This window comes from Gossypium arboreum, chromosome 2 (genome assembly GCF_025698485.1).
Source record: "Gossypium arboreum isolate Shixiya-1 chromosome 2, ASM2569848v2, whole genome shotgun sequence".
In the NCBI taxonomy this organism is placed as follows: Eukaryota; Viridiplantae; Streptophyta; class Magnoliopsida; order Malvales; family Malvaceae; genus Gossypium; species Gossypium arboreum.
Genome location: NC_069071.1, coordinates 64,186,312 through 64,258,400, shown reverse-complemented (window position 1 = coordinate 64,258,400; position 72,089 = coordinate 64,186,312). Strand labels below are relative to the sequence as shown.

General features: G+C 36.1%; 1 long non-coding RNA gene and 1 other non-coding gene across 2 annotated transcripts; both read right to left on the bottom strand.

The window, feature by feature from the left end:
- Positions 1–10,288: 10,288 nt before the first annotated feature.
- Positions 10,289–10,394, bottom strand: LOC128289783 (small nucleolar RNA R71). The gene has a single exon (XR_008279427.1). It is a non-coding gene; the product is annotated as a small nucleolar RNA R71 (small nucleolar RNA).
- Positions 10,395–45,941: 35,547 nt separating this feature from the next.
- On the bottom strand, positions 45,942–51,414 carry LOC128285380 (uncharacterized). The gene is made up of 4 exons (XR_008275891.1): positions 51,348–51,414; positions 51,040–51,167; positions 49,988–50,088; positions 45,942–46,198 (listed from the first exon to the last, which is right to left on the bottom strand). It is a non-coding gene; the product is annotated as an uncharacterized LOC128285380 (long non-coding RNA).
- Positions 51,415–72,089: the final 20,675 nt, after the last annotated feature.

Here is a 72,089-nt window from a genome sequence, read left to right as displayed (position 1 = left end):
AATTGAGACCTTTCTCTAATTAACATTCTAGGATTGCATTAACTCGGTCTATGGATCCCCTTATTAGGTTTCACCCTAATCCGGAAAAATCTTGTCATCCTATGTCTAGGACTCCACTTAATTATGACAAATGTACTCTTAGACAGGGTCTATTCCTCCTCTGAACAAGAGCTTATCTTGAATCAGTATCTTGGGACATCAAAACAAGAATTAAGAACACATAATTAAGAACAAGTTAAATATTTATCATACAATTTAGAAAAAATAATAAGAAAACATCTCGGAATAATAAAGAATATAAAACATAAAGAAAACCCAAAACTCCTGAAGGGGAAATTGAGGAGAGATATTCAGTCTTGATGATGAATCTGGCTTCTGAGATGAATCAATCGGCTTCCTTGGAGTTATTCCTTACTCCTTATTCTGTGTGTCCTTTTTCTCCTCTTCTAGGGTGTATTTATAGGCTTTGGAATGCCTATGAGCCCTCAAAAGTGGCCTTTTCTGAATTGTAATAAACTTGGGCTCGGCAGGGACACGCCCGTGTGACACACCCGTGTGCGATAATTTCAGGCCGTGTTCAAGCCTATTAGAATGGCACGGGCGTGTGTTCTACCCGTCTGAGCCATGCTTCGATTCTTCCAAATTGACACGGCCGTGTGGGCTATCTGTGTGAGGAAGTCCAGGCCGTGTTCATTTCATACTTTGGCCTATTTTCTCCGTTTTTGGCCCGTTTCTCATTCCTTTCGCTCTCCTACGCTCTCTTAAGTATAAAACATGAAATTAAAGCATTAGGAGCATCGAATTCACCAATTCTAATGGGAAATCATCCATAAAATGCGTTAAACATGGGGTAAAAATATGTAAAAATTACAGTTTATCATATACAAATTGCTTCTAGAACCCAAGTTTTGCACTTTATTCAATTTGGTCCTTAATTTTCAATTGGACACCTTACTCATAGAATTTCTTCTTGAAACTTTAACATCTGCATATACTCATATTCTAGACCTCATAATAATCGTAAAATAAATATTTCAATGTCAGATTTGTGGTCCCAAAACCACTGTTCCGGCTAGGCCCTATTTTGGGATATTACATAAATTACGTAAATTACTATTCATTAACCGAGATTATTCATATTGTCCCTTAAATGGAACCTTAAGGCCCAATACGAGCATTAGAATCAAGTCGAGACTTAATCAGAATCTCTAAGAATTTTTCGCGACATTTTACAAATTTTCTAAGATGCAGGGCTCACACGCCCATGTGGTCCAAGGGACACGCCAGTGCTACAGGTCATGTTCGACCCCGTGTAACTCTCTGACTTGTGCACACGGCCATGCCACATACCCTTGTTCTAGGCCATGTGGTTAATTAAATTCTTTTGAAATTAGATGAAGGTTCCACACGGCCAAGACACACGCCCCTGTTCTAGCCGTGTAGCACACACGACTGAGACACACGGCCGTGTCTCTGCCCGTGTGCTCAATTTTGAGCATTTTGTTTCTCAAATTTTAATGTGCAGTGGACACACGGCCTAACGACATGCTCATTACCAGGCCGTGTGTCATACACAGTCTAGACCCGTGTGGACAAAATAAAGTCATTTCTAGCTTTATTTCTCACCCAAAATCATACCAATGACCTGCACTTAAACTCACATCCAAATACCAACCAATTCAAGCATTCAAATTTAGTAATTTCTATCACTCAACAATGCATATCATTGTATGAATACATGTTTATGATCTTACCTTTGTATATTCCATATGTTGGGCATAATTTGAACAACCACTAACATGTATAATGCTACCCTAGTATGAAATTACAAGTATATCAAAAACAACCATTTCTAGCCATTCCAATGGCTAGATTACAAACCACATATTTAAGCCATCTATGGCCAAGTTAGCCTATACATGCCATTATACCAAAATGATTTTACCATATATATATATATACCCAAAATAAGTTAGTGGATAGTGTGATGATCCTCCAATGATCTTCAACCTTTGTGAGCTTCCGAGCACTATAAAATAGGGATACAAAAAGTAAGCATTACATGCTTAGTAAGTTCGTATAATGGAAACTAAACTTACCAATCCCGTTTATTAAACCTAAGCATACAATATCATGGTTCCATCCATTTGGCATAATTGTCTAAACACATACATACAATCAAACATGTTAGTCACAAAGTCTTCATATAAATCAAGTAGATGAGCACATCATGAAATATTCTTTCAAGACATTTCAATTTCATCTCATAATTCCCTCATCATGCCAAGAGTTTTGTCCGTTGAATCATTGAAATTTCGATGGATGCTCAAGCAATACACTCAAGGTGTACGATTCAATAACCCTTCAATTCTTATTCAAGAGTACCCCTTTAGGGCATCTAATCAAAGAACACACTCTCTATCCACATATCGTATTATAGGATTACCAGTCTAAGCTAAATCCTTTATGTAATGTACGCTCAGAAGAGCTCAATTAGGATTACCAATCTAGGCTAAATCCTAATTGTAACATATGATCAAGAGAGATTTATCAGGATTACCCGTCTAAGCTAAATCCTTTCTATAACAAGGTCAATAGGATTACTCATCCGAGCTAAATCCCGTCAGCAACAAATGCAGGACCTCATTCATTTCAGGAAAGCACATATATTCATCGGAATTCAATATTCAAATGAGACTTTACCCTTTTTCCAACATTTTCGAACATGTAATCATTTCACACATTTATAACATTCACATAAATATAATTCATATTGCATACAATCATAACATTCAAGTTAACATATTCACATGCTCGATTAATTTACACGAACTTACCTCGACACTTGTTCGCATAAATAATCTACTAATTCGAAACCTTTTCTTTTCCTCGATCTAACCTTGAATTTGTGTTTTCTGGATCTATATAAATAACTTTAACCATCAATTTCACACATTTCATATTCATTTGGACTCAATTTATGTCCTAGAAAAAATTACCATTTTGTCCTTAACTTTTCCATAAATTCCAATTTCGTCCTTAGGCTCGGAAAATGAAATTTATGCAATTTACTCCCTATTCCAAGCCTAAGCAAAATTTCAAAGTTGAATTTATAGCACATATTTTCTATAAATTTTAGAATTTTTCATCAATTTTCACAACTTTACATTTTAGTCCCTAAATCATGTTTTCATCAAAAATCACTTTGTAAAAGTTATTTATCTATCAATAACCTTTCATTTTCAACCATAAATTTCTAATTTTCAACATATACATCCATGAACCAAATTTCATACTTTGATAACTTTTCAAAGTATCCATTATGCTATGCACCCTGGAAGTAATAAATGTATCAAGTATTGAGAGAAATGTATTGATGGCATGGATTGAAAGAGGAAGTAACTAAGTTTGTGGCAAATCATTTGACTTGTCAGTAAGCGAAAGTTGAGTATCAATTCCCTTCGGGATTGTTGTAACTGATTAAGATTCTGCAATGAAAGTGGGAGCATGTTACTGTAGACTTTATTAGTTGGTTATCCTTGACACCCACAAAAAAGGATTTGATTTGGGTTATAGTGGATAAGTTGACTAAGTCGACCCACTTCTTACTTGTTCGGATGGGTTACTCCCTACAAAAATTGGCGAGACTATATATTGTTGAGATTGTGCTATTGCATGGTATATCGTTATCGATAATTTCATATTGGGATCCTCGTTTCACATCTCAATTTTGGAATAAATTTCATGTAGCTATGGGAACTATGTTAGAGTTTAACACAACTTTCCATCCACAAACTAAAGGTTAGTCGGAGTGAGTAATTCAAGCACTTGAGGACAAGTTGAAAAGTTGTATAATTGAGTTTAAAGGTAGTTAGGAGGATAATCTACCATTGGCAGAGTTTGTCTACAATAATAGTTTTCAAACAAGTATTCAAATGGCACTGTATGAGGCATTGATGGACGCAAGTGTCAAACACCATCGTGTTGGACTAAGTTGAACAAAAAATCGATGTTGGGTCCAAAATTTGTCTAAGCTACCGAATATAAGACTAAGTTGATTCGAGAAAGATCGAAAATGTCTTCCGATAGATAGAAGTCATATCCTGACCTAAAAAGGATGGACATCGAGTGTGAAGTAGAAGATAGTGTATTTTTGAAAGCGTCTCCATGGAAAAAGGTGTTGAGATTCGAGAGAAAAGGGAAGTTGAGCACCAGATTTATTGGACCATATAAAATCTTCAAAAAGATTGGTCCGGTGGCATATCAATTGGAATTATTGTCAAAACTGGAGTACATCCATGATGTGTTTCATGTCTCGATGTTAAGGAAATATCGATCTGATCTGTCACACATCATTCCAATAAAGGAGATTGAAATTTAACCAGATTTAAGGTTCAAGGAAGAAATTGTACAACTCCTAGCTTAGGAAAAGAAAGTCTTGAAAAGGAAACGAATTCCATTGGTAAAGGTATTGTGGAGAAACAATAATACCGAATAAGCTACGTGGGAACCGGACAATATGATGAGATTTTAGTATTTGCACTTGTTTGAATCAGGTAAATTTTGAAGGAGAAATTTCTTGTAAGGAGAGGAGAGTTATCACAGCCCAAAGTCAAGACTAGAAGTTAAAAAAAAAAGAGAGAAAATTTACGTGATTAAGTAGAAGAAAAAAATACAAGTTTAGAAAATCCGATTAAGGGAAATTCAAATTAGAGAGAAATAATTAGAATTTTATATTAGCTTATGTGATATTAGAATTGAAATTAGGTATTAAATTGAATCAAATTACAACAATTTTGGCTAATTTTAGCCATAGGGACCTATTTGAAAATGAGTGAAAGTTGCTGTCTTTAAGAAGTAAATACCTCACTTTTTAAAATTGGAGCCAATCTACCATCTCCTTCCCCCCATACCGATGGTTACTAAAACACCATATCTAACTTATTTTTTCTTCATTTTCTCTCAAATTCCTCACTAAAAAAAATCATAGATAAAGAAAAATGCCTATTCTCTTCAAAATAGCCATCAATTTCACCCAAAAAACTCAACGATTTTCATCAATTCGAACTATCTTGATTCATGAAATTTTCAAGATTCTTCCTAAATTTGATCCTCAAACATGCAATTGAGGTAACAAATAGTTTTAAAAGTTTATTTCCATTTGTTTTCAACCTTTGCAATTTGATTATAAGTTCTAAATAAAAAAAAACCCATATATTTTAAAGTTTCTTTAAGTTTGAACTCATCCATGGTGAGATATTCATTTCTTGATAATTCTTTATTTCAAAAGTGTTTTAGCTTTCTTTTATGATGAAAAAGAGTTTAGAAACTTGGTTTTAACTCAAAATGGCCGAATTGATAGCCAATTGAAAAGCCTATTCAAAACTCTTCTTTAAAATTAGGTAGGTAGCATTTTGAGGTCAATTGTGTAATTCTTGACTTCTAATATTTAATTAAGGTTTTAATGAAGCTATTAGATGGTTGAATCGAGGTTTAGAACAAGTGGTTCGAGATTTGCCTAAAATGGACACTTTAAGCTAGTTTAGGGAATTTAGGGAAAATGATGATTTTGATGTAATTTTTATATTCCACTGATGATATTATGATCCTAATAAGTGATAATTGATCTTGCTTTCAAGAAACAAAATCTAAAAGGCCAACAAACGAAATCGACAAAGGAAAAGCTAAAGTGAATTAGATGATCGACAATTGAGGCATGCAGAAATTGATGTGTGTCTCTACCTACTGTTTTGAGTAGGTTATGGTGCTAAAATTAGTGCATTTTTCTATTGAGATTATGTGATTAAGTGTATGCTAATGTTTGAAATGCTAGTTAGTGCAGATGGCTTAAAAAGTGCCTATTATGGTAACTATGGTAAGTTCACCTGAAATGCTCATTTGATGACTGAAAATATATGATTGATGTACATTAAGGTCGTTGCCATTGATATGTGTGAATGCCTAATACTTTGCATTTCTGTGTCATGATGACTAAATGTCAATGATATATTAAGTGCATAATCGTTGATTCTAATTATGTTGAGATAAGTAAGTGAAGCATAATGATGCGAGCAAGTCATTGTGTGTAATATGTGTATGATGATACATATACATGATTGGATTTGAAAATGAACTTAATTAGTGGCTATATGCCTATGTGTCGTTAATGCAAGTATGCTTAAGGGAATGTGTAAATCTGGAAGTGAATGAGTAAATTTGGAAATGATAATATGCATGTGACATTGATTATTATTGTTGTTGAGTAAGAAATTGACTAAATGCCCTTGTATACATATGGAAACCATTTGATACAGTAGGCATGTCATAGGGAAATCAGAAGTATCTTAGAAGTGAAGTTTTGAGCACGATGTGCTAAATTGGTTCACCAATCATTTTACAGTTCATCACTAGAGTCATTAGCTCGCCTTTTTGTGTGGAACTTCGATTCATTATTTGGTACGTTCAAGGTGGAGAGCTACGGCTCAACATTTTTGTGAGTTCAAGTTGGGTCCGATTATTGACTGTATGTCCTATTTTGGGCTTGGAAAAAAATTTAAAAGATCATCTTTTGGTGTGTGCAATGATATAAGAGTAGTGTTGCTTTGTTGTATATTGCAAAACATGTTTTAAAATTGATATCTATGTAACTGAGCATGATGTAATGTTGAATTGAGTATGGTATGATTAATATTGGTTGCACATAAGTAATGAACATGTTTTTGGATAATGTGATTGTGTATACGTTCTGTGCACATTGATGCCACACTAAGCTTAGTAAGTTTATTGCTTGAGTTTATTTGATTTTCAGAAGATAGTTGATATTGGAGAGGGGATAGCGACATTGGAGGATTACCGAAAGTCTTAAAAGTTGAAATTTTAATAAAATTGAATTTTTAGTACTTTCTTTCTTTTATGATGGCATGGGGACATTCATTTGGGTATTATTTTGTTAATGTTTTTGGATATTTTCATATATTTGATTAGTATAATAAACATGTTGAGTTTTATTGTTCATTTGGATTTTGATATGTGGATTGTGCTAATATGATATGTTTGAATATGTGCGTAATTGGCTTCTAATTTTTTTTCATGCCTAATGACACATTTTAGGTCGATGCATGTTTAGGAAGACATTATGAGCATTAGTAAGCATGACTAAATTTAGGTAAATAAAGTACACATAATTGGATAATTTTCACTTGGTTAATTTAAATTACAAATTGAATTGGCTAAGTTGATTATGTAGAGGCATAAAATGTCAAATTCAAGTGTGGTATGATAATATTAATTGAATATGGTTTTCGGTTTTGTGTGATACTAAATTTACTATTTTTCCCTTTTTGACTTGTAATATAAGTTTCGATTAGAAAAAGAATGTTTATAGGTTATGTATGGTTATGTTTGTGTTTGCATGACATATTGTATATAATTGGTTTCTAAAATTGTTATGAACGATACACAATGTGAATTGACTGATTATTCAAGTATAAGTGTACTGTTTCTAGTCTGTGTCACTCCAGTGACTAATATGATCTCCAGAACTTGGCCGAAACTCCTAAGCCAGGTTCGAGGTGTCACATTGAGCTTTAATTAATGATTTTCTCAGTTAAATTACTTAACCGACCTTTAATATACTATCATACTAACTCCAAATCATTTTTTTTATCTTTACGGACTAAGTTTACAAAAATGAGGTTCCAAAATTGCATTTTTTAACACCAGCAAAAGTCGAATCATTACAATTCAAGTCTCTAAGCTTGAAATTGCTAGAGGAGAAATTGGTGGATAATAAGTACCCGCTCTCACAAGCACTATTACTCTTTCCAAAGGGACGAAAGTAAGAACCATTGCAGATCGTCAAGACTTTATCGACTATTATCAAAAACATTATGATGAGATAAGGGCATAGACCAAGGCAGTAAAGAAGATGATAGATAGACAAAACGCTATTCTTGCTGACCTACAAGCTTCTGATAGAACAAAAAAGGGGAGAAGTATTGGAGTAAAGGGAAGAAGAAAAATGTTGGTTTATGTTTTGAACTTCTTTATTTTTTAACAGTTTTTGCATGATTGTATGTTGCTACTTTCTATTGTTTTGATGGTGATGAACTTAAAAGGGTTTTTGCTATGCATTTCATTTCTTTGATGCATTTTTACATTGCTTTCTTAACTTTCTTAGTTATGATTATTTCTGGTTAGTTGTTAATTGATAAACTGTAATTTATACATATTTTTATCCCATGCTTAGCACATTTATGGATTATTTCTCCTTAGATTTGGTGAATTTGATGCTCTTAATTATTTAATTTCATGTTTTATACTTAGGTGAGCATAGAAGAGTAAAAAGAGCGAGAAACGGGTCGAAAACGAAGAAAATGGACCCACGTGGGAAATCAACACAGCTTGGACTTCCTCATACGGGCGTGGCACACGGCCGTGTCCATTTGGCAAGATCAAAGCACGACTTACACAGGTAGACTACACATCTGTGCCTATTCAATAGCCTTGACCATGGGCTGGAGTAATTGTACACGGGCGTGTCCTTGCCGAGCCCAAGTATAGTCCTATTTGGAAAAGGCCACTTTTGAGGGCTCTTAGGCATTCTAAAGCCTATTTAAACACCGGAGGAGGCACTTAGAGGAGACACGCGGAGTAAGAGGCAAGGAATTGTTCAAGGGAAGCCGATTGATCCATCTCAGAAGCCGGACTCATCATCAAGACTGAATATCTCCCTTCAATTTCCATTCAAGGGTTTTGGGTTTTCTTTATGTTTTGTTATCTTTATTCTTTTGAGATGTTTTCTTTCTTAGTTATGAACTAAACCCCCTAAATACCTAAGGGGAATGAAACCTAAGATAGTTCTTGTTATTATTATCTGAATTGTATGATAAATATTTGACTTGTTCTTAGTTATGTGTTCATAATTCTTGTTTTAATATTCCAGGATATTGATTCAAGTTAATGCTCTTATTCAGAGGAGGAATAGACCCTATCTAAGAATAAATTTGTCATAATTAAGCGAAGTTGATTGTACGCCTAGAGATAGGGTGATAAGATTTTGCCGGATTAGGGTGAAACCTAATAAGGGGATCCATAGATCGAGTTAATGTAACACTAGGGCATTAATTAGAAAGAGATTTCAATTAATCAACCTAGGGTTAGACGTTATTAGTCTCGAGAGAGATAATAATATCGCTTAGGGATTTCTACAGATCAAGTCAAATGAATAAATTGTCTGATTCAGAGTCAAATAACAAGTGAAGTCTAGGTGGATTTTTCCTTGGGTATTGTCTTAACCAATCGAGTTCTCCCAAAAGCTTTTCCCCATTTTCTCTCTGTGCACCATTAGTTTAGTTAATTAGTTTAGATAAACAAATCCCTTACTTTTTAGGCTAGATAATAAAAAGAAAGTAATTACTAGTACTCTTGGTTCCTTTGGGTTCGATAAATCGGTCTTGTTAAAGCTATACTACTGTTTGATAGGTACACTTGCCTTCATCTTGATAATAATTAGTTTCAAGAACAATTAATTATAAATTTTTAAAACCTATCGCGAATGTCACGTACCAAGTTTTTGGCACCATTGCTGCAGAATTAGGATATTAGGACCACTCGTTTTTAATTACTTTAGCCATTCTACTTTATTTGCAATTTAAATTTTTATTTTCTCTTCTAATTTTCCTTTTATTCGTTCCTGGCAGGTTTTTATAGTGTATAACTAGAAGAAACCTGTCGGGACCATTACTATTTGATAGTGAGATTGATCGCATAGTTCATAGAGACCAAAGAGAAATAAGGCGAAGTTTACGATATACAGAGGAAGAGCAAGAGGACGATACTTCAACCACAACTGAGGAGATGGCTAAAACCCAAGAAAATCTGCTACCTCCTGCAATTGCTGCTAATCAGAATCCTGCTCCAGGTACTATGTATTATTATGCTAAACCTTCTTTAACAGGAACCGAATCGAGCATAGTTAGGCCTCCTATTGCTGCAAATAATTTTGAACTGAAACCTAACACCATTCAAATGATCCAACAATTTGTTCAGTTTGATGGTTTGCAGGACTAGGATCCCAACACTCACTTGGAAAATTTCTTAAAGTTTTACGACACTTTTAAAATCAATGGCATTTCTAATGATGCCATTCGCCTTCGGTTGTTTCCCTTTTCGTTGAGGAATAAGGCTAAACAATGGTTGAACTCGTTACCACGACAGTCAATCACTACTTGGAAAAAAATGAACAAAAAGTTTTTATTAAAATATTTTTCGCCGGCCAAAACAGCCAAGTTACATAATGATATCTCCTCTTTTGTGCAGATGGATTTAAAAACACTCTACGATGCATGGGAGAGATACAAGGATTTGTTGAAAAGGTGCCCTCACCATGGGTTACCACTCTGGCTACGGGTTCAAACATTTCAAAATGGCTGAATCCTTCAACTCGACAGATGATCGACGCAGCCGCTGGTGGAACTATCAATAATAAGACACCAGAGGATACTTATGAATTTATAGAAGAGATGTCACTGAATAATTATCAGTGGCAAGTCATGAGGACAAAGCCAATGAAAATAGCCGGCAATTTTAACGTCGATTCGGTCACCATGCTCTCTAATCAGGTAGAACTTTTGAATAGAAAAATTGACAATTTTCTTAGTTCTTCACAGGTTCACCCAGTAATGCAGTGCGAAGCAAGTGGAGGTGGATCAAGTAATTCAGAATACCCACCCTATGGCCACAACAGAAAGAATGAGCAGTTAATTACATGGGTAATAATCCTTGATCTCAAAATAATTCTTATAGTAACACTTACAATGCAGGTTGGAGGAACCACCCAAATTTTTCATGGGGAGGCCAAGGAAATTAGAGAACACCACCACCTCCAGGCTTCCAAAAACCACCCTACCAACAAGAGAAAAAGCTGAACCTCGTGGAGATGATATCAAAATTCATCTCAGTGTCAGAAACTCATTTTCAGAATACCGAGACAGCACTTAAGAATCAACAAGCATCGATCCAAAGGCTCAAAACTCAGATAGGTCAGCTCGCTAAATTGATATCTAAACGACCAAAGGTAGCCTGCTGAGTAACACTGAATCTAACCCAAGGGAGCAACTCAATGCAATTACCATTCAAGATGAGGAAAGGTTAGTTGCACCTGAACCAGAACCGAGGCAAGAAACTATGGTAAGTAAAGGTAAAGGTGAAGTGGACCACAATGACCAGAAACCGGTAAGTAAAGAGTACAAACCTCGTGTGCCATACCCTAACGCGATAAGGAAAGACCGCACAGACAAACAATTCAGTAAATTCCTTAAATTATTAAAGAAGTTACATATTAACTTACCGTTTATTGAAGCTCTTTCGTAGATGCCAAACGCAGTCCAATTCTTAAAGGAGCTTTTAACAAATAAGCGGAAGTTGGATGAGGCGTCACATGTGGAGTTAAATGCAGTTTGCTCAGCCATACTACAGAATAAGCTAACCAACAAATTAAAAAATCCAGGGAGTTTTACGATTCCCTGTTTAATTGGATCCTGGATGTTAATAATGCTTTGGCTGATTTAGGGGCTAGTATCAATGTTATGCCTTACAAAATGTTTAAGCAACTAGGTCTTGGGAAACCCAAACAAACTAGGATGAGTATTCAATTAGCCGATAAAACAATCAGATTTCCTAGGGGGATTATTGAAGATGTACTCGCTAAAATTGACAAATTTATATTCCTAGTTGATTTCGTTGTTCTAGACATAAAGGAGGATAGTAATGTTCCTTTAATTTTAGGGAGGCCCATTTTAGCAACCGCTAAAACAATAATTGATGTTGGCACAGGTGAACTCACACTTCGTGTGGGAGATGAAACAATCACCCTTCAAGCTCGTAATACGAGTAACACATCAAAACCTAATGGTGGTTGTGTAGATCATTCTACTAAAACTGACCATGTGGTGAAACCTACTTTGCAGGAAATAAGTTCAAAGAACCTACATGAGCCATGTTCAAGCAACAACAAAGGACCTCTCTATGAAGAATGAAGGCTACAAATCGAGGAACTAGATGAATGGCGGGCATATAAACCGAGGACACACGATAAACCAAAACCACACCATGACGATCTCAATGTCGCACCAAATCAACTTAAGGTTGGAGACAAAGAACTACCAGATGCAACAGACCCTCGCATTGCCACTTCTGAACCTAATAGAGCAATCCCTCTTATGGTACTCAGTATTTTCCCATATGGTACAATCGAGGTAATTCATCCCAAGTTTGGCACTTTTAAGGTAAACAGTACTAGCCTTAAACCTTATGTTGATAAAATTGATAGTAGGGATGAGGAGTGTAAACTCCTCGCACCACCATGACCATGCACCAGAAAGGTAAGTCGAGCTTAGACTATAAATAAGCGTTTCTCGGGAGGCAACCCGAGCACTAACGATGATAACTTCTTTAAAAATTTTAGTTTTAACATCTAATCACTAATTGAGTCATTGAAACATAGGTTTTCTAATACCCGAGGCAAGGCACACAGGCATGCCTTAAGCCGTGCCCACACCACGAGAGGAGACACGGTCGTGCGTTATGGCTGTGTGAAAATAGGGCAAAATTTTACCTTAGCACGGGATGCAATAAGTGGCCAAGGCCGTGCGACATGTGTGACACCCCGAATGTGACCCTAGTCGGAGAGTGGTTTCGGGACCACGAAACCGAGTCACAAGAATAATTAAGTGTTATATTCCGTACTTATTGTATGTGGAATTGGTATGCGTAAATATTTCGTGTCTCGATTTTTATTAATTAGGTGCTAAATTATAAGAAAGGACTTAGTAGTGAACTTTGAAAGTACGATAGGAAATAGGTGATGACTAATTAAAGCATGCATGCAAAATAATGGACTTGCATGTCAAATTCCCCTTTCTACAAGTAATGGCCGCCATGACAAAGAATATGGGTCAAACATGTCATGAAACATGTTTTGTTGGGCATTAGGGAGAAATAGTAAACAAATAAGCATGGGTAAGAAAAGAATGAAAAAAAAAATGTGTGTGAGAGAGTGGCATACCCCATTGCCGTGAGTTGTAGAGAAGGAAAGAAAAAATTTTGTTCATCCTTTCTTTGAGCCAAAACTAAGGAAGAAGGAGGATTTTTGCTTCATGCTTGGTTTGGAAGAGATCTAGAAGGAGATTTGGCTAAGTTTGCATCAAGATTAAGGTATGTATGAGGTTGTGTTGGGAGTTTCATGCATGTTTTGGTTGCTAACTTGATGTGCATGTTAGCCATGGCTCAAATCTTTGGTATGCCATGGAAATGGTATTTGGCCAAAGTTGTTGTAGTGATAAAGCCATTGCATGCTAAGTGTGAAGCTTGATGATGATGCATGCAATGATGGATTTTCTACTCATGAGTAAGATTTTGAGTTTTCTCTTTGTTTTATCATGATTAAAGTTGAAAAGGAGCATGATTGTCATACTTGGCCATGATGCATTCTTGAGCATGATTCATGCTTCTTGCATGTTAGTTAAAAGTTTGTGTTTTGGATGGCTATGGACACCTTGAAAATTCGCCATGCTCATATATGCATATATATGATTGCACATTATGTTTGGTTATGAACTAAGTGATGAATATATTGATTTAAAGAAGAAAATGTGGAAGAATGCTTGTGAAATTGCAAGCACAATTCGCCTAGCACACATATAAGTGCTTGATGCTATATTATAAGTTTTGGGCCACAATGTGCAAAGCATAAATTAGTAGATTGCATGCTGTTTTGTGAGGTATTAAGTGCAAAATTGACCTCAACATGTACATGAATATTCGCCTTGGGTAGCCTATTGAAGGCCTTAGCATTTCCTTGATGCTCAAATAAATTGTATTGAATTGCTTGATGTAGTATAAAATGTGCATGACCATTGTGTATTCAAGCTAAAGAGTGGCCATATGACCATTTAAAATCCTTGTCATATTCGCCATAAGCAAGCACAATGAGGTTTTAATAAATTGAATTTGTTTGAATTAGCTCAAGAGCTAAGAGGGCCACAATTGGACAAGGGAAGGAAAAGGTGATCGAATAGCCGAAAAAGCCGTTCGACAACATCCGAGGTAAGTCCTCAAGAAGTGACCTTACTTGAATTATGTGAGATGAAATATGGATGTGTATGATTATTGATTATGTGTGTATGAGTATTTGAATTCCACCCGGCTAAGTCCCAAGGCGAATATGCTAATGATATTAATTGTGTTTGAGCCTTAGTAACTGAAAATGAAATATGTATGTCCAATGATTATTGATGTATGTGTGCATGAGAAATTGAATGATATCGGGCTAAGCCCAAGACAATTATGCTGGAAATTATATCCGGGTTAAGACCAAGGCAATTGTGCTAGTGGTTATATCCGGGCTAAGGCCCAAGGCATTCGTGCGAGTTATTCTATCCGGCTAAGGCCCAAGGCATTCGTCTGAGTTATTCTATCCGGGCTAAGACCAAGGCATTTGTGCACGTGATTATATCCGGTTATATTCGAAGAATCTTGGGCTGGAGGTGAGTGTTGGTTGCTGAAATGAATTTAATTAGTACACTCGGACAGCCCAAAGGATAAGGTACGTTATATGTGCATTGGAAAGTCGACGTGTTTGAGCAACATTCGCTCAATCGACTAATGAATTTCAGTTATTGAATTGATTGATGCTTTGCGAACTTATACAATGATGAAGTATGAAGTAAGAATGTGTATTAATGAAATGATGCATTTGGCTATGTGAATGTATTGCTGTAAATTATAGTTCATTATATTCCTTGAGACTTACTAAGCATAAAAATGCTTACCCGTTGCTTTGGCTCTTAGTTTTCTAGATTTCGCCGAGGCAATCGGATTTGGGATCGTTGAAGTCAAGTCATCCACACTATCAAGCCTCCATTTTGGTATAAATTTTGGTTGAACTTGAGATGGCATGTATAGGACTACCTCTTGTTTGTTAAATACGTTGTAATGTAAGTTTGTATGGCCATGCGAAAATGGCTCGAAAAGGGAGCATGAACTTAGACTTATTGTGGGTTGTATGTATATATATTTGGGGTCATGATGTGGCTATGGTTTGGAAATGGGAATGTTGGTCATATGATCAGCCATTGGCATGGTTAAAATGATCATATATGAACCTATGTATGGCAAGATTAGTTGAATCATGGAGACTACCAAATAGGTAAGTCCTACCTTAAAACAGATGCTGCCAGCTGCAGTGGCGTGAATGTGAAAAATCACCATAATTCATAGGAATGGAATCAAATAGTGAATAAGCTATGTAAATGAACCTTGATGAGTCTATTTTCATATGGAAGAAACGAAACGGTCATAGGAGTTACAGGTTAAGAGATATTAAAGCTATTGTGAGACAGGGCCAGAATGGTTACTGGGTTCCCTGTCGCAACTTTAAAAATTCACTATAAATTATCCAAAAAGAATTAGGAGATATACCTTATATGTACAGATTCCATTTTGAGTCTAGTTTTATTAGAAACAAACTACACCAGCATTAAAGCCCTGTGCAGAGAGATATTCAAGTTATACCGCGCGAAGGTCAGAGCAGTCGATCCCTGTAACTTGGGTAACTTTAACTAATAAACTGTACCAATTGGCCCGACCAAAATCCTAGAAATAAATCCATGGATGTATATATGAGTCTAAATTCAGGAAAATTTACGAAACCAGTTTCCGAGTTTTGAAACTCGAGATATGATTTTAAGGCGACAGTGACGCAGTTTTCCAGCCTGACTGGAAATGTCAAATTGGTGGGCAAAAACATGTGAACTTGGTTTGTTAACCCTCGGGTCCGACACGGCGATGGTCTCGGGTTTGGGGTGTTACAATTTTATTGGTATCGAGCCACGGTTTAGTCGATTCTAGGACTACCGTGATGTGTTTGGGGTCTAGCTATACATGCCATTAAATGATGAATCGATAGTGTGATGAATTCGACAATTTGACTTCATGTTTGTTTATAGCAATGGATCCCGATCCCAACCGAAAGCGATAGCTGATGATGTGGAGAGTGTGGCGCTGCTCCCGCAAGGGGACAGCGCCATGGACTCTCAACCTATGGCCAGCAATCCTAATGACGAGGCTAAGCAAGCCTTTTATAGTGTGATGAGCGAATGGTTTAATCAATACATTCGAACCAACACGGCTTGTTCCACCACCTCCATTCCCGATTTAATGCAACCCGCACCTACAATACCTCCGTTGGATCGACCCAATAAGGTCGTAAGCCCCAATCGATAGGATTCAAAACATGGGGCCACTGAATTTAAGGCTACGGATGATGATGATGCCGAAGCGAGCTGAATTATGGTTAGATAACACTATCCGGTGCTTGATGAGCTATCCTGTACACCCGATGAGTGCTTAAAGTGTACCATCTCCTTGCTACGCGAGTCCGCCTACTATTGGTGGAGTACTCGACTTACGTGGTGCCTAGAGAGCAAGTGACTTGGGAATTCTTTCTAACCGAGTTCAAAAAAGTATATCACCGAGATTCATCGACCAAAAGCGAGGGAGTTCCTTGATCTTAAGCAAGGTTCTATGTCCGCTTACCGACTACGAACGAAAGTTTGTGAGGCTTAGCCAGACGCTGCGAGAATGCATTTCGTCCGGCTATTATGTGCAAACGCTTCGAGGATGGGCTGAATGATGATATAAGGATGTTTGTTGGCATTCTCGAGATACGAGAGTTCGTAGTACTTGTTGAGCGAGCTTGTAAAGTCGAAGAGCTTAGAAAGGAGAAACAAAAAGTGATGTGGGGATTGGAGAATTCGAAGAGGTCCTCGGAAAGTCTCTTCAACAAGCATCGAAGAGATTTCGAGATGATGCGAGCCGGTCTAGAGGCGTTTGGGATTTTCTAGACGAGGACGCGATCGACCCTGTGACCACACGAGTCACCTCGATTGCAGTGGCGGAAATGATCGCCGAGAGAGGACGGAGTGTCCACATTGTGGCAAATGGCATTCGGGAGCTGTTGGTTTCGTGATCGCTCTCGCTATAAGTGTGGATCGGCCGACCATTTTATGAAGGATTGCCCGAGGATGCATGAGCAGAATGCAAGTCGAGTGCAAACCCGGTGCTACCATCGCCGAGGTAGGCCACCTAGAAATATGGGCAATGTCGATGGCGGTCGAGAGGATCTAGAGATGCTACCATCGATCGAGGCTCGTGCTCTGCTAGGACTTATGCCATACGCGCACGCCGAGGATGCCGCCTCTCGGATGTTATTACCGGTACTTTCACTCTTTTCAATACAAATGTAATTGCTTTGATTGACCCCGGTTCTACTCATTCTTATATATGTGAAACCTTAGCATCCAAAGAAGACTTTGCCCATTGAGTCTCGAGTTTGTAATTCGGTGTCAAACCCTTGGCTCATTACGTGCTTGTTAACAAAGTGTGCAAGAAAAGTCCCTAGTGTTCCGAGGTTCTTGTTTTCCGCGGACTTAATGCTTTTGCCATTCGATGAGTTCGATGTTATTCTTGGTTTGGATTGGTTGACCATGCACGATGCGGTTGTAAATTGCAAGAGCAAGACTATCGATTTGAGGTGCGCGAATAATGAAATAATTCGGGTTGAGTCCACGGACTTAAAGGGTTGCCACCGTAATATCGCCGATGTTGGCCCGTAAATATGTAAGAAAAGGGTGCGAAGCGTACCTTGCGTCGTATCGATGACAAGGAATCGAGAAGAAACCCGAATCTGCGCGTGGTTTGTGAATACCGGATGTTTTCCCCAAGAATTGCCGGTTTACCACTTGCTCGAGAAATAGAATTTGGCATCGAATTGGTACCGGTACCACCCCAATTTCGATAGCTCCGTGATCGTATGGCACCAACGGAATTGAAGGAGTTGAAAACTCGGTTGCAAGAATTGGTGGATAGAGGTTTTGCTCGCCGAGTTTTTCGCCTTGGGGTGCGCCTTGTTGTTCGTGAAGAAGAAGGATGGAACCATGCGACTATGCATCGACTATCGTCGACTTAACAAAGCGACGATAAGGAACAAATATCCGCTGCCACGTATTGATGACTTGTTCGATCAATCAAGGGAGCCTCGGTGTTCTCGAAAATAGATTTGAGATCGGGCTACTATCAATTGCGAATCCGAGATTGACGTGCCCAAGACGCCTTGAATCGAGATATGGTCACTATGAGTTCTGGTGATGCCGTTTGGGCTCACTAATGCCCTCGCGGTATTTATGGATTTAATGAATCGAATCTTTAGACCATATTTGGATCGATTCGTAGTCGTGTTCATTGATGACATCTTGGTCTATTCAAGAAATGAGACCGAACATCTGAACACCTGCGGTTAGTGCTGCAAATTTTACGGACAAGCAATTATATGCTAAGTTCAGCAAGTGTGAGTTACGGTTAAGAGAGGTAAGCTTCTTGGGTCATGTGGTATCTCAGATCGGTATTCGAGTCGACCGAATAAAATTTCAGCCATACTAAATTGGAAGCCTCAGAAATATTACTTGAGGTTCAAGCTTTTTGGGGCTTGCTTACATTACCGACGATTTGTAAAGGCTTCTCAACGATAGCCACGCCGATGACGGTTACTCCAAAAGGATGTTAAGTTCGAATGGACGGAGAAATGCCAAAAAGCTTCGATCAATCTGAAAACTTATTTGACCGAAGCCCCAATTCTAGTGCAACCCGAGTCCGCAAGGAGTTTGTCATCTATAGCGACGCCTCTCTACTTGGGTTAGGTTGCGTATTAATGAAAGAAGGTCGAGTTGTGGCCTGTCGTCGAGGCAATTAAAGCCATATGAGAAAAATTATCCGACTCATGATCTCGAATTGGCCGCCATCGTATTCGCTTTAAAGATTTGGCGACATTACTTATTTGGTGAAAGGTGCCATGTATACTCGGATCACAAAAGTCTCAGTATTTGATGACCCAACGAGACTTAAATCTGCGACAAAGACGTTGGCTCGAGCCGTTAAAGGATTATGAGCTGATCATTGACTATCACCCGGGAAAGGCGAATGTAGTTGCGGATGCCTTGAGTCGTAAATCGTTATTCACTTTACGAGCGATGAATGTGCACTTGTCTATCCGATCCGACAAAGTGTTAGTGGCTGAAATGAAAGCCAAACCATTATTGACACACCAAATTCGAGAAGCTCGAAAAGTCGATGACGAGTTGGTTGCAAAACGGGCTGCGTGTGTTCGAACAAGGACTCGGAGTTTCAAATCGACGATGACGATTGTTTGAGGTTCAAAAGTCGTCAGTGTGTCCCAAAGAATTGAAACTCATTTCGATAATTCGAATGAAGCCCATTGTAGCCGAATGGCAATCCACCCGGGAGTACGAAGATGTACAATGATTTGAAACGTCGATTTTGGTGTCATGGTATGAAGCGAGACATCTCCGACTTTGTTTCAAGATGTTTAATATGTCAACAAGTGAAAGCGGAACATCGTGCCTTCAGATTACTTCACCAATCACGATACCCGAGTGGAAATGGGATCGAGTCACAATGGACTTTGTATCCGGACCGCCATTGTCGCAAGTAAGAAGGATGCGGTTTGGGTCGTGGTAGATCGATTGACTAAGTCGGCCCACTTTGTCCCCGTCGTCTGGATTTTCAATGGACAAATTAGCGGAATTGTACGTTTCTCGACAGTGAAATTACACGGGTGCCTATTTCTATCGTGGTCGGATAGAGATCCGAGATTTACCTCGCGGTTTTGGAAAAAGTTGCAAGAAGCTTTGGGTACCAAGTTGCATTTCAAGACCGCCTTCCACCCCAAACCGATGGTCAATCCGGCGGGTAATTCGAGATACTTGAGGATATGTTAAGATGTTGCGTCCTCGAGTTTAGTGGTTCATGGGAACGGTATTTGCCGTTGATTGAATTCGCTTACAACAACGACTTTCAATCGAGTATTAAGATGGCACCTACGAGGCTTTGTACGGCGTAAATGCCGTACACCATTGTTTTGGACCGAGCTTGGTGAAAGCAAGATTTTCGGTGGATTTGATTAGGGATGCCGAACGAAAGTGAAAGTAATCCGTGAAAGTTTGAAGATAGCCTTCGATCGTCGAGTCGTGCGCGGATATGAAGCGTAAGGATATCGAGTATCGTGGGTGATAAAGTGTTCCTCAAGGTATCGCCTTGGAAAAAATACTCGTGTTCTACCGTAAGGGCAAGTTGAGCCCGAGGTTCATTGGGCCATATGAGATATCGAGCGAGTCGGTCCGGTGGCATATCGTTTGATTTTGCCCCCGAACTCAAAAGGTTCACGATGTCTTCCACGCTTCGATGCTTCGACGTTATAGATCCGATCCATCGCACGTGATTAGTCCATCGAAATTGAAATTCAAGCTAATATGAGTTATGAGGAAGAACCAATTCGTATCCTATCACGAGAAGTGAAAGAGTTGCGAAACAAGCGGGTTCCGCTAGTGAAAGTGTTATGGCTCAAGCACGGATAGAAGAAGCTACTTGGGAGACCGAGAACTCAATGAGAGAGCGATATCCGAACCTATTTACGGTAAGCTTTTCGGGACGAAAATCTCTTGAGTGAGGGAGAGTTGTGACACCCGAATGTGACCCTAGTCGGAGAGTGGTTTCGGGACCACGAAACCGAGTCACAAGAATAATTAAGTGTTATATTCCGTACTTATTGTATGTGGAATTGGTATGCGTCAATATTTCGTGTCTCGATTTTTATTAATTAGGTGCTAAATTATAAGAAAGGACTTAGTAGTGAACTTTGAAAGTACGATAGGGAAATAGGTGATGACTAATTAAAGCATGCATGCAAAATAATGGACTTGCATGTCAAATTCCCCTTTCTACAAGTAATGGCCGGCCATGACAAAGAATATGGGTCAAACATGTCATGAAACATGTTTTGTTGGGCATTAGGGAGAAATAGTAAACAAATAAGCATGGGTAAGAAAAGAATGAAAAAAAAAATGTGTGTGAGAGAGTGGCATACCCCATTGCCGTGAGTTGTAGAGAAGGAAAGAAAAAATTTTGTTCATCCTTTCTTTGAGCCAAAACTAAGGAAGAAGGAGGATTTTGCTTCATGCTTGGTTTGGAAGAGATCTAGAAGGAGATTTGGCTAAGTTTGCATCAAGATTAAGGTATGTATGAGGTTGTGTTGGGAGTTTCATGCATGTTTTGGTTGCTAACTTGATGTGCATGTTAGCCATGGCTCAAATCTTTGGTATGCCATGGAAATGGTATTTGGCCAAAGTTGTTGTAGTGATAAAGCCATTGCATGCTAAGTGTGAAGCTTGATGATGATGCATGCAATGATGGATTTTCTACTCATGAGTAAGATTTTGAGTTTTCTCTTTGTTTTATCATGATTAAAGTTGAAAAGGAGCATGATTGTCATACTTGGCCATGATGCATTCTTGAGCATGATTCATGCTTCTTGCATGTTAGTTAAAAGTTTGTGTTTTGGATGGCTATGGACACCTTGAAAATTCGCCATGCTCATATATGCATATATATGATTGCACATTATGTTTGGTTATGAACTAAGTGATGAATATATTGATTTAAAGAAGAAAATGTGGAAGAATGCTTGTGAAATTGCAAGCACAATTCGCCTAGCACACATATAAGTGCTTGATGCTATATTATAAGTTTTGGGCCACAATGTGCAAAGCATAAATTAGTAGATTGCATGCTGTTTTTGTGAGGTATTAAGTGCAAAATTGACATCAACATGTACATGAATATTCGCCTTGGGTAGCCTATTGAAGGCCTTAGCATTTCCTTGATGCTCAAATAAATTGTATTGAATTGCTTGATGTAGTATAAAATGTGCATGACCATTGTGTATTCAAGCTAAAGAGTGGCCATATGACCATTTAAAATCCTTGTCATATTCGCCATAAGCAAGCACAATGAGGTTTTAATAAATTGAATTTGTTTGAATTAGCTCAAGAGCTAAGAGGGCCACAATTGGACAAGGGAAGGAAAAGGTGATCGAATAGCCAGAAAAAGCCGTTCGACAACATCCGAGGTAAGTCCTCAAGAAGTGACCTTACTTGAATTATGTGAGATGAAATATGGATGTGTATGATTATTGATTATGTGTGTATGAGTATTTGAATTCCACCCGGGCTAAGTCCCGAAGGCGAATATGCTAATGATATTAATTGTGTTTGAGCCTTAGTAACGAAAATGAAATATGTATGTCCAATGATTATTGATGTATGTGTGCATGAGAAATTGAATGATATCCGGGCTAAGCCCGAAGACAATTATGCTGGAAATTATATCCGGGTTAAGACCCGAAGGCAATTGTGCTAGTGGTTATATCCGGGCTAAGGCCCGAAGGCATTCGTGCGAGTTATTCTATCCGGGCTAAGGCCCGAAGGCATTCGTGCGAGTTATTCTATCCGGGCTAAGACCCGAAGGCATTTGTGCACGTGATTATATCCGGTTATATTCCGAAGAATCTTGGGCTGGAGGTGAGTGTTGGTTGCTGAAATGAATTTAATTAGTACACTCGGACAGCCCAAAGGATAAGGTACGTTATATGTGCATTGGAAAGTCGACGTGTTTGAGCAACATTCGCTCAATCGACTAATGAATTTCAGTTATTGAATTGATTGATGCTTTGCGAACTTATACAATGATGAAGTATGAAGTAAGAATGTGTATTAATGAAATGATGCATTTGGCTATGTGAATGTATTGCTGTAAATTATAGTTCATTATATTCCTTGAGACTTACTAAGCATAAAAATGCTTACCCCGTTGCTTTGGCTCTTAGTTTTCTAGATTTCGCCGAGGCAATCGGATTTGGGATCGTTGAAGTCAAGTCATCCACACTATCAAGCCTCCATTTTGGTATAAATTTTGGTTGAACTTGAGATGGCATGTATAGGACTACCTCTTGTTTGTTAAATACGTTGTAATGTAAGTTTGTATGGCCATGCGAAAATGGCTCGAAAAGGGGAGCATGAACTTAGACTTATTGTGGGTTGTATGTATATATATTTGGGGTCATGATGTGGCTATGGTTTGGAAATGGGAATGTTGGTCATATGATCAGCCATTGGCATGGTTAAAATGATCATATATGAACCTATGTATGGCAAGATTAGTTGAATCATGGAGACTACCAAATAGGTAAGTCCTACCTTAAAACAGATGCTGCCAGCTGCAGTGGCGTGAATGTGAAAAATCACCATAATTCATAGGAATGGAATCAAATAGTGAATAAGCTATGTAAATGAACCTTGATGAGTCTATTTTCATATGGAAGAAACGAAACGGTCATAGGAGTTACAGGTTAAGAGATATTAAAGCTATTGTGAGACAGGGCCAGAATGGTTTCTGGGTTCCCTGTCGCAACTTTAAAATTCACTATAAATTATCCAAAAGAATTAGGAGATATACCTTATATGTACAGATTCCATTTTGAGTCTAGTTTCATTAGAAACAAACGACACCAGCATTAAAGCCCTGTGCAGAGAGATATTCAAGTTATACCGCGCGAAGGTCAGAGCAGTCGATCCCTGTAACTTGGGTAACTTTAACTAATAAACTGTACCAATTGGCCCGACCAAAAATCCTAGAAATAAATCCATGGATGTATATATGAGTCTAAATTCAGGGAAAACTTACGAAACCAGTTTCCGAGTTTTGAAACTCGAGATATGATTTTTAAGGCGACAGTGACGCAGTTTTCCAGCCTGACTGGAAATGTCAAATTGGTGGGCAAAAACATGTGAACTTGGTTTGTTAACCCTCGGGTCCGACACCGGCGATGGTCTCGGGTTTGGGGTGTTACAACATGGCCGTGGGCAAGTCTGTCAAACCAACACGGGAATGCGACACGCCAGTGTCTAGGAACCATGGTTGAAACTGAAAAATTAGCATGGTCATGCGACACGCTCGTGCCCACCACCCTTGCTCAAGACTGATAACACAACACGGGCATGGGAGAAGTGAACGAAGTAGGACACGGTCACGTGACACGGTCGAGGGAACCAACACACCCAAAGAGCACGGGCATGTGCGAGTCTCAACCGCGCCCAAATTAAAAAAATTGCAGAACACACAGGAAAAAATTAGGGCACACGGGCGTGCCCCACGGCCATGTGCCCAAAATCTATATAAACCCCTCGCTCTTCATCGCCCCCTTCCTCAAAATCCCTAACCCTAGCCGCTACAACTTCACACGCACTAACCTGCCACGCCCGTGCGCCTACTACAACACCACTTTCGACGATCCAAAGCTCCTCCTTCTTGCGTTTGTTCATTTTTTTCCCACTATTTTCTTTATCCTTTTACTTACTTCATGATATTTTATTTTATTTTGAGCAAATAATCATAGTTATCATAATAGAAATTTGCCATGTTATTCAATACATTTTACTGCATTCATCCATTTTTCTTGTTTCCATAGATTTCATGCTTACCCACAAGCATTCATTCACTAGATATTTCAGTTAGCATTACTCTCGTAGTCCTTTTCATAGTAATGACGTAATTTATCTGGTTGGGTTTTTTTTTAGCATAGTTGTTCTTTCGTACTTGATTCTAGGAAATATCTCTATTAGTTTTACCATGCATATTTTTCCATGCTATTATTTAGAGGTGATCAGGGGCCGGGCCGGGCCGGGTTCGGGCTGGGCCCAAACAAAATTTTAGGCCCGTCTACTAGGCCCGGGCCTGGCCTGGCCCGAAATATGGGCCTAAAATTTTGTCCGAGCCCAGCCCAAAATAAAATTATTAAGCCCGAGCCCGGCCTAGCCCGGCTCATATTAAATTTTTTTTCTTATTTCATTAAATAAAAAATTTTAAAAATATAATAAATCAAATATATTTAAAAAACATAAAAACAAATATTAAAACAAATAAAAATAATACTAAAACAATTTTTAAAACAACACACAAATTAACAATATAATAAAAAATAGTTATATTAAAAATTTAAAATAATTAAAAAAATAAAAAAATAAATTAATATATAATTCGGGCCGGGCCCGGGCCAAAAAAACTCTTACTCGAGGCTCGGCCTGTTTTCTAAACGGGCCTCGTTTTTTTGCCCAAGCCCATTTTTTGGGCCTATATTTTTACCCAAACCCTCCCATTTTTCTAGGGCCTTGGTAGGCCGCCTACCATGATCAGCTCTACTATTTTTAGGGAGTAATTTTATTTTTATTTCAACTTGCCATTGCAGGTATACTATGTCAACCTCACGTGGCAAGAAGACCACCGTCCCCACTTCGAAGAAAAGGAAAGGAGCAACGTCCTCCTCGGGTCCTACCACTGAGATCCGTCAGCTTATCCTCCAATTCCCCTTGGAACCCTAGGAGGAGCTATTTCAAATATTACGGGCCCGACCCCTAGGTGTGGGTCGCTGCATTGACTGGGTCGCACTTGAACAAATTCAGATAGCTGACGCAGTCAGAGCCCTCCTTACGACTGAACCGTGGGGGCTCTTCTTTGAGATCTTCGAGCAGACATACCTCGAGCTCGCAATGGAACTCTGCTTAACCTTCCATCTTCAAGTCGTCATGAAAAACTTTGACGATCTTGGAACGATCCAGTTCCGCCTTGGTGGTCTAGTGCGCTAGTTGAGCGTATCGGAGTTAGGAGTTACACTTGGGCTGTACATGGAGGAGTTCATAGACGACAATGAACTCGACACCTTCTATCGCCACATCTACTACTCCCCCTCAAAGTGCTGGAAGGACCTTGTCCCTGCCTCAGCCACCTATGATCCAAGCTACTCTAAGGCATTCGCCCTCGCCCCATCCCTACGATACCTACACGCCATCTTGGCCCACACTCTGACAGGATGGCAAGAGAGCACAGGCATCGTCAACACTCACGATGCCTATTTCTTGTGGAGCATGGTGAACGGGCATGTCTTTGACCTTTCCTATTTCATTGCCCTCGCCATCCGCCATCAGATGAAGCGACATAAGAGAAGAGTCATCTCTATCGAGCCCTATGTAACTCGATTGGCTCGAAACTTTGGGCTCCTCAACACAGCGGTACAATCATCCTCCCTCACTCTCATCGGCCAGATGTCCCTATAGGGCATCTCGAGCATACTACATATGAGGATGATCGAGAAATGACGTGGAACCTACCCTCCTCAGTATCGCCTCATCCAGTCCACCGAGGAGGGGGACCTAGAGGACATTACTGATGATGCCCCTCCACGTCACGACAACCCACCGTCTCAGCCACCACCCATCCATCATTCAGTTCATGCGGCGGCTTCATACTCTGACATCTCTGAGCGCCTTACTCGATTTGAGCAACAGTGTTTTCAGGGTTTTAATCACATTGATGCTACTCTTCATCAGATTTGTCAGCACCTTCACATCCCGTCACCACCACCACCACCTCACGAACCACCCGACGATGATGATGTTTAAAAACTTTTTATTTATTATTTTTATTTTCACTTTTATCTTTATTTATCTTCTTTCAGTACTTTTTATTTTATTTTCCTTTAATATTATTTTAGTTTTAGTTTTTATAATTTTTATTGAATTCGGCTATTTCATTATGAGTAATTACGCTTCCCTATATTTCCTAAAGAGTTCTTGATTTTATCACAGTTATAAAGAGCTCCAAAGCTCATCATCAAATAGGAACTAAAAACTCCACTGGCAATGGTTCTCCACAACTGCCATGTCCTGCTCGACCACGACCATAGCTACTACCAGATATAATATTCTTTTGGCGCAGGACTTATAGACTAATGAACCTCTACCACCACCGATATATCCTTCTCCACTCTCATCATTGCCTTGGCCGATTATTCTCCATAACTCCAATTCAAGGAATTCATTCATTATTCAGAAACTTTCACCTCTCTCCCTATCTTATGATTATATATCTATATTTTTCAATATATCCATCTTTATACATTGAGGGCAATGTACGTCTTAAGTGTGGGGGGGTCTTTTATATCATCATTAGAAATCATTAGAAATCCCTGAATTTTGTCTTATTCTCACGTGAATCACTCATATCACTATTAGAATGAATTTTAATTAATTTATGATTTTTATTGATATGTCTTGAATTAAAACATAGGCATTTATGCATTAATTGTTTAAACTTTAAGACATTAGAGAATCAAGCATGATAAGTTGATTTTTGAATAATTAAAAATTTTTAGGTTATTTTCCTCAGTTTAGGTATTATCTTGAATTGAAATTCACAAGTTTAAACATAAAAAAGCCATAATTTTTGTGAGATCTTGAACCTTTTAGAGCATATTTTATTTCTTTCTTGCTCACTTTTATTATAAGTGCGTCAGTATTGATTTGTTATTCTAGAACTTGCTTGATTATGCATGTCAAGACCACACCATTTGATTTGATATGTCAAGATGATAAAGGCACTTAGGTTTAACTCACTTACTCCACAAAAAGCCTACCTTCATAATTAACCCTTAGTGAACCCCTTTGAACCTAACAAGCTATTAAATGATTTACCCTCAATATTAACCCATAACCCATTATTGTTGAAATACCCTAATTTGATCCCTATTTTTGTCGAGATTTGATTTGAATTTATTGCTAAGCTATGTCTTATTCTTTGTTGCAATAATTAAGTTCTATGTTATTTAATTATAAACATATTTATTAATAGTAATTCATCGTTTTTGAGCTTAAAGTATTAGTTCCATATTTTGAGAAGAAGCTCACTTGTATTCAACTAATGACTAGTTATTTTTCTAGCTAGGTAATTTTTCAATTCAATCTCGATTCTAACCTCTTCTTTCAGCTTGTGACCACATCCCCTAACCAAAGCCACATTACAACCCTCTAAAGTCCTTTTTGACTGATGTATCATCTCAATATATAGTGGTGCAGATTTGATTTTCAAGCAAGCCTATGGTAATAACTTTTCATATTGACTAATGCGTGCTTTATTTGATGTCCTTAAACACCTCGAGTGTTTTGAGTGAATCTTTAGTGAAGATGTTAAACTCTGTGATATTTTGATCAAAGGTAATCATTTAGATGAGGGGAGACACCTATGTTTTCATGACAAAATGCTCAACTTGGAATTTTTGATACTTTGATGTACCTTTAGTTGAATTTTCAATGTATGAATATTTATGGATTATTTTGAGATATTATTGATAGGGATTATAAATTGAGAAGAATTTATTTTGATTGTGAGTTGAGGATTTTTCTTGAGGAAAAGCAAATGCTTAAGTGTGGGGGTATTTGATAAGCCGTAATTTATACATATTTTTATCCCATGCTTAGCACATTTATGGACGATTTCTCCTTAGATTTGGTGAATTTGATGCTCCTAATTCTTTAATTTCATGTTTTATACTTAGGTGAGCATAGGAGAGTAAAAAGAGCGAGAAACGGGCCGAAAACGGAGAAAATGGACCCACGTGGGAAATCAACACGGCCTGGACTTCCTCACACGGGCGTGGCACATGGCTGTGTCCATTTGGAAGGATTGAAGCACGACTTACACAGGTAGACTACACACCTGTGCCTATTCAATAGCCTTGACCACGGGCTGGAGTAATCGCACACGGGCGTGTCCTTGCCTAGCCCAAGTATAGTCCTATTCAAAAAAGGCCACTTTTGAGGGCTCTTAGGCATTCTGAAGCCTATTTAAACACCGGAGGAGGCACTTAGAGGGGACACACGGAGTAAGAGGCAAGGAATTACTCAAGGGAAGCCGATTGATCCATCTTAGAAGTCGGATTCATCGTCAAGACTGAAGATCTCTATTCAATTTCCATTCAGGGGTTTTGGGTTTTCTTTATGTTTTGTTATCTTTATTCTTTTGAGATGTTTTCTTTCTTAGTTATAAACTAAACCCCCTAAATATCTAAGAGGAATGAAACCTAAAACAAATCTTGTTATTATTATCTAAATTATATGATAAATATTTGACTTGTTCTTAATTATGTGTTCTTAATTCTTGTTTTAATATTCCAGGATATTGATTCAAGTTAATGCTCTTATTCAGAGAAGGAATAGACCCTTTCTAAAAATAAATTTATCGTAATTAAGCGGAGTTGATTGCACGCTTAGAGATAGGGTGATTTTGCCAAATTAGGCTGAAACCTAATAAGGGGATGCATAGATCGAGTTAATGCAACACTAGGTTGTTAATTAGAAAGATATTTCAATTAATCAACCTAGTGTTAGACGTTATTAGTCTCGAGAGAGATAATAATATAGCTTAGGGATTTCTACGGATCAAGTCAAATGAATAAATCGGCTGATTCAAAGTCAAAAAACAAGTGAAGTCTAGGTGGATTTTTCCTTGGGTATTGTCTTAATCAATCGAGTTCTCCCAAAAGCTTTTCCCCATTTTCTCTCTGTGCACCTTTAGTTTAGTTAATTAGTTTAGAACAAATCCCTTAATTTTTAGGTTAGATAATAAAAATAAAGTAATTACTAGTACTCTTGGTTCCTTTGGGTTCGACAAACCAATCTTGCTAAAGCTATACTACTGTTCGATAGGTACACTTGCCTTCATCATGATAGTAGTTAGTTTCAAGAACGATTAATTATAAATTTTTAAGACTTGTCCCGAATATCACGTACCATTAATGCAAAATTTCTCCGACATTGATGATTAATTACTTAACTATTTCGAAGTTAAGTTGAGTTAAACTAATGGGAAAATATACTAAAGGAGAGCTATTATTGATTGATGATTCAAGTGTTCTGCATTTTGTGTGTTTTGTTCAAAAAATTGCCAAAGGGAGAGATTGTTGAGAAATATGAAACTGGTAATTTGGTGTCAAAAGGAGTACCCACTCCCCTGCCTACTAAATTTGTGGAAGACAATTTCCATATTTAAGATGTTGCCAAATTGATTGAATCAATGATTTGGGCTATACTAATTGTATGGTTGATATCTAGGTCATTATGGAAGATTCTTATTACTTTGGGAATATTATATTAGTGATTGGATTGATTTGAAATTACTCAAGACAATCCCTTGGATCATGAAATTTGGATTGGATCATGATTCTATTGGATGAGTTGCCAAGATTCCATATTTTATTTATGCTATTATAATGTATTATTCTTGTTGTATTATTATTTTAATGGAATTGAATTAAATCTTCATTTGTAAGCATGTCCCAAAATTAAAGTCTATGTATTTGACAAACTTGCTTAGGTGGATGTACTGAGAGTTAAGCACTTAACTTATTCTTGTGATAATATTATCATAAGAGTGTCATTTTGATAGTAAAACCTTGTGTTGTCGTTTTTCTTGCTAAATTCATAATTGGTGAATTTAGTGGTGAGAGTATAAACTCTTAAAAGTACGAAGGTGAGGGAAATTATCATAGGGTGTGATTGAGTAGGCTCACTTTGTATAATTGTAAAAGAGAGTGGATATTTCTCACTGAGCTAAACTATACAAATGTAGGGAAACCGAACTGCATAAAAAAATTTTTGTGCCTTGTATGTTTTTTGTTTTGCATTTACTACTTAAAGGAGTGCCCACTATCTTAGGCACAACTTGACTATATGTAAACTCAAAATTTTATAGAGATTTTCTATATGTTTTTACTACCTTTTTACTTAATTATTATGTTTATCTCGAGTAAATTATTATTGAAATATGTGAATTTTACTTAATTAGTAATTTTATACATGAATTTGGAAAGTATGTGAAATTATGCTTAATTGCATGATTTTCATGCATCTTTTATATGTGAATTTTACTTAATTAGTAATTTTAGACATGAATTTGGAAAGTATGTGAAATTATGCTTAATTTCATGATTTTCATGCATATTTTATATTAATTCATGTTAATTTATTTATGTATGTATTTTTCACTATGTAGGTTGGCTATTGGAGACAAGATTTAAATAAATAAAAGATGGTCATGCACAAATTATCCATGTGTGTAACATCCCTAACCCATATCCGTTGCCTGAATAGGGTTACGGAGCATTATCGAAATATACAAATTAAATACAAATAATTCATATTACTTAACATTCATATAAAAAATTATTCATAAGGTCCCTTATATGAATCCCCATGGTCCAAAATACACATTAGAACAATTCGGGACTAAATCGGGTACTCCGAAAATTTTTCGCAAAAAAAATTCAAAAAAATTTTCAATGTGCAAGGGACACACCCCATGTGGTCAAGCCATGTCGCTCACACAGCCAAGAGACATGCCCGTGTCTCAGGATGTGTGGGCAGTCAAAATAGGGCACACAGCCGTGTCCCAGCCCGTGTTATTACCCGTGTAACTCTCTAACTTGGATCACACGGCCAAGTCATACTCTCGTGTGCTAGGCCGTGTGAACATAAAAATTTGCATTAAATAAGTGTAGGGGTCACACGGCCAAGCCACACGCCCGTGTGATAAATTATGACCATTCTATTTTGAAATTTTTAAAGATGCAAGCGAGACGAGGCCAACTCACACACCCACGTACAAGGCCGTGTGTCACACAGGCTGAGACACACGCCCGTGTCTCTACCCATGTGGAAAAAATAAGACAATTTCTAAGTCATATTTCTCACCCAAATTTGCCTTCCACCTACATAAACACTTAAACATATTCTGAAGCCAATACAAGACATTCAAATCCACTCAAAATCAAGTCTTATGCATGATATAATACCTCTTATAACGAAGTATACAAACTTACCTAACTTACTAGATTCACATTAATATACCAATATGATTCTATCAATCAACCATTTCAAACACATATCAAACATGATATAGCCTCTTATATTCACATCAAAATATGCCCATCACAAGTCATTCCAATGGCTAGTTACAACTAAAACATTTATATTCCAACATTGGCCAAGTTAACCTATACATGTCATTATAACCAAAGTTGATTTACTAAATATTCCGAGATGAGCCAATGGATAGTCTGATGATATCTCCGCCAAGCTTCCGAATTACTATAGAACAAAGGAAAATAAAACAAAGTAAACATATTATGCTTAGTATCTTCATATAACGGGAAATTAACTTACTATTCATTTACATTTAAGGTAAGCATGCAAAATTAATCTAAAGAAATTTGGCAATTTGCCTAAACACATATAACATCAAGAAACATGTTAGACATGTACTTCATGTGAACATCAAGAAACAAAGATGAGCTTATCATGTAACAATTTTCATATACATATGTTTTCGACATCATATATTCATATAACATATACATTTCCATAATAATTCATCTCAAGTTTAGATTATTCCATGTCGAAACTTTGCCCATTGAATTTATTTAAAATATTGATGGATACACAGGTAGTACACTTAAAGTGTACAAAACTGTAATCCTTCAATTCATATTCAAGAATGCTCATACGAGCACATAAACAGGATCTCGAAAATAGCTAGATTAAGCTAGATTAAGCTATTACGATTTTGAAAATATAAAAATCATTAAAAACGGAACTTGAATACTCACCTAATTGAGCCAAAGTAAGCTTGTCTATCTTCAAGCTTCAAACTAGGGTTTCCATGTCTTTTGATTTTAGGAAAGATGATAAACGATGATATTTGTTTAATTTTTTTTTATTTTTCATCTTTATTTTTCATCTTTCCAATTTTATCCTTTTCTTTTCTTAATTTTCCATTGATGACTAATCATCCTTATCTACTAACTCTTCTAAATGGTCTATTTGCCATATAAGGACCTCAAATTTTGAATTCCATAGCTATTTGATAATTATAGCTACTAGAACTCAACTTTTGCATTTCATGCAATTTGGTCCTTTTATCAATTAAACATGTAATCGGTAAAATTTTCCTAACAAAATTTTCATACGATATTTCTTTCATAATTCAAACCATAAAATAGTATTAAAAAAATTTCTTATAGACTCAAATTTGTGGTCCCGAAACCACTATTTCGATTTCACTAAAAACAGACTGTTACAATGTGGATAGCTAAACCATGCATTTTTAGGCATGTGGTTGACTACTTGACCCAGTAAAGAAGGTGATAAAAGATGGACATGTTTGCTAAGTTATTGGACTGAAAAAACTGTCCAACAAGGGGAACTAAAATCCTAATTTGGGCACTTGATACTAGCTGCCCAAAATGTGTTTTGGGATTTTTAATTGAAGGTCCCTACAGTTGGAAAATAATCAGAATTTAGCCCAAAAACTTCCCTGTTGAAACCGTCGACTCTAGCTATTTTTAGCTTGAAATTCGAATTCAAATTGAAAAGACTTGGTCATCCCTTTTCCTTAAGCATGGCCAGCCACCTGAGAGAGGGAAGAAAGGAAATTTAAACCTTTTTTTAGTAAACTCAAACCCTTACCTTCACCTATAAATACCTTGTTATTCCTCACTTTTTCATCATCCCTTATCACTCAACATTCCTCTCTCACTCACATTAGTTTTCTCTCAATTTCTTTTCCTTTTTTCCCTTTAATAGCTGTCCATCCCATCTCCCATCTTTAGCCTCAAAAGCTTTGTCAAAAGCACTCTTTAGCCAACTACCTTCTAAACCTTTAGCAAAAAAAAGCTTCAATTAGAACGGAGGAGCGCTTTAATCAAAATAGATCTGAAAGGCTATTGAACTAAGCAAAGTTGAGCACATCAGTCAGAATAGATCTAAAAGGCTATTAAACTGAGCAAACTCTTTCTGCCTGTCATTTATTTTAAACATGTTTGCTTTGTTTTTTATGTTTTTGGCATCAACTATGAAGTTTTAATTCCTATCTGCTAAGAAATTATATTAATTTAATGGGATTTATTTAATTCATGTTAACACGTTTTGTGCTCAGTCAATTATGTTTTCAGTTAATATCATGATGCATTTCATTCATACATGATTGGGTGCACTTAGATTAGATGAGTGATCATAACCAGACGACAGCTAGTAGACGTATAAATGAAAAGTGCAATGCTTAATTTAGGTCATTAAAACCGACTAAGTTAAGGTTCATAATATCTTTAGTTAGCTCTATTATCTTGCATGCTTTTTAGATTTATGTAGTTAAATTGTTGCAAACGTAAATATTCCTGTGACCTTGCATAAATGCTAAGAAACTCATAGTCTAATATGATCAGTAACATGAATATTTCAGTAAGTAAAAGATCTGAGAGAACTTAATTTGGTTTCCAAACCCATAAGAGATAGAGTTGCCATGGAAGTAGTTCCGAACATGTTAGCATGATGAAAGTAAGTTGATTTGATTAATATAATTATCCTAGCCCATTTAATGTTGATTGTTTTTGTTGCTAAAACCTTCATTCACACATTTAGGTAAATTGCATTTAAATTAGAAATTACATTAGGGATCACTCTTGCATTTAATTAATCTAACCATCACTATCAAAATTTATGGAGTTTTTTACATCAAAGTGTTAATTATAATTTTGCAATTAATTTTTTAAACTTATACAGTCCCTGTGGAAACGATAACTCATTTTTAGTTACTTATTACTTGAACGACTACGTACACTTGCGTAAACACGTTACAATCCATAGGCCAAGGCTGTGAAGAAGATGATAGATTGACAAAAGGAACTTCTTGTTAACCTCCAACACTACAGCAAAACAGGTTTTTAGCAGCTTTTTTTTGGCCCTATAGCGTCGTTTTAAAATAATTTACTCCGCTTACTGCTATAGATAACACCGCTAAAATTAGCAGTATTTATATGGGAAAACGCCGCTATAGAACATGATCTTTAGCGATGCTTTTATTACAATCACCGCTAAAGAACATGATTTTTAGTGGCATTTTTTTTACAAACGCTGTAAGAGAGTCGAGCATGTTAGGGAGTTTGTAGCTAGAATCACCACAAAAGATCATGCTCTTTAGTGGTGTTTGTAGTAATAACGTCGCTAAAGATCATGTTCTATAGCGGCATTTTTGGGAAAAAGCCACTAACATTAATAGATTTAACCAACCCATTTTATTTCATATAGAACCCGAATTTTCAACATATTTTCCTGTAACTTCAAATCCAACAAAAATCATCAAATCTAAATGATACTATTATGAAAGAAATATGTGTATGATCTAAATTAATAACTGAAATAACAAAATATATTCAAAAGCTATATTGTTAAGATATTCTCACAATAAGAAAACAAAATTCTAAGATGGCAGATTCTGTATAATGCCCTAAATTTTTAATTTTGGCATTTGTGAATTTTGCACACAAGTGTGTATCTGCTTCAGTGGTTAAGTGTTCTGGGTGTGTGTGTGAGGTACCAAGTTCAAGCCTTATCTTGGGTAAAATTTTGTTTTTTTTCTAAATCAAGCCCTATTTCTGATCAGTAAGCTTAAGTTCAATTATTTGTAATTCCATAACAGAATGGGCCTGCTGGTCTGGTGGATAAGTGAAGTGTTGGTGTGTGAAGGGTCTTGTGTTCGAATCCCTACATAGGCAAGGGTGTTGATTTTTTCCCGGTGGATGGTAAGAGTTTCAGTTTGGCTAAAATACTGAGGTACTTGGATGATAATAGGGTTAGTGGAGTGATTTGTGGGATTGAAAAATTATCAGATATTACTTCTTTGGCAAAATTCAGTTTCCTCTCTTCTCTCAATATTCTCTGTTGTCGTTTCTTCTCCCTTTTTCCTGTTTTCTCCTCTCTTTTTTTGTTTCCCTCATTTATGTCAAAATTCTCTTTATTTTTCCCCAATTCATCCTTTTCTCTTGAATCTATATCACTGTTGGCTTTTGCACGGGTTTTGTAAGTTATCTCCCTTCTTTTCTGTCATAAAGTCCCTAGCATTTGTCTAATTAATCTGGTTTTTGTGCTAATAATGGTGTAGGAGGAGGCTTTGATCAGTGATTTTTGTATCTCTAGTGTTGACGATTTTAACAAAGGGTTTTACTCAGCGGTAAGTGAAGTCTTTGCTGTTTCATAATTAGATCAGATTCATTTATTAATCCACTAAATTGATGATGGGTTCACTGATTATTAAGTCTTGGAGTGCTTGGGGGAGTTTTGGCAGTAAATCAAATCAGGTATGTACTCAAAACGCAGAAAACAAGATTCAGTGAAAAGCCGAAAAAGCTTTCTGTCGACGCCACACGAGCGTGTGGTCACCCGTGTGGTAGGCCGTGTGACAGAACATGGGCGTGTGATCGATGAGCCAGGCCGTGCGCACATGACATGGCCATGTAATGGCCAGGTTGGTCGTGTGCAACACACGGGTTAGACTGTAATGGGCTTAGGCCCAGTCTGTATTTGACTATATTCTGATGTGTTTCTGAGTGCATGTTTTCTGTGGGGATTACAGACCAAGTTTGCGAAAACTCACCCCTTCTATTTAATCTGTACAGGTAATCAACAGACTTGATGGATCAGCATAGCGATGACTCGACGGTGGCCATACATGAATTTTAGTCTGTTTCCGTTAATTTTAGATTTTATTACTTATTTTGGGGTTTGATGTAACTTACAGACTTTGAATTGTTTTGGATTTAAATTTGGACTTTTAACTGCTTTACAGTTTTAGAAAGGCTAGACGATAAAAACTCAATTTTGCTTAAAACAACGGTTTCTTTAAACACCAATTGGTTTTTTCCAAAAATAAACGTTTTCAAAGCTTCCGCTAAAAAGATATGATTTTAGTTATAATGAAGAACATGTGTTTTACTTCGAACTAAGATAAAGGCTAACTAACTGGACTCGTTTTCGACTTCCATTCCAAGTGACATTGCCAGATTCGGCCATAACGTCTAGGCCGGGTTTGGGGTGTTACATCCTGCGACTGATTCTGTTGAAACATCTTCATCATATTTTGAAGCTGTAGTTGGAGTTCGTCATATTTTCTTGTTGCCTCTACTGCCCTTGTTGTTTCTCTCGCTGCTACCTTCGCTTTCAGTTGAGCAATTTGCTCAACTGTGCTTGCTTACATCCGAGTCATCTGGTTTCTTAACCTCTGAACTTCAGCTTGAGCTTAATTCGCCAAAGGCATGTATCGCTGCGAGCTGGATCTAAAATATTGGGTTGGGCTAACAAAAGATCCTTGAAATCAAACCCGACCATACCTTTCAAGACCTAAAACTTTAGTAATAACTCGGTTATCAATGTTGTCCAGATTAATAGAACTATCTCTTGAAGTCATAGCTTCATACTCCGCCCTTTTATCCTTTAGTTTCTCTTAATAAATCAATTAAGGAGTTAGAAATGAAATATATAATCAAGCAAATGCAGCATAACTTGGCATTATTTGCATTACAAACGACGAATTAAACCATTATAATTAAGCATGAAAAATATTTAAAATAATTTAAATTTTATTAAGTACATATACCATAATTTCTATAGCTTCAGTAGTCATAGGAGATCCATCTTACTTTCTATGTGTAATGTCAAAAAGCTGAAGGCGTCCAACTTTTTGACCAGACGATAGTTCCAATAATATAGTAGGATAAATATTATTAGTAGAAAGTAATTAATATTTGACACAATTAATAAATTCAAAATACCTCGTCATTAGCTACACAAGCAAACCTTTCTGACTCAGTTGCGTGCGTGAATTTTTGTTTTTGCCTACTTCTATTTTCAACTCGCTCATAATCCTACATTATAGAAATTATTATTACATGTATAGTAAATGCTATAAACCGAAATAATTATAAGAGTTTGGAAGTTAGCAATATCTTTCCTTTCTTTGAATTCCAAAATCTAACTGCATCTTCCCATTGGTACCTCAACATTCCCGGCAAGACATTTCACAATTTATCTTCGATGCTTATATTTTTCTTAAAATGTTCCTTTTTTTGAAGTACTTTTATGGTCTCTCCATTTCTTTGCTAATGCTTTCTTCACATAATTATCCGAAACCTCTAAAGCAAATCTCTCCTGTAAAAAACACAAGTTTAGAAAGTAAATATAAATGAAAATTAAACCAAAGTATTATAAATTACATTCAATTATTATATTCACCTCAATATTCTCTAACAGACTGATGGTGAGCATTATGAGGATAAGCCGGATTAATCGTTGAAGAGGTTCTACGAGGTGTACATTCTCCATGGAAAATCCATTTTTTATACCCCCGAATAAAGCCATCAACAATTAGATGGTTGTAGACAACTTCATGAATATGTCAATTGATGTTGCCACACTTCTTGCACGGGAAAAGAATCATATTCTCTTGGCTTGCATTTTGAAATGCAAAATTTAGAAAAGTTTGTACTCCATTTTGATACTTATTGCTTACCCTTGACAAATCCATCCAACTCTTATCCATTTTGTAGATCTTTAAGTCTAAAGTTGACAATAAATTACGGTTACTTAAGTGTTCTAAGTAGATTTAAATCATGTCATTATACTAAAATAGATAATATATATCAAGTATCTAATTTGGTTTTTTCTAATTCTTTATTTCTCATTAAAACATATAAGTAATAAATTTACCACAACCAAATGAAATAAACAAGCAATTTCAAATTTTAATTCAAATAAATTAAAACATGTAAGTTGTAACACCTCTCACCCATATTCAACATCGGAATAAGGTTACGGAGCATTATCGGACTTATACCATATTTTAAACATACATTTCACATACAATAAATCAAATCATATGCATTCCATTCACAACCAAACATTTTATCCCTAATACGAGCCTACGAGGCCCTAAACATGCATTGGGAGTAGTTCTGGACTAAACCGATAACATAGGAAACTTATTGAACATTTAGAAAATTTATCTCAAAACAGGAGACATATGCCCGTGTCCCAGCCCGTGTCCAACCTCGCGTAACTCTCTGACTTGGTTCACATGGCCAACACACATGCCCGTGTGGCTAGCCCGTGTGCCCTAAAAATAGCCATACATGTCCGTGTGCCAGGCCGTGCGCTAGGCCGTGCCAAACCTGTAGGGTATGCTGACTTATGTCACACGGCCAAGTCATACGCCCATGTGTAAGGCCGTGTGGCTAAATCCTTTATAGCGACAAACACCCTTAATGAGCTCGGATCTAAATTACCAGTCCAGGCTAAATTCAGTCCCAATTCAGATTACCCGTCCAGGCTAAATCCGTAATGCACATATATTCTTCGAGAGGCTCGATCATTCAAGGAACACCTGTCCAGGCTAGATCCTTTTCATAATTGAGATCAACGGATTACCCGTCCGGGCTAAATCCTTACTACAACACATGCAGGATCTCGTTACACATATCAATCAGGGTTTACCCACCAAATCTCCTTTATCAACCTCAAATGAGACATCTTTCACATATTACCATCAAATATGCATTTCAATGATGTTTCATACTAATAATAAATGCAATCATCAAGCATTCATAAATCATTCAATTATGCATACTATGGGTTTACTTTAAGTTATCCAAACTTACCTAGAATTCTTTTCAGGATTGTGTTTCGGTTATTTCGAAACCTTGCGTTTACCACGATCGACCTTCGAAATTTGTTCCTCGGGGTCTATACCAATAAAATTAACTCACTAACACGATACATTATGTATTTCAAGTTTAATGTCTACTCTCGGTCCAAATGACCATTTTGCCCTTAACCTTTCACATTTTTACGATTTAGTCCCTAGGCTAGTATAATGAAACACATACACTTTCTATCTTACCCAAGCCTAGCCGAACACCTTTCCTTCTTATGGTAGCCCACATTATCCATTATTTTCTCATTTTTACCATACATTTACATCTTTTGCAAAATAGTCTCTATAAGGGTTTTTCATGAAAGTCAACTAGGAAAAGATGTTTAATACACATTCATCTTTCATATTCCTCCATAATCCATCAAAGTACTACAAGCAACTCATGCATGGGTAAATTTTTAAACATGAACCCTAGCATGAAATATGAGTAGAAATGGAGAGAGCAAGCTACCGGGATTTCAAAAATACGAAGAGCATAAAAAACGGGGCTTGGGAGCACTTACTATTAAGCTTGAAAATGTTGAAAACCCTAGCTATGGTGTCTCTTCAATTTTCGGCAGCCGTGGAGAAGAAAATGGCTGATTTTGGCTTGATTTCTCCCATTTTAATTCATTAAGATGACAAATGACCAAAATGCCCTCATACCTTTTCTTTAAAATTTCATCCATGCAAGCCCATTTTTGTCCAAAAATTTAGAATTTGGGAAAATTACTCTCCAAGACCTTCTAATTCATAATCTAAAGCATTTTCATACAAATTTCTTCTAGAATCCAAGTTTTGCAATTTATTCAATTTAGTCCCTAATTTCCAATTGGACACCTTATACTTAGAATTTCTTCGTGAAACTTTAACACATGCATATACTCATATTCTAGGCCTCATAATAATCAGATTTGTGGTCCTGACACCACTATTCCGACTAGGCCCTATTTTGGGATGTTACATTTCTCCCTCTTAGAGACTTTCGTCCTTGAAAGTCTTACCAGAAAACAAATTCGAATATTGACTTCTCATGGTTTCTTCCGGCTCCCATGCGGCCTCTTCTACACCATGTCGATGCCATAAAACTTTTACAATAGCCACATCTTTATTTCTCAACTGTTTAACTTCACGAGCCAATAACTTAACTGGTTCCTCTCCATAAGTCATGTCCGATCAAATTTCAATTTCAATAGGCGAAATAACATGTGAGGGGTATGACCGGTATCTCCTTAACATGGATACATGGAACACGTCATGAATCTTTTCCATTTCAGGCGACAATTCCAAACGATAAGCTAACGGTCCAACTCTTTCAGTGATCTCGTACGGTCCAATAAATAGTGGACTCAGTTTACCTTTTTGACCAAATCTTAATACCTTTTTCCATAGAGATACTTTCAAGAATACTCTACCTCCAACTCGAAACTCAATTTCCTTTCTTTTCAGGTCAGCATAAGACTTTTGCCTATCTGATACCGCCTTTAAACAATCCTGTATCACTTTAACTTTTTTTTCAGTTTCTTTAATTAGATCAACTCCATAAGTCTGATTTTCCCTGAGTTCTGTCCAATACAATGGAGTCCGACATTTCGTACCATACAAGGCCTCATAAGATGCCATCTTAAAACTTGTTTGGAAACTATTGTTGTAGGCAAACTCTACCAATAGTAGGTATTTTTCCCAAGTACCCTGAAATTTGAGGATGCAACAACGCAACATGTCCTCAAGAATCTGAATCATCCGCTCAGACTGACCATCGGTCTGAAGGTGAAAAGCTGTGCTAAAACTCAACTTCGTACCTAAAGCTTCTTGTAACTTCTTCCAAAATCTCGAAGTGAACCTCGGGTCTCTATCCGAAATAATCGATAGTGGTACTCCGTGTAATCTTACTATCTCAGAAATGTACAAATCGGCCAATCTATCAAGAAAATAATTCGTCCTTACCGGAATGAAATGAGCCGACTTTGTCAAGTTATCCACTACAGCCCATATGGCATCTTTCTTTTTCGGAGTTAATGGCAATCCTGTCACAAAGTCCATGATAACTCTGTCCCACTTCCATTCAGGAACCATTACAGGCTGTAACAAACCTGAAGGCACTTGATGTTCAGCTTTAACTTGCTGACATACTAGGCATTTTGATACAAATTCAAAAACATCTCTTTTCATACTGTTCAACCAGTACATCTCTTTAAATCATTGTACATTTTAGTACTTCCCGAGTGAACTAACAAATGACTGCTATGTGCTTCTTGCAAAATCTTCCGAATAAGTTCATTGTCTTTGTGTACACAAACCCTATCTTTGAACATCAAACATCCATCAGGACTAATTCAAAATTCAGACTTAATACCAGACTAACATTGAGATTTTTGCTTGCAAGTCATCATTATTAAACTGAGCATCATGAATTTCCTGCAGAAATGTTAGCCTAGCCTCCAGCTCGGTCAGAATTGAACCATCATCAAGCAATGTCAAACGGGTATTCATGGCTCTCAAGGAAAACAGGGATTTTCTACTCAATGCATCAACGACCACATTAGCCTTTCCCGGGTGATAGTCGATAATCAAATCATAATCCTTAATTAGTTTTAACCATCTCCGCTGTCTCAAATTTAATTCTTTCTGAGTCCTCAAGTATTTCAAACTCTTGTGGTCCGTGAATATACGGCAAGTCTCGCCATACAAATAATGCCTCCAAATTTTCAAGGCAAAAACAAAAGCGACAAGCTCTAGGTCGTGGGTTGGATAATTCTTCTCATGAGGCTTTAATTACCGTGAAGCATAGGCTATCACCTTGCCATCTTGCATAAGCACACACCCCAATCTGTTTACGGATGCATCACTGTAGACCACAAATTCTTTTCCTGGTTCAGGTAGCACTAAAACAGGAGTTCCGGTCAACAATGTTTTTAATTTCTCAAAACTTTGCTGACACTTCTCTGTCCATTCAAACTTAACGCCTTTCTGTAGCAGCTTTGTCATCGGACTCGCTATCATGGAAAATCTTTTTACAAACCTTCGGTAATAACTGGCAAAGCCTAAAAAGCTTCTAACCTCGGTTACATTCTTAGGCAGTTTCTATTCAACAATTGTAGAAATCTTACTTGGATCAACTCGGATGCCTTCAATCGAAACTATATAACCCAAAAATCCAACTTCCTAGAGCCAAAACTCACTCTTGCTAAACTTAGCAGACAGTTGCTTTTCCCGTAAGGTCTGCAACACAATTCCCAGGTGCTTCGCATGCTCTGTCTCATCTTTAGAGTAGATCAAAATGACGTCAATAAACATAATGACAAACTTATCCAAATATGGCCGAAAGATCCTATTCATTAGGTCCATAAACACAGCCAGTGCATTCGTCAACCCAAACGGCATGACAAGAAATTCATAATGGCCATACCTCGTTCTGAAAGCTGTCTTGGGTACATCCGAGTCTTTAACTCGTAGCTGATAATAGCCAGACCTCAAGTCTATCTTGGAGAATACGGTGGCTCCTCTCAACTGGTCAAACAAATCATCGATCCTTGGCAAAGGATACTTATTCTTGATAGTCACCTTGTTCAGTTGTCGATAATCGATACATAACCTCATCGAACTATCTTTCTTCTTTACGAACAACACAGGGGTACCCCAAGGTGAAAGACTTGGCCTAGCGAATCCTTTATCTGTCATCTCTTGCAACTGTGCTTTTAACTCCTTCAGCTCAGTAGGCGCCATTCTATATGGGGCAATACAAATGGGAGTCGTCCCTGGCACCAATTCAATACCGAACTCTATCTCCCTTTCAGGAGGTAATCCGGGTAATTCTTCTGCAAACACATCTGGGTACTCACATACTATCGGCACGGCCTCAATCTTCAATGCAATTTCCTTAGTGTTCATCACAAATACAAGGTAGGCTTTGTAACCTTTCCTCATATACCTTTGGGCAACCATTGTTGTGATTACAATCGGCGGCAAACCCAGTTCTCCTTATTCGACCCGTAGAATCTTACCATCCGGACATTTTAACTTAATGTACTTACTACCATAATTCACTGTTACATCATGAAGGGCTAACCAATCCATACCAAGTATTACATCAAATTCATCAAATGGTAACAACATAAGGTTAGCTGAGAAACAACAACCTTGAATCGTCAAAGGACAATTCTTACAGATTTTATCAACTAGAACCGACTTGCCTAGTGGGTTTGACACTCTAATAATGAACTTCGTAGGTTCAACAGGTATGTTCTTACTAGACGCCAATCTCATGCAGATATATGAATGCGAAGACCCTGGGTCAATTAAAGCAATAACGCTTATATTAAAAAGAGAAAAAGTACCCGTAATAACATCAGGAGCAGCGACTTCCTCTCGAGCACGTATCATATACGTTCTTGCCGGGGCTCGAACCTTTGGTTTTGCAGCGTCTTTAGTCACGACTCGACTGCCACTAGCACACCCTGGGTATCTCAGAGGTCTACCTCATGGAATAGGAGTACTCGATTTCGGGGTTACATCCACTTCTTTTTCAACTCCCTCTACGCAGTCTCTGAGGAAGTGATCAAGAGAACCACATCTGAAACATGCACCGCTCTTCATTTGGCACTCCCCGAAATGAAATTTGTTACAACTCTTACACCTTGTCTTTTGGTCATCTACACTCCCCACACTAGTCACCATCGGGGAGGAAGACTTTTGACCTCGTCGTTTAAAGCTTCTCGATCAACCCAAATATCCCACTGACGAAGTGGAACGTTCATGCTGGCTCCTGGCTTTCTTCGTGGAGAACGAGAGTGTTTTACCGCTAGGCCTCTTGCTCGCAACCCGAGCCTCTCTCTTAGCTTATTTTCTTTCATTATTAAGTTCCTCAGCCTTCTTGGCTCGATCGGCCAATGCGGCAAACTCCCGTATTTCCAAGATCCCAATCAATAACTTGATGTCCTCATTCAGACCTTCCTCGAAGCGTTTACACATTTCTGATTCAGTTTGGACCCATTCAGTTGCGTACTGACTTAGTCGTACGAACTCTCTTTCATATTCCGCTATAGTCTTGTTCCCTTGTTTGAGTTTCAGGAACTCCTTTCGCTTCGAGTCCAAAAACCGTTGGCTGATATATTTCTTCCTGAACTTTGCTTGGAAGAAATCCCAAGTAATATTTTACTTCGGCACTACCGAGGATACGGTTTTCCACTAATTTTATGCAGTATCCTTCAAAAGGGACACGGCACGCTTCAAACATTCCTCGGGTGTGCATGACAAATCATCTAGTACCCTCGTAGTATTTTCGAGCCAGAACTCGGCTCTTTCAGCGTCATCATCAACTTTCGCTCTAATTTCCTCAGCCCCATACTTCCTAAGCTTATCTACAAGGGCTTTACCGATACTCACCGGTGCCATACCTCGTGGCACATCCTCATCAGGTTGGTTAGGGGGTAGGGGAGGTCTTGGTATATTGGGCGATTTCTTAGATAATCCCCAAACCATTCATCCATCATATCAAAGAAGGCAGCTCAGGCCTCTTCTCGGCCTTCTAACATTAGCCTTCTACTAATACTAGATACAACTCGTTGAACGGAAGTTGGAGCATGGCTCTCAGCTCCCTCGGACTCATCTTGTGCTTGATTGGAAGACATTTACTATATTAAAAACAATTTAAACAATTAGGAGACATCACACTATCAACATTCAAATAATGGCATGTATAGCGAACTTTAACATCCTCTACGGTAGTCTTAAAACCGACTAAATCGTAGCTTTGATACCAATAAATGAAACACCCCTAACCAGTATCCAACACTGTGACAGGGCTAAGGCATTACCGGAACTTTACACTTTCAATATTCTAACTTGGGTCACAAAATTTCATTTGAATTTAAAACTTTTCAATCATGAATATCTTGTCCCTTGTATAGGCCTTCGAGACCTATAACATATCGGAAGGCAATGCGGGACAAATACAGGCACGTTAGATTAACCTTGGGCTCTTCAGAAAATTTTCCTTAACATAAAAGGACATACGCCTGTGTAGGTGGGCCGTGTGGACTCACACGCCCGTGTACCTTGGGGCACGGCCATGCCCTTCAAACATGGGAAACACTAACTTATCAACATGGCCTGGAACACGCCCATGCTGCCTGCCCATGGACGAAACTGTCATTTTAACACGGCCATGGTGCACGCCCGTGCGGCCTACCCGTGTACAACTTTGAGCTAAAATTTTAAGTGAAGGGGAACATGATCATAGCACACGCCCGTGGGAAGGAACCGTGTGTCACACACGGCCTAGACACACGCTCGTGTGTCCAACCATGTGGACTTTATTAGGCTATTTTCCAAGCCTTTAGTCACCCTTTTTTTACTTACTTGTGCCTAGTAGTTACCAAGTTTGAGAGAAAACATAATTTTACGCTTGTAAATAATCTTAATGAAAATAGTTGTATGGAAACCTCATATCATTGGTTTCATACGTAAATGGTTATTTTCTCTTTAGTGTCATGGGTTCCTATGTTACATTAATCCATCCGAAATTGGCTCATTCATGTGACTCATTGCCAATTGATAGCAACCTATCATTTATAATTAAAACCATGCATAAAATCGTAGGTCATAGCCTACTTAAATTAAGCCAATTTTTCATGGCCATATACAAAGAGATAAACATATTCTTACATGCCTTTACTTGGCAAATCAAATGACACATATAACAAAATACTAAAAAAAACTATACATGCCATTGAACAAAATAAATAGAGCTTTTATACCAAAGCTTGGTTAGTTGATAATGTGTTGTTTCTCCAACCATCTTCCAATCCTTATGAGTCCTCGAGCTCTGTAAAACAGGGAAAAAGAGAGGGGGTAAGCATTTTCATGCTTAGTAAGCTCGAACAACCGGAAAGTAAACTTACCGAGTAATTAGCATACATCCATACTTAATTAATGAAATCATCCATTACGAAATGATTTCCTATCACATGCACTCAATCACTAAATTAGTCACATAATTATGTATCATGAAATTTAACTAGATGAGCTCATCATTTAACATTTCATTCATATATGTGTATCCCATGTTCATCTAGTTGAGTTTCTACGAAATCTCGATAGAATACCCATTATCTGTCAATTCATACGAATGATCATTCCATATATGCACTCCCGCGAACCTCACATCATATGGCGAGATTACTAGTCCAGGCAAAATCCCCCATTATATGAACTCGTAAGGTGATGTCGGGATTACCAGTCCAGGCTAAATCCTTTATAGTGACAAACACCCTTAATGAGCTCAGATCTAAATTACCAGTCCAGGCTAAATTCAGTCCCAATTCAGATTACCCGTCCAGGCTAAATCCGTAATGCACATATATTCTTCGAGAGGCTCGATCATTCAAGGAACACCTGTCCAGGCTAGATCCTTTTCATAATTGAGATCAACGGATTACCCGTCTGGGCTAAATCCTTACTACAACACATGCAGAATCTCGTTACACATATCAATCAGGGTTTGCCCACCAAATCTCCTTTATCAACCTCAAATGAGACATCTTTCACATATTACCATCAAATATGCATTTCAATGATGTTTCATACTAATAATAAATGCAATCATCAAGCATTCATAAATCATTCAATTATGCATACTAGGGGTTTACTTTAAGTTATCCAAACTTACCTAGAATTCTTTTCAGGATTGTGTTTCGGTTATTTCGAAACCTTGCGTTTACCACGATCGACCTTCGAAATTTGTTCCTCGGGGTCTATACCAATAAAATTAACTCACTAACACGATACATTATGTATTTCAAGTTTAATGTCTACTCTCGGTCCAAATGACCATTTTGCCCTTAACCTTTCACATTTTTACGATTTAGTCCCTAGGCTAGTATAATGAAACACATACACTTTCTATCTTACCCAAGCCTAGCCGAACACCTTTCCTTCTTATGGTAGCCCACATTATCCATTATTTTCTCATTTTTACCATACATTTACATCTTTTGCAAAATAGTCTCTATAAGGGTTTTTCATGAAAGTCAACTAGGAAAAGATGTTTAATACACATTCATCTTTCATATTCCTCCATAATCCATCAAAGTACTACAAGCAACTCATGCATGGGTAAATTTTTAAACATGAACCCTAGCATGAAATATGAGTAGAAATGGAGAGAGCAAGCTACCGGGATTTCAAAAATACGAAGAGCATAAAAAACGGGGCTTGGGAGCACTTACTATTAAGCTTGAAAATGTTGAAAACCCTAGCTATGGTGTCTCTTCAATTTTCGGCAGCCGTGGAGAAGAAAATGGCTGATTTTGGCTTGATTTCTCCCATTTTAATTCATTAAGATGACAAATGACCAAAATGCCCTCATACCCTTTCTTTAAAATTTCATCCATGCAAGCCCATTTTTGTCCAAAAATTTAGAATTTGGGGAAATTACTCTCCAAGACCTTCTAATTCATAATCTAAAGCATTTTCATACAAATTTCTTCTAGAATCCAAGTTTTGCAATTTATTCAATTTAGTCCCTAATTTCCAATTGGACACCTTATACTAGAATTTCTTCGTGAAACTTTAACACATGCATATACTCATATTCTAGGCTTCATAATAATCATAAAATAAATATTTTGATGTCAGATTTGTGGTCTCGAAACCACTATTCTGACTAAGCCCTATTTCGGAATGTTACATGGAGTCTCCGACGATTCCCGAATCCGAGCTATCTTTGAAATCACTATCAAACACAAAGAAATATACAAAGTAAGCTTTATAGCTTAGTAAGTTCGTATAGCATTTATATCAACTCATTATATAAACTCAAATTAAGCCAAAAAACATAACATAACATATCTCATAATGAATCGCCAACTTACCACATTTGCATCCACCAAGTTAGATGTAATTTCCATAATTTTTCATCATTTCAGTGTATTACTCAGTTCATGTACATACCTGTACCTTCTCGTATTTAACCCATACTCATTCACATCTTTGACATATTCGTTAAACCATTTGGAATTTTTTTTGGGATACTCAGGAAACTCACACACTTAGTGCCAAATTAATAGCCGAAGCTGTATCAATCTTGCAGACTAAGTGCCAATTTATATATATATATAGCCGAAGCTATCTTGATCTCGCACAGTAAGTGCAAATATATAGCCGAAGCTATCTCGATTTCACACACTAAGTGCACATAATTAGCCGAATCATTGTCGAATACGACTATAGTCTCGTATACACAATTTATGCAATATTAAAGCATTTAAAGTATAATTATAACAATGGTTATTACATACAAACTTACCTCGGATGTAAAAACGACGAAACAGGTCGATTAGTCAATAAATTTGTTTTTCCCCCTATCGAGATCCGAGTTTCACTTTTCTTGATCTATATGTAATAAAAATTAAATTATTTAATTATCTCAGTATTCAATTTAGTCCAAAACACTTATTAAAGCACATTTACACTTTTTCCCCAAGTATTTCTCAACTTTTACAATTTAGTCCTTATTTCATAAAAAAAACACAAATTGATGCAATTTAAGACTAACCCATGCTAACTGAATTTCTCTAGTACACATATCAACCCATATTTTTCATTTATTTCACATTTTAACCACAGAGTTTTCATATTTCACAATTTAATCCCTAATTTGCATTTTCACTAAAAATCACTTAACAAAATTTGTATATCAATCAACAAGCATTCATAATCTATCAAGAAACTTCAAAACTTATGTTTATTCATCAATAGAAACATTCAAAATCTTTAATAGTTTTGCAAAATAATCTCTGGGCTAGCTAAACCTAGTTACAACGATCTCAAAAACATAGAAATCATTAAAAACAGAGTCAAAATTACTTACCAATTGAGCAATGCAATGGTTGAATGTTACAACCCTAACTATGGCTTCTTTTCTTCTTTAAAATTGGCAAGGAAGATGAATGAATGAAAATTTTATGTTTTTGTTTTAATTATTATCATTTATTTGCTAATTTACCTATTTATCCTTTACTAAAACATTAACATTTCATATAACCATGTTCATCTTTGTCCAGTCATGTTCCAAATGGTCTATTTACAACAAAAGGACCTCCACTTTAATATTCCATAGCTATTTAATACCTTTAACAATTAGAACATCACTTTTGTGCTTTACGCAATTTAGTCCTTTTTATCAAATTAACTAATCAAATGATAAAATTTCGTTAAGAAATTTTCACACAAACATATTATCATGCTGTAGACATTAAAATTATAATAAAATAATTATTTTGACTTCAGATTTGTGGTCCCGAAACTACTGTTCCGATTTGACTAAAAACGGGTTGTTACATAAGTAATAAGAGGTACTTATAAATGCAATTACGGAGAGCTTAAAATGGAGTTGTTTGATTAGACAATTCAAATGAGCCTATCGAATACTTCTTTTGTAGGAATCCAATTTACTATTTCAATAAAAAAAACATAATAAATAAATGATAAGATAAATTGACATTAATATATATTAATTCATGTTATTTAAATTTATTGAATCCCAAGCAGTTAGATGCATATGCAAAATTGCAAATTGGTGAATGCACAGTGGAATTAAGTCTTGCACATGTACCTGAGATGCCGCACTCAGATCTAAACTCTTCTCAACTATTAACTTAGGACGCATAAGCCGCATTCAAACCACAATCAACATCATCTCCAAAACAAAGTCAACTGCAAAAAACAAGTTTTGATAAAGATAATCTACTATTGTATAAAGTTGATCCATGCATACCAAGTGGCTAAATTTAAAAATATTTCAACTTCAGAATTTACACAAGACCAGGTTCAAAGAAAATACTTTAACTGAACTAATAAAGGCATAGAAAATAATCAAGTTCTTAATTGATATTGATTTCAAAGTTTGATAAAGTTAAAGGCATGCAAATGATTTTCTAATCCTAGTTGTAAAATAAAAAAACTCCTACCCTAGTATATATTCAGTGACTATCTTTTAAATATTGTTATATATATTTGGGATAAAAAACATTTATTAACTTGAAAGCCTTTTTCTTTTCTTAAAATTATATTGTTTCCATAGACAAATATTATGTTTCAAAAATTTTGGGACTCAAATGAGAAAAAGGGAACTGAAATAGAACCAAAAAGAAAAGAAAATTGTTTGGTAGAGACTTAAGAGAATTCACCGATTTATCCTATAATGCATAAATTAAAATGATAATGATTTCAAATTAGAAGTTAAATTACAGATTAATTAAAAATTTGTAGTTAACAACAAAGAACACATAGCTAAATAAAGAAAATAAAAATTATGAAGTACAGTGTGACATCCAAATGCAAACAGCTCATCATCACCCATTCCTGTTAGGGTTTGGAAGGAGATTAAAAAATTATCTTAAATGCAGCATCATTTTGATGTCTGCTTCATCGCATTCCAAACATGTTCCTAGATATCCTCTAAAGGCCCTCCAAACACGTTAAAAAAATAACTAAAATATTGCTTCGACTTTTCAACTTTCTTGATCAAATAGAGTTTGAGGGACCAATTGACATCATACTACCACAGCCAGAACATTACTATCTAGACCACAAATGCAAGCAAATCTAACTTAAACAAGTACTACCATATACAGAACTGAGACAAGCAGTATCATGAAAGATCACCTGTGAATAAACCACGAAATTATTTTTATGATCAACCAATCTGGCTATGGGGCTCAAATATAGACGCTATTCATCCCCGCGGAGTCTGGTTACACAGGACCTTAAAGTAGCTTTGGAAAAGAATTTTCCTTAGAAATGACCAAAAAAGGGGGGAACAAAAAAAAGAAAAAAAAATACAAGCAAAGTGAAAAGATAGAACCAAGACCAAAACGCAGCACTCACCTAATTTGAATCAATCAACACTAAAGAAATTTAAGCAAAATATATATCTTATAGCATTAGCTCTCTGCCACAAAGCAACTGCATACCTTCACATAGATAAAGTTAAAAATCAACCCTCCAAACTGATCACTGACAGGTCCAACAGGAACACCGGGAATAAACCTGCATGAGTTGGGATACAACAGGCTGTCTAGACCATAAAAGGCAAATAAAACTGGTCCTATGATCAAGCACAAGAGTCGTAGAACATCAATACAGCTAGAAGACAAAAACGACCGTGGAAGATAAGCATGCGTTGGAATTTAAAGATGTACGCACGAAGAACACTTGCTAATACATACATAAACATAAATAGAGGCAGAAAGAATAGATCTAAACAAAGATGCAAACTTTCAAGTAAACCCTTCATAAATTACAGTTCATAAGTAGAGATAATGGTCCAATATACATCTAGAAGTAAAAGAGCCTTGCTACAAACATTGCATGGTTGATAAGATGCATATTTTATTTATCTAATTTTCTTTCCATCCATTGCATAGTAAAGCTGAAAAAAAACATATTAAAGAAAATGAAAATTCCAAAAGATAAAATATGCACACTTAGTTTTTATCTATCTAATTTTCTCTCTTATAAATTCCAATTTAGAAAGATTTATGTATTAAAAATAGTCATCTTTCATATTTTCTTCTTCCTTTTCTCTCTTATTAAGAATGCTTAAAATTTATTATTTTTCCATCTTTCCACTACTCTTTCCATCCTTCCACTTTCCCATTCAATCAAACATACCCTAAATATGACTGAATGCAATTTTTTTATCAGTCAACAGTGCAACTCTGCATCTCTCAACCAACTGCAATGCATGGCAAAGGAAATATACTAGACTAACTTACTGAAAATAAACATAGAAGAATGGTACAGCAAAGGATACTGCAGAGAAGCTTCACTCTGGCTTTCTGCTTCTTTTATGCCTTTTCTTTTCTTTGGTAATAGGGACTGCCTTGGTTTCCTTTTACTATTTGGGCAGAGAACTATTGGTTTGAATGATTGATACCAGCCGTGGAAATTGATAAGATCACCATGGTTTCGTTTTCCTTTTAGCAAATGATGCCATGCATAAGCAAAGTGAACTTCTAAAGAGGCCTATTTTTTATTGGTGTCTGGACTCTGGACAAGGCTTCTTTCACTCACTTGAAATTCATATTTGACAATTCAGGCATGTAGACTGTTGGAATATGTGTGTTTCTGCACACATCTCATGCATGAATGTTAAGCTTTATTTACTAAGTAAATTTAAGACGATGCATTACCAAAGAGGGAAACTTCATGTAAATATTAATTGCAAATGTTTCCAAATACTGTCGAACAGAAGGTAAGTTGCTTCTTCGCAAAAGAGACATGACCAGAAATTAGTGGAGATATGTTACACAACCTAGAGTCAAAATAATTAATTAAAGACCATTCAGTATTATCAGTTTCTTCTAACTAGCAATGGCAACCAATGAATTAATCTACAAAGTGTACTATATAGCAAGTACATTTACCAGGGATATGCAACAAAATAAGGAAATTACTGTGTTAACACTGCCTGATTTATGGAACCACCTAACAATAACCTCTATTGACAACAAATAGAAGCATTTAGGCTCCGTTTGTTTGTTGGGAAAATAGTTTCCGGAAAATAATTTCTAGAAAATGATTTAATTTTTGGAAAATAATTTACTTTTTTGGTGTTTGGATGAATATATGTAAAATATTTTCATTATTTGGCGATTTTCAAAATATTTTCCAAAAAGCTATTTTATATTAAACAAATATATATTTAAGAATTTATTATCTTTTCATTGTTTAATTGAGTTTATTATATATATTAATAAATTTATATTTTAAATTGTTTTTACATATATTGCAATGATTTATTTATAAATAAATAAATCAAATTAAATATATAATAATACTCAATTATTAAACTAGAATATTAACTGTCATGAATTGAAAACAAGCAAAGTCAAATAAATTATTTCTAATTCATTATAAAAAATAAAAAAAGATTAAATGCCATCTTAATTAAATTAAATTCAAATCATAAAATATATTATGACACAGATTTATTTAGATGCAAGTTAATTCATTAGGATGTTAATCCACTTAGTAAATCGTAAATTTACACCTATAAAACAATAAAGTATATCAAGACCTACATTTGGATCATCTATCTACCCATCGATAATCATTAGGTAATTGTTAAACCTCCATCATCATCATCCCCACTCTTTTCACATCAACTTCTAGTGGGATCTAAATAAAAATCAAATCTCTTATCCCCCAAGTCTGAAATTGTGATACGCTCAATTGGATGTCAAATATTTACTAACATATTGCGCATGGACTAATAATGCACACCACTAGAAACTATCCATCAAACCATGTTCTTAATCATAGGCAAATGCAGTAGCCACTTCCACTAAATTAACCTGTCATGGCTCCTCCTCATCATCATCAATGGTGAGTGTCGTAATATTATTATCCGTATTTTAAAATCAAGAATTAATAAAAAAAAGCAATCGAGGTACAAGAGCAGACAATCAGAGAAAAAATATGCTATAAGAGCAAATTGAAATTCCATTTGTAAATTTTATTAAATTCATGGAACTCAGCATACATACATATATTTATGTATATGTCTACAACTTGTACTTTTACGATAACAGTGAATTTAGTGCTTAAAATGTTGATGTAGTTTGAAATCTTGTGCCACATCCTCTGCCTGGAATCCACCTTATGGTGTGCAGGCACCTGAAGTTAATCCATCCTGCAATCACAAAACAAACCATATTTTTTTACTATATACCTAACTTCGAAGGTTTACAGATATTTAAGAGTGGGGTTGGACACAAATAATTGAGCTCAAAATACATATAAAAATATGGTTTATATTAATCTAAGAACTATATTCATTTGCAAAATGTAATTTTGACTTACCACACATGCATGAATATCATCACATCCACATAATAGCTTCCATTAAAAGTATCGACAGCTTGGAATGATCCTCCTCCTTCACTCCTCTGTGCAAACCAAAACAAGAATATTTTCAAGTTTCAAAGAAAATGAGCTGAATCAACAAGAAACAATTAGAAACTGAAAGAGTGAACAAAGGAACCTTGTAATAATCAACAACAACAAAGTTAGCCCAACGGTTACCAGGAGCTGTATAGCAAGTACGAAGCATGTTAATCAGATCTCTAGAGTTGTTCTCGCATGTCTTCTTTTTGCTTGACATTGAATGAAAATAATTTATCAATACCAACGACTTAGTCTTGTCATCTAGACCTGACGACTCTGCCGTGTTCGAGCAACTTCTTGCTTGTATTCTGCCGTCCCCATTTGCCAATTTTACATTCAACCACTCTGTGTTATCTCGACTTTTCGCTTTTCCTTAACCATGTCAATGTCTAAAACTTAATTAATAATGGATATACATACATATATATATTTATATATATGGTTTACATTGATTTTCGACCATGTAGTTCCACTGGTAAGTAATTCATTTGCTTGCTTCCTTGGACTGAATTGAGGTGAAGACAAGTAGTATTTGGTTATTAGCCACCATGTCAATGACTAGAGGCCAATCTTCACCATTTTTGGGCATGTCTTGACCCTCTCGCAACCTGATTTTATTATTTTTTTATTATACTGGGATCCAAAAGCCTCCTCGATTCTAGCACTCAATACCAGTATTCTCAATTTCTAATCCCTATCTATAAAATTATTCAACTGTGATCAATATTTTCTAGCCCCAAAAAACTGTGATAAATATTCGAATAATAAATATCTATTATCTACTCCTAACATTCAAATTAAATCAAATGACAATACAACTCTAATGTGATAAAATGGAAGAGTTACAACCAAAAGGCATAAATACAACTTCAATACTTATCTGTGTTTGAACTAGTTTCCTCAACTTGAATACAGAAATTGTTTACAATCTTTTTCCATTTTCGTTATACTTCACCATCATAAAAAGGTTTAATGATCACATTAACCATCATTGGAAAACAAAAGGAAAACAACAAATAAGATTTCAAGAAAGGTCAACAGAAGCATGTTAAGCCATAAACTTGCTTTCTTGTACCTCTAGACTTAAGCACCTTTCAACTAATTTACAGCGTGTCATTTAAGCTTAACTTAAATAGTAAGTGTAAGGTTAGATTTGGGTTAGAGGTCCTAAGTTAGAGGCTAAGTAACTTGTTTGTACCCCAAAAAAATCATAGTTGTGTGCTTTCATTGCTATTATTAAAAGAACAACCAGTAAGAGAAAGGTTAAGGTTTAACTTACTGTAGGCACAACGATAAAAACATCGGTAATGGCAGCAGCCTTGAGCAGTATGGTTGAGGTTTGCCTTTGCCCAAGCAACCTTATGAACTGCAATCATATACTAGAATCTATAAGAAACAATACAATGATAAACTATACAATAGATCATGTACCGAGAACATGTAACACCCCTCACCCATATCCAACACCAGAACAGGGTTTGAGGTGCTACCGAACTTAAACTCAACCAATCTTAGGAAATTAGACCATAAAATCTTGATCAATTTAAAACTTTTCATTTCATAAGCAATTTGTCCCATAATTGGGCTTATGAGTCCCAAAACATACATTCGAGGTGATTCGGGATCAAACTGAAGGCTCAAGAAAAACTTAAAAAATTTCATGCCTTAAGGCTCCATACACCCGTGTGGGTATAGGGCACACACCCGTGTGCTTGGGACACGCCCATGTCCTGTACTCGTTTGGCCAATTTAATATTTATAATTTTTCATAAAACAAGTGCAGACTTCACACGGCTTGGACACACGCCCGTGTCCTTTGCCCATGACCTTTCACACGGCCTCAACACGCCCGTGGCGTAGTCCGTGTGCAAAAACCTGGGTATTCTTTTTCTGATGTTAGCATCACACGACCATGGTACACGCCCGTGTACTAAGCCGTGCCCTCCACACGACTGAGACACACGGTCTTGTCTCTACCCGTGTGATCCTTACCATGCATTCTGACTTGAAACTTCTAGGTGCAGGTGACACACGGCCTTCTCACACACCCATGGGGTTAGCCGTGTGTCACACACGGCTTAGACACACGCCCGTGTGTCTACCCGTGTGGACAACATGAGGCTATCTACCAAGCCTCCTTGCCACCCTAGTGTACCTATTTTCATGTCAATGCCAACCAATACCAAAACAAGCATAATAGACATTCATTCAACCATGAAGATGCATCTTTTATAGACTCAAAATGAAAGCCCTCATTCAAGGTTCAATGTAAAGAGTAAAATCTATTCTAGACCAACACATTTGGTCAATTCTCAAGGACACAAATTAACAAGGTCTAGCCATATACATATCATAAACAAAAATATAACTCCAACTATACCGAGTATTACGGCTGACAGTGTGACCGATATCTCTGACTTCAAGGGATCCCTGAGCTAATAAAGCAGCACTGAAAGAAAAGGGAAAAGAAAGAGAGTAAGCATAAAGCTTAGTAAGTTGCATATAAATAAATATACAACAACAATTTCACCATTAGTCATCATGCTCATATCTCAAAGATAAGAATAAACTTGAATTACTCATTACCATTGACTCAAGTCACATTCTCTAATTTAAGCTCATTACTCATGCATAACAAATAGGTACTTGTACCACTCACAACATTATTATACTTATTTTATTAAACCACTTTCATAACCTTTAAATTTGAACCTTTTGGAATACTACCGGATATTCTATAAGCCTCAAACATGGGATAAGTTGCCGATGCCATGTCCCAGACATGGTCTTACACTGGCTATCATCATCGAGGCTGATGCCATATCCCAGACATGGTCTTACACTAGCTCTAGTATATACGTGCTGATGCATGTCCCAGACATGTCTTACACTAGCACAACTCTCAGCCGATGCATGTCCTAGACACGTCTTACATTGGCTATCATCGTCGAGGCCGATGCATGTCCCAAACATGTCTTACACTGGCACTCATCTCTACGCCGATGCCATGTCCCAGACATGGTCTTACACTGGCACTCATAATGTGGCCGATGCATGTCCCAGACATGTCTTACACTGGCACACAAGAAATCTAAATGTTATGGCATAAATATCCGGTTTGTTTCCTAGGGTCCCAACTAGATCTTTCTACTATCTCAATCGCTAATATGCATTCTCAGTTCACAATCTAGCAATTGATATCATATCAATTCAATGAAATTTTGAATACATACATTAACAATGTAGTTTTATTCTTTACATACAACTTACCTCGGTTTACAAAATGTACTCGACTAGTCGGTTTAGTCGATTTTCTTGGCTTTCCCCCAGTCTAGGTTCAGATTCGATAAATCTTGATCTATAATAGCAAAAATGCACTCATTTAATCACTAATTACATTTACGCAATCATAAATTCATATTTTTGGTAAAATGACTATTTTACCCCTAGACTTTGACAATTTGACCATTTTACCCTTATGCACGAAATTCAATTTTTATCGAATTTCATCTTATCTTAGGCCTAGCCTACCCCTTTTTACTCTTATAGCTACCCCAAATTCTCACTATTTCACACACTTACCACCTATTTTACATCCTCTGCAAAATAGCCCCTTTAGGTGTTTTCATGCTAACACCTTTCACAAAAGTTGTTTAGAACTCTTCTAAGATTCATTTTCTTCCATAAAATTTCAGAAAAAAACATAAACTCTCTCATGTTAAATCCCTAGACTTATCACCATTTTTCAAAATAGTCCTCTCATTTGAAAGCCCATGATTCAAGCATGCCAAAAATGTAAAAATCATCAAGAAAATCATCAAGATCACTTACATTATGAGAGGAATAAGTTGCTGAAAATTTTCAGCTTTCAAACCTCCATATTTGCTGATATTTTCGGTGGAGGGAAAGGATGGAGAAGAAGAAAAATAATAGCTAGTCTTTTATGTATTATTTTATCACTAAATCATGACATCACTTACCTAAACCTTGACTATTTGTTTAAAATTCATCTCATGGCCGGACAACACAATTAAAAAGTGTATAATTTCCCTTTAAAAGCCCTCAATTTTAGTTCTCTAGCTAATTGACACATTTGGGTACTAAAATGTAACTTTTGTCTTTTATGCGATTTAGTCCTTTTTAGCAATCGGGCTCACAAACATTAAAATTAACTCCCCAATTTTTTCATGCTCTAATATAATCATACTATAACCTCATAATAATAATAAAAATAGTTAACCAACTTCAGATTTGTGGTCTCGAGACCACCGTTCTGACTAGGCCCTAATTCGGGCTGTTACATTTCTCCCCCCTTTAGGGATTTTCGTCTTCGAAAATCTTACCGATGAATAAGTTCGGGTACTGCTCTCTCAGAGACTCCTCAGGCTCCTATGTGGCTTCCTCGATGCCATGTCTATGCCATAAAACCTTCACAAGTGATATATTCTTATTTCTTAACCGTTTGACCTCTTGAGCTAAAATCTTAACCGGCTCCTCACCATAAGTCATATCCGGAAGAATATCAACTTCAGTTGGCGCAATTACATGCAAAGGGTCTGATCTGTACCAGCGTAACATGGAGACATGAAACACATCGTGAATCTTTTCTAACTCTGGCGGCAATTCCAAACGGTAGGCAACAGGCCCTTCTCTCTCAGTAACCTCATAAGGTTTTATGAAACGAGGACTCAACTTGCCCCTTTTTTCCAAACCTGAGGACTTTCCTCTACGGCGAAACTTTCAAAAATACTTTATCACCGACCTCAAACTTAATTTCCTTTCATCTCAAATCCGAGTAGGATTTTTGTCTATCCGAGGCGGCTTTCAGGTAGTCACGAATCACTTTAACTTTCTCCTCAGCCTCTTTGACCAAATCGACCTCGTGAATCTGAGTCTCTCTCAACCCAGTCCAGTATAAGGGCGTTCGACACTTTCGCCCGTACAAGGCCTCATAAGGCGCCATTTTCAGACTCGACTGATAGATGTTGTTGTATGCGAATTCCACCAATGGCAAGTATTTTTCCTAACTTCCTTGAAATTCGAGAACACAACATCTCAACTTGTCCTCTAAGATCTGTATTACTCTTTCCGACTGTCCATCAGTTTGCGGATGGAATGCCATGCTAAAACTCAATTTAGATCCTAAAGCCTCTTGTAACTTTTTCCAAAGCCTCAAAGTAAACCTTGAATCTCTATCTGACACAATCGACATGTAACGCCCCCACGCCCGAAACCGTCGCCGGAGTCGAGCTTGAGGAGTTACCGAACATAATTTATCAAATTAAGAACTTCAAATCATTTGTTTCTACATTCACAGCTTTCTAGCTACCCGCATCACAGTTACAAGAAAAATCATATCTCGAGTTACGAAACTCGAAATCAAAATCCATAAATTTTCCATAAATCTAGACTCATATATCTCTTTAATAATTATTTTCTAGAATTTTTGCTTGGGCCAATTAGTACAGTTTATTAGTTAAAGTCTCCCCTGTTTCAGAGTTCGACTACTCTGACCTCTGTGTATTACGAATCAGATATCTCTCTATACAGAATTTCAATGACTATTAGATTTGTTTCTGTTAAAACTACACTCAATAAGGAATCTGTACATATAAAGAAAAACTTCTAATTATTTTTGTAAAAGTTATTATGAATTTTTAAAGTCAGAACAGGGGATCCAAAAATCAGTCTTGCCCTGTTTCACAAAAGTTTAAATATCTCATAAAATATAATTTATATGCCTGTTTTGTTCAATCCACATGAAAATAGACTCATTAATCTCAAATTTCATAACTTACTCATCATTTAGTTCCATTTATACCATTTTTAGTGATTTTTCAAATTCATGTCATTGCTGCAGCAATATTCTGTTTTAAGGCAAATTTCATCTTTTCATGAGTTGTTATGAACTAGATAACCTATTAAACTTCCATGATATCAAACATGATCTAAATTTAACCATCACCATGACTTATCAATATCAAACATTTTCTCAACCAATCATGGCCATATCATAAAATTATTTACACAAAATAAGTATATTGCTATACATGCCATACTTAAGTTTTACAAGCCATTTACCCGGATGAAAGTCCTTTAGATAGTGTGATCGAACCTTCACCCGTCCGATTCCCGAAATGGCTTGTTCAAAACTACAGTAAATAAAGAGGAGGAGTAAGCATAAATGCTTAGTAAGTTCATATGTAAATAACAAGTAACATAACAATACAAACATACCAAACAACTTTAGCATGGTATCACCAAAACATATGTCATATTTCTAAACATCATTCATCATCTTACCACCTTATCGTTGTTGTATCTATTATCAACGCGAGGGTTAAGAACATACCTGTCCAAAGTGTCCATTTCACAACACTTACCAATACGTCGCTTGCATCTTAAGTGTTCTTTCATTTCACTAGAAATTTCACTCGTTGAACACATCAGAATACAACTCGGATACACGGATAATTTGCACATAAGTGCCTCATGTGTAATCAAGAAATCACGTAACCCGCCCCTAAGTGAACTCGGACTCAACTCATCGAGCTCGGGCATTCGCATCCATAAGTGAACTCGGACTCAACTCAACGAGTTCGGATGCCTAGTTACATTTCACGAACTCGGACTCAACTCAACGAGTTCAGACATTCGCATCCATAAGTGAACTCGGACTCAACTCAACGAGTTCGGATGCTCAATCATCCTAGTGACATGTCACTTGTATCCTAATCTATTTCTAAGGTTCAAACAGGATTTTCCTCAAACACATATCCTTGCCATCTTCCGTAAAATACCAAAACCAATACTCGGTAGGACTTTATATTTAACAATTAATACACATAATTTGCATTTTATTCGAAAATAACCACAAAGCATATATTTCATAATAAAAATCAGCATATCATATAATTAACATCAATAACTTAAAAATAAAAATTATGCTACATTATTTACACATGAACTTACCTTGGTACCAAAATATAAAGATTTTGCAATTTAGTCCACAATATTTTCTTTTCCTCGATTGCGACTTGAATCTCGTTTCTCTTGATCTATAATGCCAAATTAATCTTATTTAATACATACATTCATCAAAACAGCAATTAATACGAACTTTGGAAAAATTACACTTTTGTCCCTAAACTTTTGCATAATTACACTTTTGCCCCTAGGCTCGGGAATTTAAATTTATTCCTTATTCTTATGTTTTATAACATGTTGATCATTTTTCCCTTCTATGGCAATATCAAATTCTTACTCTAACATATACTTGTGACTATTAGGTATTTTTGCCGATTAAGCCATTTTACTTGTTTTCACTCAAAACCGAGTAGCACAAGTTGTCCAACATAATTTAAAACCCCATATTCTATCATAAAACATCAAAATACACAAATTTCACCTATGGGTATTTTTCCAAATATAAACCCTAGGTTGAATTATTGCTAACATAAGCTTAATCGAGCTAAGGATTCCAAAACGTAAAGAACATTAAAACGGGCTTGGAACCACTTACTATGGAGCTTGGAAGCTTGAAACAAACCCTAACTATGGAGAACCCTTGAAATTTCTGCCTAATGAAGAAGATGGACAAAAATTGGCTTTTAATTTTGTTTTAATTCATTTTAATAACTAAATGACCAAAATGCCCTTACTACTAAACTTTCCAAAAATTCCTTCCATGTCCTAATTTTGTCCATGAACTTAAAATTGGTCAAATTGCTATTTAAGATCTCCTAATTAATATTTCAATGCAATTTCATACTAAAAACTTCTAGAATGCAAATTTTGCAACTTATTCGATTTAGTCCCTACTTTCAATTTAAGCACTTTAGGCATAGAATTTCATCACGAAATTTTCACACAATCATGCAATCATATCATAATTATCAAAATAATTATAAAATAATTATTTTTATCTCGGATTTATGGTCACGAAACCACTATTCCGATTAAGCCCTAATTCAGGATATTACAACTCTCCCCCCCTTTTAAGGATTTTCGTCCTCGAAAATCTTACCGATAAACAGGTGTGGGTATTGGTTTTTCATAGTTTCTTCAGGTTCCCATGTAGTCTCTTCTACCCCATGCTTTTGCCACAGCTGGATCGGGATCCTTTACTATATAAAAATCATTTAAAAAGGTCAGAAGTCGTCACACTATCACAATTCATACATATGGCATGTATAGCAAAATCCGTACATACAACACGTAGTCCGAGAACCAACTAAACCTGCTCTAATACCACGAAATGTAACACCCCCACACCCGAAACCGTCGCCGGATTCGAGCTTGAGGAGTTACCGAACATAATTTATCAAATTAAGAACTTCAAATCATTTGTTTCTACATTCACGCCTTTCTAGCTACCCGCATCACGCTTACAAGAAAATCATATCTCGAGTTACTGAAACTCAAATCAAAATCCATAAATTTTCCATAAATCTAGACTCATATATATATATATATATATATATATTTACTAATTTTTTCTATAATTTTGGTTGGGCCAATTAGTAAGTTTATTAGTTAAAGTCTCCTGCTTTGCACTTCACTACTCGACCTCTGTATTACTTAATCAGATATCTCTCTATACAGAATTTCAATGACTATTATATTTGTTTCTGTTAAAACTACACTCAATAAGGAATCTGTACATATAAAGAAAAACTTCTAATTATTTTTGTAAAAGTTATTATGAATTTTTAAAGTCAAAACAGGGGATCCAAAAATCAGTCTTGCCCTGTTTCACAAAAGTTTAAATATCTCATAAAATATAATTTATATGCCTGTTTTGTTCAATCCACATGAAAATAGACTCATTAATCTCAAATTTCATAACTTACTCATCATTTAGTTCCATTTATACCATTTTTAGTGATTTTTCAAATTCATGTCATTGCTGCAGCAATATTCTGTTTTAAGGCAAATTTCATCTTTTCATGAGTTGTTATGAACTAGATAACCTATTAAACTTCCATGATATCAAACATGATCTAAATTTAACCATCACCATGACTTATCAATATCAAACATTTTCTCAACCAATCATGGCCATATCATAAAATTATTTACACAAAATAAGTATATTGCTATACATGCCATACTTAAGTTTTACAAGCCATTTACCCAGATGAAAGTCCTTTAGATAGTGTGATCGAACCTTCGACCCGTCCCGATTCCCGAGCTGGCTTGTTCAAAACTACAGTAAATAAAGAGGAGGGAGTAAGCATAAATGCTTAGTAAGTTCATATGTAAATAACAAGTAACATAACAATACAAACATACCAAACAACTTTAGCATGGTATCACCAAAACATATGTCATATTTCTAAACATCATTCATCATCTTACCACCTTATCGTTGTTGTATCTATTATCAACGCGAGGGTTAAGAACATACCTGTCCAAAGTGTCCATTTCACAACACTTACCAATACGTCGCTTGCATTTTAAGTGTTCTTTCATTTCACTAGAAATTTCACTCGTTGAACACATCGGAATACAACTCGGATACACGGATAATTTGCACATAAGTGCCTCATGTGTAATCAAGAAATCACGTAACCCACCCCTAAGTGAACTCGGACTCAACTCATCGAGCTCGGGCATTCACATCCATAAGTGAACTCGGACTCAACTCAACGAGTTCGGATGCCTAGTTACATTTCACGAACTCGGACTCAACTCAACGAGTTCGGACATTCGCATCCATAAGTGAACTCGGACTCAACTGAACTAGTTCGGATGCTCAATCATCCTAGTGACATGTCACTTGTATCCTAATCTATTCCTAAGGTTCAAACAGGATTTTCCTCGAACACATATCCTTGCCATCTTCCGTAAAATACCAAAACCAATACTCGGTAGGACTTTATATTTAACAATTAATACACATAATTTGCATTTTATTCGAAAATAACCACAAAGCATATATTTCATAATAAAAATCAGCATATCATATAATTAACATCAATAACTTAAAAATAACAATTATGCTACATTATTTACACATGAACTTACCTTGGTACCAAAATATAAAGATTTTGCAATTTAGTCCACAATATTTTCTTTTCCTCGATCGCGACTTGAATCTCGTTTCTCTTGATCTATAATGCCAAATTAATCTTATTTAATACATACATTCATCAAAACAGCATTTAATACGAACTTTTGAAAAATTACACTTTTGCCCCTAAACTTTTGCATAATTACACTTTTGCCCCTAGGCTCGGGAATTTAAATTTATTCCTTATTCTTATGTTTTATAACATGTTGATCATTTTTCCCTTCTATGGCAACATCAAATTCTTACTCTAACATATACTTGTGACTATTAGGTATTTTTGCCGATTAAGCCCTTTTACTTGTTTTCACTCAAAACCGAGTAGCACAAGTTGTCCAACATAATTTAAAACCCCATATTCTATCATAAAACATCAAAATACACAAATTTCACCTATGGGTATTTTTCCAAATATAAACCCTAGGTTGAATTATTGCTAACATAAGCTTAATCGAGCTACCGGGATTCCAAAAACGTAAAGAACATTAAAAACGAGGCTTGGAACCACTTACTATAGAGCTTGGAAGCTTGAAACAAACCCTAACTATGGAGAACCCTTGAAATTTCGGCCTAATGAAGAAGATGGACAAAAATTGGCTTTTAATTTTGTTTTTAATTCATTTTAATAACTAAATGACCAAAATGCCCTTACTACTAAACTTTCCAAAAATTCCTTCCATGTCCTAATTTTGTCTGTGACAGCCCTAAATTGACCCTAGTCGAAAAGTGGTTTCGGGACCACAAAACCAAGTCACAAAAATAATTAACCGTCATATTTGATGCTTATTATGTGTATATATGCATGTGTGAAAATTTCATGTTTGAATTTAGTCAATTGCCTGTGAATTTAGTTAATAGGACTTATGTGTGACACTTTTGAAATGTGATAGGTTAATCTATAAGGATCTATTAGTGCATGTTATGAAAATAATGGGTTTGCATGTCAAATTTCCACCTATGACAAGTAGTGGCCGGCCATGATGGGTTATATACATGCAATATGTATTAATTATTAGTTAGTAGCTTTATATTATATAACATAAATAAATAAATAAATAAAGGAAAAAGTAATTGAAATAAGGAAATGAAGGGTGATGAAAACAAAGCTTGAGTTTCTTTCTTCTTGGCCGAATGTAAAGAGGAAGATGGGAGAAAGGCATTCGGTCATCTTAAGTGAGCATTAAGGTAAGAAGTTATGTTAATTCTTGAAATTTTGGTTAATCTTGAATGAGGTATCAAGTTATTTTAGTAACCCATGTTGAATTTTCGATTGTGGGAATGAGTAGGGCTTTCGGCTATGGTAATTAATAAGAGTGATGGTTGTTGTTTCATGATAAATTTAGATGAACAATGGTAGATGAGTGTTTGAACTATACAAATGAGCATATGTGAGCATTGGGTGCTAAGGGAAAAGAATCGGCTACCTTATTATGTACCAAGACCGAATGTGAATTTGATTATGTTTGAGTAATTTATGTACTTAAAATTGATGTAGTATAAGTTACCATGTTCTTGCCGAATATGTAATTGATAAAGGAGGAGTTTGTTATTGAACGTTAGGCTAAGTCCCTAGTGGATGGATGAATTGATAATAATTGTGTATAAAGATTTGCTTTACTATGTTTTTGTTAACAAGATGAGAAATGAGTTAAGATGGTCTTGTGATATGGTTGCTAAGTGGTATGGAAATGTTTGGTAATGACTAGCCATTGGAATGGCCAATCATGGTCCTATTGGTGCTACGTACGTCATGGCTAATCGGGATTTCCCTTGAAAATAATGTATGTCAATTTGCTAGTTGATTCATGGAAAATTATGAAATAGGTAAAATCTACCTTAAAATAGATGCTGACAGCCGCAGTGACATAAGTTGGAAAAATCACTAAAAATAGTAGGAATGTAATTAAATAATGAATAAATTATTTAATCTAAAATTGATGAGTCTATTTTCATATGAAAGAAGCGAAAAGACCATATGAGCCGTATTTTATGAGATGTTTAAGTTTTCGTGAAACAGGGCCAGAACGGTTACTGGATCCCCTGTTCTGACTTTGGAAATTTACCATAAATTAACCAGAAATAATTAGAAGTCATGCTTTATATGCATAGATTCCTTTTTGAGTCTAGTTTCATTAGAGACAAACGGCATAAGTATTGAAGCCCTGTACAGGGAGATATCTAAGTCGTAATGCATGAAGTTCAGAGTAGTCGAACCCTGAAACAGGGGAAACTTTAACTAATAAACTGTACTAATTGGCCCAACCAAAAATTCTAGAAAAAAATTTTTAGATGGATATATGAGTCTAGTTTCAGGGAAAATTTACGGAATCAGTTTTTGAGTTTTGGAACTCGAGATATGATTTTTAAGGTGACAGTGACGCAGTTAGCCAGCTTGTCTGGAAATTTTAAAATGAACTGTGAAAATAAATGAATTAAGTTCGTTAACACCTCGTGTTCGACTCCGGCAACGGTCTCGGGTGCGGGGCGTTACAATTCAAATGGTTGTTTAAATAATATTCGGTTTATTAGTATATGTATAATTAGTTAAAGTGTAAACTTTGCATGTGTATTAAAGGTTTTTATGTGATATTCGGCCTTGGGAAATCTAAGCTTAAAAAGGTTTGAATGTTAATTGGGTTGTGTCTTTAATGGCCAAATGTGCTAAAAGCTAATGCATGATTTAGTTTAATCGATGTAATGATACAAATTATGATATTTACTTGTGGTTTTGAAGTATAGAAAATTTATTAAGTTGATTAAGTGGTTGCCGAATGTGAAATTTAGGTAAGGAAATGTGTACAAAAAATATTTGTATGGATGATTGGTTTAAAGGGGTCGGCATTATACATTGTTGATATGGTGCTATTAATGTAAAGCACTTTAGTATAGACATATATACATATGGTCACTTAGAACGTATTGAGATGGCCGAATAAGGCTAACGATGAGTATGCTTTGATTTTCTATAATACTTAGTAATTTGTTTAACGTGATTAAAGATGTGTACGATTATTTTATATTGAGCTAAAAGTAGTTATATGCCCTATTAAATTTCTTGTGGTATTCGTCCATAAGCAAGCACAATGGGATTTTAATAAGTTAAATTTGTTTTAGATTAAGCTCAAGAGCTTAAGGAGCCTAATTCGGATAAGGGAAAAGCTAAACTAACCAAATAGCCGATCCGTAGTCGTTCGACGACATTCGAGGTAAGTCTCTAAGTAATTAAACTTATTTTGAGTTTTGATTAATGGATACTATTATAGAAATGGCTAAATTGAAAAATATGACGTGGCCATGATATGTTCTAAGGCCGAATGGAAAATTTTACGTATTTGAATCAATTTACTAATGTCATTTTGTACCTAAGACGAAATAAAATGACAAGGCGTAATATCTAGCTTAAGATCGAATGGCCAATGTGATGAATGTGAAAGTGTGTATATGTGATAAGGCCGAATGGCCAATGTGATATATGTGTAAGTGAATATGTGATAAGGCCGAATGACCAATTGTGAAAAGTGTGCAATATTAGATATTTAATGAGGCCAAAGTTAGTAAAAATATAAATATATATTAAATGAATTGTCTTTGAGATTGCATCCGGTTAGAGACCACGGCTTCATCTTTGGGATTGTATCCGGTTTAAAGTCCCGAGCTTAATGCTAGTGAATTAAGTAAGATTATGATCTTGAATGTTCGCAATGAGCTACCATCAAGTCAAGACTATACATTTAAGATGTTCGATACATATTACCTCCTCATTTGTAAGTTTACCTCAAAGTGAATCACTAGTATTCAAGAAAACCGTATATGTGATTGATTATTATATTGCGAAAATGAGGATGACCTAATCAGTCTTGGTATGCTTGTATAATGTAGTATATACTAAGCTTTCATGTATGTACTGTGTACATTCTACCAACGATTCGTGAATTATTAGTATTAAAGAACGATACATATGTGGGAATGATTATTATATCTTTGAATAAGGGAATAATCTATTCGGTCAATGGTTGTTAGTATGACAAAGTATTCGATTTAAATTTATCGTATGAGCTTTAAGTAAAGAAAAGTATGTGCTGAGATTTATATATGTAATTGTGCATATTCGCCAAAAAGGCCTTATAAATTGAGAATAAATTGTATTCGCTAGATGTACAAATGCAAGGAAGGATTGTATTTTGTCAACCTACGATATGTGATAAGGTTTATGTTTGGTTCTTTATGCACCCATACTGTAATTCAATACATGCCACATTGAAATACTCGAAAGTTTTGATGCGATTATGAAATAAGGAATTAAGTTTTATATATATATATATATATATATATATATATATATATATTCATGAATGTGCATGAAACGAGTACGTTTGAGCAAGTGATTATGATTATTGAAAGAGTATATGTTATGCTAAATGAGTAGTGACTCTATGAATCTATTCATGATAGATTATGATATTACTATGTGCTTCTAAATATGGAAACTAAACGTGGTAAAAGTATTATGTTTTAGTTTGATTGATTGAATTAGAAGTAGATATGAGGTTTCTAGATGCGAAAGACTATGTGAATCAAATTTGGAAGAAATAGATAAACTATATATGCGTGCATGAGGTTTGAACTATTTGACGGAATGGTGAGATCTCTTGATATTGTTAAACGGGGTTTCTGCAAGGTCTAAGACGATGAGGCTTAGTAATGAAACGATAGTTAAAGATGTTCAATACATTAAGTTGGCCAGGTATGTATCAGGTACTCGTATGTGATTTTCAATTCGGATTAGATCAAAAGTATACAAAGCGATGCATATGTGAATAAGTGTATGAATGCAAATGTGACCACAGTCCATGTGACTATGATACATTTGGCCAATGTGTTATGCCATAAGAATCTATTCGATTAAACTATAATAGAGGCATTTAGATTGGAGTGTATTTATGAGCTAAGTGTACCTTGTGAGCATACGAATATTTGACCATTTTGGTCATTATCATGAAATAATTTGTGGTAACTAAATGATGTGGTTATTGAAATTATAGTTCGTTATGGAGCTCTAGATTGACTTCATTGATTAGAAAAAAATCGAGCGATAAATGATAATTGAATTTGATTCTGCAAAATTATCGTTTTACTTAAGACTTACTAAGCTTATGTAAGCTTACTCCGTTTGTCTTTTGTCCTTGTTTTATAGATTGTGGACTCTGATTACCAGCTCGGGGATCGTCAGCACTTCATCACACTATCTACTATTATGGAAACCTTGTGATTTGGATTTAGCTTATGGCATGTATAGGATATATTATACTAGAATGATATCATAACTATTGTTTATAAGCCATGCGAATATGACATCCTTTGGAAGTCTACTTTTATAAATTATAAGTTTGATCTTTGTTTGTGTTTAGAATTTAATTAAATGAACAATCTTTATTCACGAAAAAGAAAAAAAAATGTTCAAAATTTTACTGTTTTGATCTGCTTCCAAATTTTCTGGTAACGCCTCGTCCTATTCCGGCGACGGTTATGGGATAGGGGTGTTACATTGTCCATGAACTTAAAATTGGTCAAATTGCTATTTAAGATCTCCTAATTAATATTTCAATGCAATTTCATACTAAAAACTTCTAGAATGCAAATTTTGCAACTTATTCGATTTAGTCCCTACTTTCAATTTAAGCACTTTAGGCATAGAATTTCATCACGAAATTTTCACACAATCATGCAATCATATCATAATCATCAAAATAATTATAAAATAATTATTTCTATCTCAGATTTGTGGTCACGAAACCACTATTCCGATTAAGCCCTAATTCAGGATATTACACGACAATGGTACTCCATGAAGCCTTACGATCTTGGAAATATACAAGTCTACTAATTTCTCGAGGGAGTAATTGGTACGCACTGGTACGAAGTGTGCCGACTTAGTTAATCTGTCGACAATAACCCATACTACATCTTTCTTTTTTAGGGTTAGTGGCAAACTGGTCACGAAGTCCATAGTGATACGATCTCATTTCCACTCGGGAACTATAATAAGCTGAAGTAAACCCGAAGGTACTTGATGTTCAACCTTTACTTGTTGACACACTAGACACTTGGAAACAAACTCTGAAATGTCTCTGTTCATACCCGACCACCAATACATTCTCTTAAGGTCGTTGTACATTTTTACACTACCCAGGTGGACGGATAAACAACCACCATGTGCCTCTCTCAGAATCTTCTAAATTAGCTCATCGTTCTTGGGTACAAAAATTCTATCTTTGAACATTATACAACCATCATTATTAATACAAAAATCTAATTCAATCTCTAACTCACACTGAGTTCTCTTGGCTTGCAATTTCCCATCACCTTTTTGAGCTTCACGGATTTCATGAAGAAAAGTCGGTCTGGCTCTCATCTCTACTAGGATCGAATCATCATTAGATATAGTCAACTAAGTGTTTAAGGCTCTCAAGGCAAACAATGACTTCCTACTCAAGGCTTTGGCTACTACATTCGCCTTTTCCGGATGGTAGTCGATAATCAATTCATAATCCTTTAACAGCTCAACCATCAGCGTTGCCTCAAATTCAACTCTTTTTGAGTAATCAAGTACTTTAAGCTCTTATGGTCGGTGAATACCCGACATTTCTCTCTATACAAATGAAGTCTCCACATCTTTAGCGTGAACACCACAGCGGTTAGCTCCAAATCATGGGTTAGATAATTTCTCTCGTGTGGTTTTAGTTGTCTCGAGGCATAAGCTGTAACCTTGCCTTCTTGCATGAGCACACACCCCAACCCATTTAAGGAGGCGTCACTAAAAATCACAAATTCCTTATCCGACTCTAGTTGCACTAACACTAGGGCTTCCGTTAACAAAGCCTTTAATCTCTCAAAACTTTGCTGACACATTTCTGTCCATCCAAACTTGACATCCTTTTGCAGTAGCCTAGTCATCGGGGTAGCTATCTGTGACAACCCTAATTTGACCCTAGTCGGAATGTGATTTTGGGACCACAAAACCGATCATAAAAATTTATTTTTTTATTTAATTGCATATATTTTATATGCTTAATGACTGAATTAATATGTTTGGAAATTTGGTATTTTAATTTTGTCTTTTGGACGTAAAATTAGCTAAAAAGGACTTGTTTGAGAACTTTAAAAATGTGGTAGGTAAATGTCCAAGGGATTAATTTGTTGAATTACTAAAGGGTGGATTTGCATGTCTATTTTACCTTTTTAAATTATGGGTACGGTAATGGGGTTGGCATACAATAATTACATGCTTTTTATAATAATAGATTATATAATTGAAATATGTTATAATATAAAATAAGTTATAATATATTAAGTACGGGTGATAAAAACAAGGAAATAGAATATTTCTCTTCCATCCTCATTGCCGAAAACATAAGGGAAAGAAGAAGGAAAATGTCAAGGGCATTCGGCCATCTTAAGGGTTAATTAAGGTATTATTTTATGTTATTTTTATTAAATTTTATGAAAATTGAGTTAGTAGTCAAGCTCTTATTATAACCCATATGTGAATTTTTTTTGAATTGGTGACAAAATGTGCATTCGGTTATAATGGATAAATGCTAAGAAGATAGTGTTTTTATGTTTTAGATAGAAATATTAGAAAGGTGAAAATGAGCTAGCTAAACAGATATTGGTGAACTTAAATGATGGTATG